A 72,089-nucleotide genomic window follows, 5' to 3' on the forward strand; every position below is an offset into this window, starting at 1 on the left:
GCGCTCAAGCAACATGAACTGAAAGTAGTTAGCTTAGGACAGTGTTTGCCAGTTATAAATATCATAGTGGAGTCAATTAATTGCATTGTAAGAGTGAGTAATATAAATTGCACCGCAATAAGTACGTAAATAACATACTGTGTGACGAACAGTACTTTGAGGGAATAATAGCCTGCACTTTGGAATATCGAACCGCTATCATGAACACTTCAAGAGGGCCGTATGAAACAGGCGTATCGCGTCGGACGACATAAATCGCGACGGGCGTAAAATTCGACACACCGTCGTACGTGTCCATGTCCATGTGTGCGGTAATTGGACGAAGCTTAAAACAGTATAAAATATTAAATTTTTGGATCTAGGGTATTAATTTGTTTTGTAAAAGTAAAGTTTTCAGTGTTAACATTGTCAATGCTGAAGTATTGTGATAATTAATAATTAGTGTAAAAATGGTAATGTGCCAGGAAATCATTTGTGGAACTACGCCATCAAGAATGGAGGAGTAATACGGCGGATAGGGGCCGAAAGGAGCCTCTCATCTGCCAAGCTGCAATGGATTACCGATAACTAAGATGAGTACTAAAATGTAGATAATATTTGGGAAATGTTAGCGTGATTGGAAAAATGGGAATAATTTGATTAGACTTGGTTACCTTCTGTAACAAGATGAGTCGCTTAACGACTCCATCCTAAATTTGTAGCACGGACAGTATTAAATAATAACAATGTAAATAATCGAGTCTTTTTATGTATTCAGTTTGTTGTAGATGTAAATTTTGTAGATATAGGGTAGTACGTTAAGTCATGCATGCATTCATATTTTCTTTGTAGTCAAGAATATTTTTTTGTACATTTGATTTTGTTATCATAGTCTAATAGACCCGATATGTGCTTTTCTGTTTGTCATTTTAACGAGTTATGTAATGACATTGAAGGAAAGTCCAGCCTTGTCATACCAGTTGTATTTTATTGTTGATTAGTGTGTTCATATTTTCAAAGTGAAGTTGTTAAAATTGTGAGAAGCGATATTAATAATAATAATAATAATTCATGAGATATTGGAAATTTTAGTGAGCAGTGCGTAATAATAAAATTTAAGTGATCAGGTGTTGAGTTTGTCGGGAATCATTTAATGACGGGATGTCGTTTTTAATTCGGAATTAAAGTGTGTGGTAATTTAACTTGATAAATTAATAATATTGAAATGTAGATCGGTGCTAATAATCCGTACATGTTAATGAACGTGTGGTTTAAATTACGGTCCAATATTTTTCTTTACGAATAAATGTCGTGTCTTAAATTTGCAATTCAGTAGCCGGAACACGTAGGACTAATATTACGAAACCATGATTGTCAAATTTTGGTAAATATAATTTCAAAATGTTACGATTATTTGTGGAGAACGAACTAAGGCGTAGATCAAAATGAGATAGAAAAATGTTAAAGGATCTGCAGTCAGATAATAAAAGGTCGTACGATGTCAGAAGTGGAATAAATAAGTCAGTTGATAATTCTGTGAGAAATAAATGAATCAAGGAATATTGAGATAGGAATTCCGTACGAGAGACACTTAGGATATTGAAATGAGTGTAAAATGTACGGGCAGTGTCACAGAGAAATACTGAGTTACATAGCGGGTAGAATTCGAACCCGTGACAGCATGTACGAAATAAATCGACTGCGTAGCTATTCGTTGAGATACAACGGATCTAAGGATAATGAGAGTTCAGATTCCACATAAATGATCGGATATTGTAATCATTGTAATGACGAGTGATGACAATCATGATGGCGTGATGATAATAATAAATATTGCAGATAAAGGATTGGACCGCCTTGATTAAATGAGCGTTGATAAAGATGTTAAATGGGAATCTAAATGATAATATGCAACCGATAATAATAGTAACAATGTTAGGACGATGTCAAATCGTCGCGGTCAGATTAATAATAATTGTCATAATAATAACAGTAATGATGTCGTTGGTTGATCAGTGAAATAATTGTAATCGCGAACGATATCTTAATGCTTTTTGGGCGGAAGTGACCGGTTCAATAATAATGATAATATCTGGAGTCACCTATTCATTAATAATAATAATAACCATCAGAAGGATATACTAATAATAATAACAGAAATAATCATTTGTGTTTGCGTCCCGCATAATAATGACGATATTAATCAAACGTGACAGTGCCAGGAACCGTTGAGTATAATAATAATAATAATAATAATAATAATAATAATAATAATAATAATAATAATAATAATAATAATAATAATAATAATTTCAAGGATGATAATTTCATGGATAAATGAATATTCTGACGATAGTGAATTAATTAATTGGTGACAACATCCCTCTACTCGTATGTTTGAATAATAAGAATAATAAATATTATAGTCATTTGTTACCTCGTTATCATACGGTTTCCGCACGGGACGAGTTACAGTAATACCTAGTGTGTTTGTTTACTTCGCTTGTGATGCGAGGGGAGGTCATCGGCACGGTATTTCCCACCGCTTCTCGTTATCTCATCTGTGGCAGTAGTCTACTGAGGCTACTTTGTAACATTTCAGATCATGTGTAAATAAAATATAAGTGGTATGGCATCAGCTGGGCATCGTAAGATAGGAACTGTCCGTGTAATCCATTTTTCGTAATTCACAAGAAACATTACCCAGTCCGAGTACCGGTCTCGGAAAAATGTATATAGCCGGGGTACGTCATCTTAGTTAAATCGAGAAGCCGACCGTAACATGGGTTATGCTCGGGCTCCCGATAGAAGGAAGCTATATCCTTGAACAACGGTTCGATTCAAATGGAATCGACCCATAAGTTATACTCCAATTGTAATTTCTTCCAGAAGCAACCCAGCAACATACTGATACCACTTGCGGTATAGCAAGTGATTTATTTATGTAACATGTGTGGAAATTTAAATATCATTGCCAAATGTATCAAAGTTTCGTACGTCGGGTGGCGTAATAAACTGCTCCTTCTGGCAATTATTTCAAAGGAAACCATTCTCATAATCTTTTTATTGTAGTTATATGATACCCTTTTTAAAGTTAACAGTCACTTCCTAGTCCTATCATGGAGTCCTTAAATTCAAGTTTACAATCGAGCTTTCCCCATTTTAATTTTAAATTGCTCCGTTCATTCCCGTGTGCTATTATGCCTCTATATTTATATATTCGTGGACTTAAAATAATGAACCGACACCCCTGAGATAAATGCTAGTCTGGGACTCGGGAGGTGGACGGGTGCACTACAACCCCTAAACACCCTCATAACCATGTGCAGAGATCTGTACCCTTTATTTACAATCACATTTATGTGATTACCCCAATGAAGATCTTTCCTTATATTAACACCTAGATACTTACAATGATCCCCAAAAGGAACTTTCACCCCATCAACGCAGTAATTAAAACTGAGAGGACTTTTCCTATTTGTGAAACTGACAACCTGACCTACCAGAGACAATAGATCTCGATAATATCAGAGATCTATGGAAGAAAGCTATGGCCAATCTTAAAGTTTCCCATGAAAATGTTAGGGAAAGATATGATCGTGGACGGAGCCCACCAATCTAAAATTAGGAGATAAGTCATGGTTAAAAACTTTGTTCCCGCGGGCAAGCTTGCCCCAGATTTCATGGGCCGTGCATCATTTTAGATTTCCTGACTCCTGTTACATTATTAGTGAGCAATCCATCCACAGAGGGGATCTTTAGAGTCCACGTCTCCGAAGTTAAACCTGTATACCCTACTATAAACAATTATCTTGGTTACGACTACATGACAGACGTAAACTACATGCAAATACTCTTGTGTACCAGGTACTTTCGGAAGACATCCCTGCTTATCTCTCCAGCAATTTTCGTCACCTTGATTCTTTACATCCTCATGATACTCGCTCAGTGTCCCTCCTAGAAATACCTGTCCACCGAACAACGACATACCATCGATCATTTACTATCACCGCTTCGGGATGGTGCAATGCTCTTCCCAAAGACATCAAGGATGCTGCATCAAAAAGTATATTTAAAACCTCCTACCAGCAGTTCCTCATTAAGTGCTTCCTGCAAGGTACAGTACCTGTATGAGTGGAACGAGTGATTGTGTGTGAAAATGATATATTATTGCACAATAAATTAAATATTGGTTTAATATGATTATGGAATAAAAACAATGTGTGTGTGGTTAAGTGTCAGAAAGGGCCAAGAGCCCTAACTTCGCCACAGAAAATAAAGGCTTTATCTATCTATCTATCTATCTATCTATAATTAGTTTTTTTTTTGTTCATTGCCGCTGAATTTGAACACGAGTTTAGAAGGTTATATTTTTATTTTATTTTAAGGCCTTCTGCGTTATAGTTTCCTTTCTTTATGTATATGAGTTGTATGTGCGGTCTTTCCCTCTGGTTTTCCTGCAGTTATTTCCTGTGTGGCCATTACCAAGCCCCCGCCTACTGCAGAACCACACCGTGGCACGTAAGGCCTTCAACGTTGCCCAGTCCTCAGCATCTATATAAATAAAATTGTAGGGGGTCCGCTGACTGTAATTTCTTTTGTTTTGCCAATTTTCAGATATTTATCCGTTTTAGGTCAACTCAAGACCGAATCGGTGGTTTTTACGTTTCGTGTCTCTTTGTCTGTTTGTCTGTTCCACCATCACGTCGAAACGGCTGGATAGATCTCAACTAAACTTCATATTTTAAATATACTCATCCCGGGGAAGGTTTCGATATGCGTATCATTTTAAAATCTTTGAATACACGGGGGGTTTATAGGAAAACCAGAATGGTTTCTCCACCATCACGTCGAAACGGCTGGATAGATCTCAACCAAACTTCATATTTAGAGTATACTCATCCCTGGGAAGGTTTCGATATGCATATAATTTTAAAATCTCTGAACAGACGGGGCTTTATAGGAAAACCAGAATGGTTTTTCCTCCATCACGTCGAAACGGCTGGATAGATCTCAACCGAACTTCATATTTAGAGTATACTCATCCCGGGGAAGGTTTCGATATGCATATCATTTTAAAATCTCTAAACAGACGGGGGGTTTATAGGAAAACCAGAATGGTTTTTCCACCATCACGTTGAAACGGCTGGATAGATCTCAACCAAACTTCATATTTAGAGTATACTCATCCCGGGGAAGGTTTCGATATGCATATAATTTTAAAATCTCTGAAAAGACGGGGGTTTATAGGAAAACCAGAATAGTTTTTCCACCATCACGTCGAAACGGCTGGATAGATCTCAAACAAACTTCATATTTAGAGTATACTCATCTCGGCGAAGGTTTCGATATGCATATCATTTTAAAATCTCTGAACAGACGGGGGTTTATAAGAAAACCAGAATGGTTTTTCCACCATCACGTTGAAACGGCTGGATAGATGTCAACCGAGCTTCATATTTAGAGTATACTCATACCGGGGAAGGTTTCAGTATGCATGTATGTTGTATGTTGGGTATTCAGCCCTAAGGCTGGTTTGATCCTCCACAGTTCCGCCAACAGCTGTCATAGATAGCCTAGGCGTCCCTGAAGAGGCATACTAGGGAAGTGAGGAGTGAGGTAGTTTCCAGTTGCTTTCCTCACCGAGCCAGAAGTTGCCATTACAGATCAGTCTGACAAGCCCACTGAAATGCATGCACCAACCGACCCTATGAGTGACATTTTCACACCATTCATAACAGGGACTGGCTGCATAAGGAATGGTATTACTAGCATCACACATACCTCGGTCACTTTCATATTGTCAAAGCCAAGGATGAGACTGAGACAGGTCAATGAAAGTAACAAATTTGTTCTAGCCCATACCAGAAGACATAGTGCAGTGTAAACACTACATCTTGCCAGCAAAGGCATTCAGTATGCATATCATTTTAAAATCATTGAATAGACGGGGGATTTATAGAGAAACCAGAATGGTTTTCCTCCGTTTTCTCTTATACTATTGATTTTCTGTAAACTTCGCTTACCGTACGTGAAACGTCTCTTCATTATAAACAACTTCCGTTATGTTCATAATTTACCTTACCCTTCACATGACGGAGAAATTTACAATTTTGCGCTGGTATCATGCTCTGCATTGAGTGACCGACAGACCGACAACGAACCTACAGATTACCATGGCAACGTCTCTGACTGCATGCCAGCAGGGAAGTAACGTCTTGCCATTTTCCTCATCATGCTTTTAACTTCGTGGTTGTTCCTTGGGTAGAAGGCAAGAGAGGCGTCAATCGGCCTATCTGCGGGATATTGGCGGAATATCGTTGGATGTTATAACCGCCCTCGAATAGATTAAGTAATAACACCATTAGTCATCTCCTTATTTTTTGTTTACCTAGGAATCACTGGACTTAAATTTGTCCCCTGTTACCGCTTTATTATATCCATAACTCACACTAGCATAATTTATTGAGGGGCATTTGTTTTTCCAATACATTCACTTCGCATTTACATATTTGTCGTTATCCGGCTGTCCTCAATTATAATCCATTTTCTACTACTTTCAACTTTCTAAACTGTATTATTTTCTTCCTTAATTACGCCGTATGTACGCGAATGCTAGAAACTAGTGGATGTATTTCCACCAAGACTCATATTTAGAATACACCTGTCCTTGATAGGTTTTAGGGCAAATATTGTATCGAAATCCCTGAACTGACTGGGGGTTTATACGAAACCGAAACAGTGATTTTGCACTTCCACAAAATATACACAACCAACGTTAATTTAAATCTACCTTCCTTGGTAGAAATTAATTTCTAAACCTTTTTTCTCATGTGCATCATTTCGATACGAGGATTAATAAGGGAGATATCATTAACGGACCGTTTTTCTGTACAAGTCCCATCGGACTTAACTCACGAGCGGGTGCGTGTAAAGCGTATTGCTTACAACTTGAAAACTACTGAAGACATTCGAACCAAAATTTATATTTAGCATCCACCTGTCCAAAGGTAGGTTTTAAACGTAAATAACATTTCATGTTCCGGAATGGACTGGCGGTTTATAGGGAACCAAATGGTGATTTTACTCTTCCACAATATATACTGAACAAGACCAACGTGACTGGAAATCGACCAAACGTGATGGAATTCCACCTCTAAACCTTTTATTCATGTGCATTTTTTCGTCAGGAGGATTAATAAGGGAGATATCATGAATGGTCAGTTTTGCAGGTTAAGTCCAGCGGACATAGCCCGAAAGGTGTTTTACATGGAGCAGATTCCTTATCTATATAAATCAAATCGTAACGACTGTGTGCCTCTACACTGACTATTTTGGCGAAATTTTCGTACAGCTTTCCGTTTAAGGGGTAATAATGACCATCTGCATAATTTTTGGTTTAGTTTCCTGAAAGTCCTAATTTTTACCCGCCTCGCCCAAAATCCAGATTGCGGCATAATCTGCCAGAAGAAAAAGAAGATAATTGAAATTTGACAAAATTATACGTTTTAGCCTGTAACGAACGGAAAACATCCAAGATCATTAAATTTTTCACTTTTTATCCCCGAAGAATATCGAAATATGCAGGCAATTTTAATGATGGTGCAGACCTTCGGAAATTCCTATCACATAACAGATTGCACAATCTCCGTTCAATTTGGAATGATCTACAACCTTGGTCTTATGACTTTTTGCCGTATCTGTAGCCCTTTTACGTTTGATTTTTCTCTATTAATCGATGTTAAGTCAATTTGGAAATTTCACATGCATAATTCATACTTTCGATTATTTATATGAAATACAGATTCATCAAACTTTTCACGAAAATTGGTCATCCAGTAGTCCATATGTGAGCCAAATGCTATGTATGTAGCTGTCACATAATTATCCGAAAAGTAATGTAATGTGAGATAATCTTACAAAAACGTTACCCTGTTCCACGTTTCTAACTCATTCTGACCCAAGAATAGATGACATATCATAGGACCAGCCATTTAGGCCACTAAATCCGGCGTGTCTTATGGTATAATCCTTTTGTCGATATGACGTACGTTTGGTAGCAGTTAATCTGTAAATGAAGGTCTTCAATATTGTAAACACGCATATACTTTCGTATGTCGATCTATATATATATATTCACTGATGTCGATTTGTAGCGATCGAGAAAGGGGGTGTCTGCTATTGTAATCAGTACTCCCCACACCGACTTTGACTGGCAGTAGGAAAGGGTTCCTTCTCTAACTCCTGTGTAACTGTCATTAGTAAGGAAGGCCTACAATTGTAATGAATAGTTCACTTCTCGATTTGACTTGCAGAAGGCAAGTGAGCATGCAGTTTTGTTTAAAACTCCCCTATCCGATTGTGTTTGGCAGTAGGCAAGGGTGCCCCCCATTATAAAGAAATGTCCTCATCTAAAATGTGACTGGCATTAGGCATAGTGGCCTGCTATTTTGATGGAAACTCACCAACTTGGTGTGACTGGCAGTAAGCTGGGTGGAAGTAGGAAAATGGGCCTGGCATTATAATGATAACTGCACAACTCAATTTCGAGTGATAGTAGGGTAATTGCCTGCCATTATAATAAAAACTCCGCAACTGTAATCTGTCTGGAAGTAGGAAAGCGGGCTGCCATTTTAACGAAAACTCCCCAAATCGATTCTGTCCGCGTAGTAGGCAATGGGGCCTGCAATTATAATGTAAACTTCCCAACTCGATTGTGAATGCCAGTAGGCAAGTGAGCCTGCCGTTATATCACAAATCCATAACAAACACTTTACATTGGAAACAACGTACGGGGACCTCCCCATGCTCTTTCTCGGATAACGCTAAGAGACATGCAATTTTAAAACTATCTTATTTACTGCATGTACACTATTTACTTCGATATTCGAATAGAATGTAGAATACCGTAGCGAAGCACGGGTACATTCGCTAGTCACCAATAAAGATCATACCCTCTATTCTCAAGTCTCCAACAACACTTTTCTGTCGCCGAGATCTTACTGTTTCAGTGTCCCCGCAGCCGTTCGTCGCCGTACCGCCACTGAGGTGGGGTACGGGCCCACTCCACTCCCATGATGTCTGCCTGTGTATGGCGCGCCGGAGTCCCATGAAAAGGCAAAGGCTGAAGTGCGGCGCACCAACCGCCAACTCATCTGGGGACTGTAAATACACTTCTGATTTGCGGCGTCCTTCACGATGACTACCCCTCTTATAGTAGCGGGAGAGGTGTATCTGAAGGTACTTGAGGGGTCCGGGCGACCTCAACTGGATGTCTGCAGAGGCGGCAGGACTCGCCGTCGAAAACATTCATATGTATTTTGGATGTACTTGCCTTGTATAAATGTGTCCTGGTACCTGGTATGTTATTGTTATCCCAACTAGTGAAAAGTTGTTAAATTTTGTTGTGTTTGATTGTTGAAACTTAGAAAATATAACCTTGTTAAAGTTTTAAATTAACTTTGATTTGGTAGTTAGACCCATTCACCCCGGCACCTTTTTTCACCTCTGCTGATCCACCTGCTGATAATAATAATTGTTACGGAGTTATCCGTGGTAGTTAGAGGTGAAAGAAGGTGCGGGCGGGAATAGGTCTCAACTTACGAAATTAAAGTTAATTTAAAACATTAACAAAGGTTATATTTTATTTTCAAAATCAACAAATGACAACAAATAACAAAGATGTAACAGGTACCAAGTAGCAAGTTAACAATTTAAGAATTTACAGAGCCCCAAGATTAATTTATGAGCTCTCAGCTCAACACCACAATAGTTACAGGGCAGAAAACCACTAAGTACAAGGAGCACTTGCTTCTAATTACAATGTTAAGATGAAAAGAGCAGACCCGTTCTCAATTTTACCAGCCTGTCAAAGGCTAAAACAACCTTTATTCCTAACTGCCCTTAAGGCACACATACCGTGAAACAGGGGTATCTTGTACCCAACCTACACGGCCTTCACATGAAGAAAACAAACACTGGGTTAATTAAATGGCCCAAAAAACAAATTGACTGGAGTCGTAGCTTGCACTCCTACATGACGCGATAAGAAAATATTTTTACATTACGAAGAGAAGAAAAACGGTTATGAAAACGTAGTCACGTCAAAACAATATGAGTGGGAGCTCGAGAGGGTTAGGCACTCTCTATCCCAATTTGTAGTTAAAGAGACGAAATTTTACCAAATGTCTATTACATTTTAAAGATAGGTTACATGAGAAAAGTTTCCAAAATGCCCCGAGGGTTAAACTGCTGAGCTAGCAAGAAATACAGTTATTAAACGGCCATTACCTTGTGGATGAACTGCTGCCCGAAGAAAGAGGCGCTTCCCGCCCCCTGCTATCTAAGTTCACACACTGCGAAAGATGTTACTGAAGTGGCCCCGAGACAAGAAAATCAGCAGTTTATATATCCTCATGGAGCATTCGAGACCTTTCATGAATGATAACAACACGCTCATAAATTTTTATTGGTCGGCTAAAGATTACAAGTCAAAACTGAAGAAGACATCTAGGATTGGTGGAAAATTAATTACAGAAATTACTCATTGGTCAAATTCAAAACTGGCGGAAAGAGAAGGGTTATACTGCCAACCCAAAAAATGAATGAAAGAAATTTAACAAAGAACAAACTTATGAATACGTAATTTCTTAAAAAAAAAAAAAAAACCAGTTCCTTCACATCGCACTAGGGTGCACAATTATCGTTCTTAAGTAGTGCCATCTAGAAGAGAATGTTCACACTTCTTACTACAGAGCAAACAAATACAAATCGAAACAGACATAGTTCAGAACACTTCAAAATTCACAGTAGAGACATCTTCCGAGAAACTTTTGATTTAATACAGATTGTTAAAGTTCAGGCTTCCTCCTGTAGAGGGATTTCAACTGGCGCAATATTTGAATTCGGGGCGTGGAGGTGTACCGCCTGGTACAGACCTCCCCCCCCCAAAAAAAAGTCCTTCCAAGGGGGTGACGAAGGAGAAAACAAAAAATGTGTTTTTTAAAAAAGTCCAAGTTTTTTGCAGATTGGATGAAGAAAAATTTAGCAGAGAAAATACCAATTTTTTTTTCAGTAGTCAGAGATCTCTTAATAGGTTTGATATTGGTGGGTGCGACGATATTAAGTCCAGTTTTTAAACTTTTGTAGTAGATTATGATGAAAAGTTCTCTATGGTTGTAGTAGTTGAATTCCAAAGGAAAACTTTAATTCTTGGAAGAAGAGAATTTTTTTCTAAGTCCACCAGATGTTGATGTTTTAATCCACAAACGTAGTAATTGTTGATATGAAATGTCCATGTAGCTGAATAAGTACATTAGTTGTTGATTAAGTTTGACGGCCAGACCAATCGCCGCTGCTAGTGTACAGAGGAGGGCGCTCGGACCCCTCAAGTACCCTGAGATAGACCTCTCCCGCTACTATGAGAGGGGTAGTGGTGCTGAAACACGCCGCACACGCGGCTATGTTTGCAGACCGCGGGCAGTTAGCAGGTGGTGCGCCGCACATCAGCCTTGGCCGGAAGGAGGGCTCCGACTCGCCGTACACAGGTTGACCTCACTGGAGTAGAGCGGGTCCGTACTCCACCGCAGTGGCGATACAGCGCCGCACGGCTGCGGGGGCACTGAAACATTAAGATCTCGGCGGCAGAATTTTTGTTCGACAGAAATGTTTTTAGGGTACAGTCTTTGTGGTGAGGCTGAGGGGCCAGCGGCGTGGAGGTTTTTATTTCATTTTAAGTAGCCACTGGTGAGTTTGAGCAGGAGACGGGAGCTTGGTAATGGCCTAGGTGGACAGGACAGCAGTTCAACTGACGGGGGAGGTTGTACAATGAATACTTAAATACAAAGAACATGATTCAAAGGGCAGAAGGCCTCAACATGAAACCCAAAATAAAACCTTCAGATTTCTTTCAAAATTATACGGAGCAAGTACGCACTGAAATTACACAGGTTTCACCTGCGACAGGTGAACCCTAAATATCCTCTCGGTGGCTGGATTGCTTAGTAATAAGGTAACGGGTGTGAGGAAATCGAGAATAATACACGGCCCATGAAATCTGGGGGCAAGCTTGCGCGCGGGAACAAAATTATTGACCATAACCTGGTCACCTACCTTCAAATGGGTGGGTCTCCGTCCACGGTCATATCTTTCCCTAACCTTTTCATGAGACACTTTAAGATTGGCCTTAGCCTTCTTCCAAAAATCTTTAATGTTCTCCGGATCTATTGTCTCAGGTAGAATACCACTAAGAGACCAAAGGTTAGAGAGCGGCGAGTTGGGAACAAACTTGAACATCAACGAAGCTGGAGTAAACTTATGAGATTCATGAACCGCCGAATTCAAAGCAAAAGCTAACCAATGCAGGGACGTGACCCACCTAGAATGATCATCATGATGATAGGCAATAAGAGCCGAACTCAAGTTACGATTGACCCGTTCAGCAAGAGAAGGTTGAGGATAGTAAGCAGAAGTAGTTACATGAGAGATGGACAGATCAAAACAGAATTTACGAAATAGATTAGATGTGAAAGCCTTATCATTATCAGACACTATATATTGGCAAGAACTAAAAGAAGCAAAAATGATATTCAAACAAGAAATGGTGGACTGAGCGTAAGCCAGCTTGATCGGAAATAACCATGAAAATCTAGTGAAGCCGTCTACACACACAAGGATGAATTTATTGGCATTCCCCTTTGACTGGGGGAAGGGTCCAACGTAGTCAATATACAGGCGTTCCATTGGGCGCGACGCTTGATGAGAAGACAAAAGCCCTTGCTTAGTGGACATGGTGGGTTTACTAAGCCAACAAGATTTACAAGCTTTAACTAGTTCACGAATCTCACCGTCCATACCCTTCCAGATGAACATTTCACGGATCTTTTCACGGGTTTTGAAGATGCCTAAATGCCCCCCCCCCACTGGGGTCTCATGGTAGTATTTGAAGATCATAGGTACAAGAACAGCTGGATATACCACTTTCATCTTTTGATCATGCTTCGACGGGCAACATAAAACACCATTCCTCAATACATAAGGGACAACATGTTCCCCAGAAGAAAGGGTTTCCATGATAGGGGCCAGCGTCCGATCTTCACGTTGATATTTCTCAAGATCCCTAAACAACATGGGAGCATCAGTTAAAATGGCATTAACCTAGGGTCGTATGGACTCGGGAGGTCAAGAACTATCGAAAAGTTCATGGGTCTCTACATCATTGGAAAACTTACGGCTTAGTCCGTCAGCAACCACGTTTTCAGTACCACAAATATGCCTCACGTCAAACTGGAAGGCAGAAATTCTAATGGCCCAGCGGGCTATACGACCCGTACGACGCGGCCTAGCTAAGACCCAGCTTAAGGCTTGGTTATCTGTCTCCAAGTCGAATTTGACATGTTCCAGAGAGAGACGGAACTTTTCTAAAGAAAATAGGACTGCCAAACCTTCGAGCTCACAGATGGAATACTTGGCTTCTTGAGCCGATAGAGTCCTAGAGGCATAGCCGATGAGACGCCTCCCTAGTTCAGTCTCTTGAAGAAGGACTGCCGCTACTGCGGACGACGACGCGTCGGTTTGGACGATGAATTTTTTCGAGAAATAAGGCATAGCAAGAACAGGGGCCTTACAGAGAGCTAATTTAAGATCTTCAAAAGCGGCTTGTTGAGAAGGTCCCAACTCAAATTTGACGCCTTTCCTACGAAGAAGGTTCAAAGGCGCCGCTCTGTTAGCGAAGTTAGGAATAAATTTCCTGAAGAAATTCACCATGCCAATGAACCTAGCAATACCCTTGATGTCCTTGGGAGGCTTGAAATCACGGATGGCCTGTGTTCTGGAATGATCCACTGCGACACCATCGGGCGATACAATATGCCCTAGGAATGTCATGGAAGGCTTAGCGAAGGCGACTTTGGACAACTTCACCGTTAACCCAGCCTTACGAAGGCGACTAAGAACTTCTTTCAGATGATCTAAATGTTCTTCGTAGGTCTCCGAAAATACGACGACATCATCGAGATAGTGGTACAAGTACTCAAATTTGATGTCGGAGAAGACCCCATCTAGCATTCTCGTAAGTACAGCTGCTCCCGTGGGAAGCCCGAAAGGCACGCGGTTGTATTCATACAAATTCCAATCCGTGGCAAAAGCTGTCAGGTGCTTGGATTCCTCTGCTAATGGTATCTGGTTATAAGCCTGGTTGAGGTCCAAGATGGTGAAGAACTTAGCTTTACGAAACCAGGAAAAGCAAGAATGATGGTTAGGAAGGGGCACAGATTGTAACACCACCTTCCGATTGAGACCCCTATAATCAACCACAGGCCTGAAGCCACCTTGGGCTTTCGGAACAAGGAAAATAGGCGAAGAATACGCCGACTTAGAGGGCCGAATAACACCATCTTTTAACATTTGATCGATGATCTCTTTCAGAGCCTTCATTTTGGGTGGAGATAGTCTATACGGAGGAAATCTCACAGGGATCGAATCAGTAACCTCAATCTTATATTCGATAAGGTCAGTAACGCCAAGAGTATCGGAGAAAACATCTGGAAACGACTGACACAGCTTACGAATACTCTTTGCCTGCTCCTCAGGTAGATGTCTAAGATCTAACAACATCTCATCCTGGGTAGGCGAAATAGATGAACATGACACAGAACTACATTTCAACAAGGAGATTTAACAATTAGCAGCAAATTTGAATGTGCACGACTTACTCTGAAGGTCGAGCACTAGACCAGAGTGAGACATGAAGTCTGCTCCCAATATAATGGGGCAAGACAAGTGCTTTGCCCCAAACAGTTTCACCTTCCAAGTAAATTTAGAAATACGAATTTTGGCATTTAAAGAACCTAAAATTTCTAAAGGAGAAGAATTAGCCGAAACATATTGAACCAAAGTCGAACAAAAATCAGGAATTTTGCTAACAGTTTTCAATTTAGAGTACCATTCAGCCGAAATAATAGAACAAACACTGCCTGAATCTAAAAGAGCAGTTACTGGCTCATTATTCAATTCAATTTTGAGAAAAGGAACAGGTGCGGGGGTATCCGCCGCAATCCTAAGACATTCTTTGGGACCTTCAAATGATAAATTTGAAGACTGAGTTTTCCCTGAAATTTCGACATATTTACTTGGGGCTGAGCTTCGGGAAGATGGGTTCGCCGACTCAGCCGAAGCCACTAGTCACTTATTATTATGGGCCTTGGTTGAAGTTGCACCAGAAGTTGAGCAGCAGGGGCTGCTGCTAGCATTAGGGCAGTTCTTGGCAATATGTGAAAACGCGCCGCATTTAAAGCAGCCTTGGGATGAACCTGCTCCATTATTTGTCCTACTAGATTTGATCAATGGACATTTATTGCGAAGATGGTCAGGCGACCCGCAAGCGTAAAATTTACGGGGTGTGATGGGTCGGCGAGGAGGAGGCCGAAAACTACTAGAGGGTGGAGGGGGTTCTTTCGCGACACGCAATGTATCAGCATATCTAACCGCTTCGGCTGATACGGCCAGTGCTTCAAGCTCAGAAAAGGTTTGCGGGCATGCCGCAAAACACAAATATGACCTATAGGATTGTGAAATACCTTCCACAATAATAGCATGAACAATTTGATCTTCGGGAAAATGAAGAGCAAACACCCTGGTATAAAATTTGAAGTCCTGGATGAAGTCGGCAAGACTTTCGTCCAGACGCTGTACCCGATAGTAGTGCTTTTGAATAAGCGAAGACCTAGCTCGAGCCGGAATGAAGTTTGCTAGAAGGTGTGCGTGAAAGTCTTCAATAGATGACTGTTCAGCAATTGCCCTGACTATTTTGTCTGAGAGGACACCTATGGCATACGGATAAATAATTTGAAGAATTTGGGAAGCAGAGAGGGAAAATACTAGGGCATGATCTTGGAACTCGACTAAAAATATCAAAAATGAAATTACCTCACTGATGGAGTTAACCGAAAACTTGGAAATACCCCTAAGTAACATTGCTAAAGGATGGGGCAAACTGCTGAAACCCGGGGACGTAGTAGGAAGGGGCCTAAGTGGCGGAGAAGCAGATTCAGAAGGAGCATTATTTAACACGAAGGGTGGAATGGACGTGCGACGATCGGACACCGTTTCTAATGGGGCAGATGTTCGTTGTGTAGCCTCCACAGTACTACCTCCTTCCTCTTTAGAGGGATCCTCCCCACTTACGATATTTACTACCATAGGCTGGTCGGTTTTTGGAAAAGCAGATCCAGATAACAAATGGCTAACTTTACTAGACATTTTAGACAGGTTTTCAGCAACAGCACTAGCTTCCTTACCCTGAAGGTCATTTAACTTCAAGGACAATAGATCACATACCCTATTATAAAAGTGGTACAATCTGGCCTGTACTCTTTTGAGTTGATTAGCAGATGGATCACTTAAAAAACTAACTACCGATGCTAGCTCAGTAGCATTGTCAGTGATCGTGGAGAGAGCGTCATCTATCTCTTTTTCTCCCAAAGTCGGGATGGTAATAGGCAAATCAAGGGAGTCTTTTAACTTATTGGTGTCTATCGCAACCGTGCCTCCAGATTGAACATTCCTAATCGTTAACTCATAGATCAATTCCTCCTTGCGCAAATAGTCGGGATGGAGGACGTCGCGAGAGCCGGACATGATGACAGAAGAATACCAATTTGGAAAAATCGAAAAATGCCAGCGACAGAGAAAATTGTTAGCTTTCAAATCAAAGCAAACTTTAGCCGTCAAAAGGGGCTAAATTGAGACCCATTCAACCACGCTCTGCTACCACTTGTTACGGAGTTATCTGTGGTAGTTAGAGGTGAAAGAAGGTGCGAGCGGGAATAGGTCTCAACTTACGAAATTAAAGTTAATTTAAAACATTAACAAAGGTTATATTTTTTTCAAAATCAACAACTGACAACAAATTACAAAGATGTAACAGGTACCAAGAAGCAAGTTAACAATTTAAGAATTTACAGAGCCCCAATATTAATTTATGAGCTCTCAGCTAAACACCGCAATAGTTACAGGGCAGAAAACCACTAAGTACAAGGAGCACTTGCTCCTAATTACAATGTTAAGATGAAAAGAGCGGACCCGCTCTCAATTTTACCAGTCTGTCAAAGGCTAAAACAACCTTCATTCCTAACTGCCCTTAAGGCACACATACAGTGAAACGGGGGTATCTTGTACCCAACCTACAGGGCCTTTACATGAAGAAAGCAAACACTGGGTTTATTAAATGGCCCAACAAACCAGCTTGACTGGAGGCGTAGCTTGCAGTCCTACATGAAACTTCTTAAAACCTAGGTGGCACTCGGCCAGGTATACAGGGGCTAATCCCATACTATGGAGATTACACGATAAGAAAATATTGTTACATTACGAAGAGAAGAAAAACGGTTATGAAAACGTAGTCACCTCAAAACAATATGAGTGGGAGCTCGAGAGGGTTAGGCACTCTCTATCCCAATTTGTAGTTAAAGAGACGAAATTTTACCAAATGTCTATTACATTTTAAAGATAGGTTACATGAGAAAAGTTTCCAACCTGCCCCGAGGGTTAAAATGCTGAGCTAGCAAGAAATAAAGTTATTAAACGGCCATTACCTTGTGGATGAACTGCTGCCCGAAGAAAGAGGCGCTTCCCGCCCCCTGCTATCTAAGTTCACACACTGCGAAAGATGTTACTGAAGTGGCCCCGAGACAAGAAAATCAGCAGTTTATATTTCCTCGTGGAACATTCGAGACCTTTCATGAATGATAACAACACGCCCATAAATTTTTATTGGTCGGCTAAAGATTAAAAGCCAAAACTGAAGAAGACATCTAGGATTGGTGGAAAATTAATTACAGAAATTACTCATTGGTCAAATTCAAAACTGGCGGAAAGAGAAGGGTTATACTGCCAAAGAAATTTAACAAAGAACAAACTTATGAATACCTAATTTCTTCAAAAAAAAAAAAACAGTTCCTTCACTTCGCACTAGGGTGCACAATTATCGTTCTTAAGTAGTGCCATCTAGAAGAGAATGTTCACACTTCTTACTACAGAGCAAACAAATACAAATCGAAACAGACATAGTTCAGAACACTTCAAAATTCACAGTAGAGACATCTTCCGAGAAACTTTTGATTTAATACAGATTGTTAAAGTTCAGGCTTCCTCCTGTAGAGGGATTTCAACTGGCGCAATATTTGAATTCGCGGCGTGGAGGTGTACCGCCCGGTACAATAATAATAATAATAATAATAATAATAATAATAATAATAATAATAATAATAATAATAATAATAATAATAATAATAATAATAATATCATGAGTTATATTTTTGGGCTTATGCCGTGTAAATAATTGTAAACACACTCAACATTTCGAAAGGAACCTTGCCTTTATTCGCCAGGAGACAAAAGAGAAAAGAAACGACGTATTGATGGTTGCTAGGAGAAAGCAACAAGGAAGCTTCAAATGGTGCCCAAAGATGTATAGCATATTCAATGTTGGCTGCCATGTTGAATATAGTCGGAAGGAAAACGAGCTCCTCACATAAATACCAAAACTAAGTAATTACGCAAACTAATCTTGTGAAAATTACTTTCCAACATCCTTAACATCTAGACACGGTTGTGCTGTGCTCGCTGTGTCGCTTTGCTTTATCACCTCGTGCCCGTTGAACTGTGTTTACAGAACTTTTCTTCCAGTGTGACTGCATTGAATAATAGTATTATATAGACACTTGCACATAAGGGATTAGTGTTACCTGTGAGTGCGACGAGGGTCCCCGGGACTTAGTGAGGATGGAGGAATTATCAGACGGTGGCCTAGGTACTCTATCTAACCATAATTCACTTAGCTCAGCTGTAGGTACCGCATTAAACTTGTGCTATTCAGACGGACCGTTATGTGATGTAGACCAAATACCTTCTCAAATATCTACACTACGTAAACGTTGTCTCCCGGACGAGCGTCCTGATTACTGGAATGAAGAGGGCCTAAGTGTGAAGAAGCTATCAGTGTCAGTAAGTGCCAGTGAAAATTCTCATGAACATCGAACTAGCTGCCCAATTCCGCCAGCCCCATCTGTGCAGCCTGTGAAGTTGAATACGTCCCAGCATACAGCTAGCCAGCTTGCTCCAAGTCAACAGGTACGAAGCAGCGCTCAGCATGAGTCATACCTCTATAAGTTAGATGATGAAGGTCCGTTCATAGTGTATGCTGAACATAAACCCGATGAGGCAGGTGCGGCAACTAAACATATCGGCCGGTGACATCCAATGTCCGTGGAAAGTGTATTAGTGCCTTAATTCCAGACATGCGTACTTCTATAATGAACATTACTACAAAGGGACGTAATAGGGTTCAAATAGAACTTTCTTCCGCTACCTCTCCAAACAGGCTTGCTCAGTTACAATCTCCCTCACTCAGTCTTTACATACCAAGGCATCTAACGGTGAAGACAGGTCTTATTCGTGCAGTAGATACGTCCTTCTCGGAGGAAGAATTACTTTCAGAAATTCAGTCAGATAAGAAAATATTAGAAGTACATCGCTTTCACCGTAAACTTGTGCGAGATGGACAGACTGTACTAGTGCCTCGGCAACTGTTGCGTGTTGTATTTGAAGGTCACACTTTACCTCCTTACGTGTATATATTTAACACTCGGTGAGGTGTAGAACCTTACGTCCAGAATGTAACCCTTTGCTACCAATGTCTTAAATACGGCCATGTAAATAAACAGTGTCGTAGCAAAGCACGCTTTGCATGCTGCGGCGACAGTCAAATCACTGCAGACTGCCTTACTCCAGATCCGCCTAAATGTATTTACTGCTCTGGCCCTCATCGTGCAGATGATCGATCCTGTCCAGAATACGAACGACAGCGTAGGATTAAATATAATATGGCCCATTTAAATATCACCATTGAGCAAGCACTCAAAATGGAATCTACAAGCATATATGCTAATACTGTGATTCAAAATAACACTCCTCCAGCAAGTACATCTTATCACAAGGAATTTCCATCCCTTCCTTTCCCTGCACGTGGGACACTTCCCACCAATAACCTTTCCTAGTCTTATTTCCCTAGTACCTCTAAGGTGTCCTCTCGTTTTACACCCAAACGTCCTTCCACCCCAAAATCTAGAGTTCCAGTTCACAACCAGTGGAAAACGTACTACAATGGACAGCGTTCTCCTGCCAACTCCACTGGACCTATATACCCTACACAACGAGTTCAACCAAGTCAACAGCCTCAAACAACACCACAGGCTCTACCTACAACTCCACTGCTTGAAAACATTGTCCAGTTTATTTTGACGCTTAAAAACACGGCCTCATCGGAAATTGATCCCTCTCATATACGTGACGTTATTTTATCACTTTTGAATCAGAATAACCATGGATACCGCACCTCAACTGAATAAAATAATACAGTAGAACTGTCACTCAATACGAGCGTATAAACTTAGCCTTCAGACTCTACTGCGGGATTACTCCGTTTCAATGTGTGTAGTTAGTGAGACCTGGCTGAAGGATACTACCCCCTTTCAGCTTCCAGGCTACAATTTTATAGAAGTGATCGTGGTGATGGTTATGGAGTGGTTGGAATTCTCCTCCAGAAGAACTTCATTTATGATCAAGTAACTCTTAATGTTCGAGGGTCTAAATTGGAAACATGTGCCATCAAGGTTAACTACAGGGGTTCACCGTTAACTATTGTTTCCGTATACCGATCACCTAACCAACTGATATCTGTACACGAACTGCGTCGACTCTTTTCCAAACTTTCACAGGCTGTACTTATCTTCGGAGACTTCAACTCACACCACTTGAATTGGTGAAGTTCTTCTACTGACACACATGGAATACAACTCATGGGTGTAGCTGAAGAAGAAAACTTAGTGCTACTGAATGATGGGTCCCCTACACGAATTTCCCGACCTAATCAAGCTCCTTCGGCAGTAGATGTTACTTTTGCATCTCCTTCAATAGCACTCGACTTCTCCTGGCAGGTTCTACAGGACACTCTAGGATCTAAACACTTTCCAATATTATTAACATCGACTAATACATCAACCATTCCTCATACCATCTACCCAACATATCGTTGGAAAATTCGACAAGCTGACTGGGCAAGTTACAAGGAGGCAATAGATCCCATCCTGGAAGAATACCACGAAACGAATGACATTGTCAGAGAGTACGAAACATTCCACGATACCATTAATCGAGCAGCCTGCCTTACAATTCCACAAAACAGACCATATTCATACAGCAAACGACCTCCAACTCCCTGTTGGGATAACGAATGTCAAGCTGCACTGCATGACAGGCGTATGACACTCCATCGTTATAAACAGGATGCTTCTGAAACTAATTTCCTCAACGTACAACAAACTCAAGCGAAAGCAAAACGCTTATTCAAGCTTAAAAAGCGTCAGGGTTGGCGCCAATATTGTACTTCTCTCAACTCATCTATCTCTCCTGCTACGATGTGGCGGAATATTCGTCGTTTCCGAAACTCACAGAACTGCCCTCAGTTTACATCTACATGTACGATACCAATAAAAGAGGACATCCTGAGAAAAATGGCCCCATCCTTCAGCTCATATAGGTTATTTACCACGCAATGGCCATGAAGATAATTTCCATCCACTACTTCGTCCATTTGAATTTCAAGAACTTATTAAAGCCTTGAAAACGAGTAATAATACTTCCCCAGGCCCAGATAACATCCATTACCCAATGTTACACAACATGTCTAGTGATGGACATAAGAAACTACTTAAGCTGATGAACAGGATGTGGTTTCAAAGAGTGCATCCTCCGTCATTTAAACTTATTCGTCTGGTACCATTATTGAAGAATGGGAAAAATCCACGACTGTCTTCATCATATCGCTCACTGTCCTTGATATCCGGCTTGTACAAGACTATGGAAAGGATGATTAAGCATCGATTAGAATGGTGGGTAGAACATTACAAGCTGCTACCACCTCAACAAATGGGTTTTCGACGTGGGAAAGTTACAATAGATACTCTTGTACATCTAATTACAGACATCCAACTTGGTCTGAGCAATAACAATTACTTTGTGACATTGTACACTGATCTGTCTTCTGCGTATGACAGCGTGCTTATTCCCGTCTTAGAAGACAAATTACGCTTCCTACATATCCCAGAGGACTTTATTGGGAACCTCAGTTGCCTTCTGCAAGATAGACATCTCATCATGTTTCACAATGGCACGACAATTGGTCCTCGAATGACATCCCAAGGTATTTCACAAGGCTCTATCTTGTCTCCGTTGCTTTTTAACATATACACAGCAGACCTCACAACTATATTTTCTCCTGAGATTCAAGTTCTTCAGTATGCTGATGATATTTGCATTTATACAGAAGCCGAATCCTTGGACAAGTGTCAAGAACAGATGACGGTTGCCATGAGGACTTTCACTCCTTGGCTTCATAACCATGGATTAACGATATCTGCAGGAAAATCAGCAGCCTATATCTACACTCGACATTCGAGACCCCCACTGGACACGATTCATCTGGGTTCCTACTTATTTCCCTACAAGGTGGTGGTGCCTTATCTAGGACTTCTCATCGATCACAAATTGACATGGTCTCCACATATTCATCATGTGCTCCGTAAGTGTGATATTTCAGTCAATACCTTGCGAGCCATTAGCGGCTCTTGGTGGGGCTGTGACCCGAAAATTGCGCTGCAACTGTACAGAACTTTGATTCGACCTCTCCTGGATTATGGAAGTGGATGCTTTGCTACGGCTTCCAAAACATTGTTAACTAAACTAGACAAATGTCAGTATAAGGCCCTTAGACTCTGCATAGGAGAAATGCACACTACACCTACAAATGCTCTGCTACTTGAAACACTCGAATTTCCTCTCCATCTACGAAGGCAGTATCTAGCGGGGAAATATATTTTCAAACTTTTTCAATTCAGGAAGTCTCCAATACTTCACAAGATATCCAAGCTGACTACCCTAGTACTGACTTCACGCTACTGGAGAAAGAAACGTCAACCGATCCTAGTGGTTGAATTTACCAATCTCAGTGGTTGCAGACGTATTATAAGCACTACAGATACCCATCCCAGTTTTAACTGTTCTTTAGAAACTACTATTAAGAAACTGGATATTCGACTAGAAACATCATTTGAGATCACTGTGAACTGTAACGATGTCAGCCTGAAACGTTACCTGGCAGAATGGCCACACGCCTGACACATCTACACAGATGGATCAAAGGACTGTAATACAGTGGGTAGCGCCTATATCGATGTTCAATCCGGCAGTTGTGATAAATTCAAGCTACCTCCGACAGCATCTATATTTACGGCTGAGCTTACAGCCATTTTGGGGGCCCTCGAATACGCTGAAAATCTTCCTGAGCGGTTGATTGTGGTGTTGTCTGATTCTAGATCAGCACTGCAGAGTCTACAAACCATTAACTCACGGACATTATCCTTGGTTCTCGTACACGAGATTATTGCACAGGTACATCGACTTGAGACACAGGGGAAGAAAGTTTCATTTGTGTGGGTAATAGCCCATGTAGGAATCCCAGGCAATGAGCTAGCAGACAAAGCAGCACGATCTGCTGCTACTGAAGACCAACAGACCTACACGACAGTTCCAGCATCGCATTACACCTCCTTGCTTCGTCAACGGCAATTGACGGCGTGGAACAACGAGTGGCATGATACCTCCCAGCAACGCGGAAAACACTATGCCACTATCCATCCTGATATTCCAAACGTTCTTTGGCACCATTAGCGTCCCTATTCGCGTCAATTCATCAGAGCAATCGCAAGAATGAAGTTTCGTCATGGTTGTTTGCCTCAGCATCTGCACAAAATCCAAGTACTACGATCTCCCTTCTGTTCATGTTCAGCTGATACAGTTGCCGATCTTAATCATATATTCTTTGGATGTCCACACCACTTTGTACGCACTACTTGCCTACTTCAAAATTTATTGGCATTGGGATACCAATTACCCCCTATTCTTTCGTCAATTCTCCACAAAAGTGACCAATCTGCTTACTTTGAGTTATATGCATTTCTTTCTGACATTGGACTGCGAATCTAAGTCCTTCACCTAGCATCGAACTTACCCTATCAGTACTACAACACTGCTACCTTCTTCTGATCCACGGCCTAGTCACGCGTACCACTGGATGTCCTCATAGGCCTTATGATGAGAAGACGAATCCATCTCTCCTGTCTCCGAGCAATAAATAAATTAAAACATAAGTTCCTATAAAAATCCCTTCCATTCATAATTCACGGGCTGAGTGGGCTTCGACCCGAATGCCAAAAAAAAAAAAAAAAAAAAAAAAAATTAAAAAAGATGTAAAGGGGACGCCATTTTAGCCCAATTCTAGAGACAGTGAATAGTAACAGCAAAGCATTACTCTCTAATGGTTCTGATTATAGGTAGCCATGATTCACTGAGGTTGTAACCTGTATCGCGTTTGAAATTATCTGGGTGTTTACGTGTTTCAACCGCCTCCCTGATATTTCTTGGGCGATATTGCTTTATACGGGCAAGAACATCCACTTCTTGGAACAAGACATCATGACCAGGTGTTAAGGCATGATCAGCAACAGCTGATTTATCAGGTTGGTTGAGTCTGATACATCTGGTATGTTCTTTGATGCGAGTACGCACCGTTCTCGAAGTCTGCCCGTTATAAACCTTGCCACAAGTACAGGGAACTCTGTAGATACCAGGTTGTTGCAATTTAGGCAAACTATCCTTAGTTGGTCGCAGGAGTTTCCTAATCTTAATTGATGATCCAAAAACAGTTCGTACATGGTATCCTCACAACTCTGACTACCAGGGCCAGGAGGATTTGTGAAGCGTCAGACCTACAAGAGGAAATTAACACCTTAAGAACCACCTTTGAGAGCAACGGTTACAGCAGAGCTTTGATCTCAAGGGTTCTGAAATCGGCACGTAATCGGACGTCTGTTAATAAAAAAGATGTAAAAGGAACTGCTTACCTACCGTACATACATAACACGACGGATCGTATTGCTAAAATCTTACGTAGGTACCATGTACGAACTGTTTTTGGAACATCAGTTAAGATTAGGCAATTCCTGCGACCAACTAAGGATAGTGTGCCTAAATTGCAACTACCTGGTATCTACAGAGTTCCCTGTATCTGTGACAAGGTTTATATTGGGCAGACTTCGAGAACGGTGTGTACTCGCATCAAAGAACATACCAGATGTATCAGACTCAACCAACCTGATAAATCATCCCTTGCTGATCATGCCTTAACACCTGGTCATGATGTCTTGTTCCAAGAAGTGAATGTTCTTGCCCGTATAAAGCAATATCCCCTAAGAATTATCAGGGAGGCGGCTGAAATACGTGAACACCCAGATAATTTCAACCGCGATACAGGTTACAACCTCAGTGAATCATGGCTACCTATAATCAGAACCATTAGAGAGTAATGCTTTGCTGTTACTATTCATTGTCTCTAGCATTGGGCTAAAATGGCGTCCCCTTTACATCTTTGGGCACATCTTTGAAGCTTCCTTGTTGCTTTCTCCTAGCAACCATCAATACATCGTTTCTTTCCTCTTTTGTCTCCTGATGAAGAAAGGCAAGGTTCCTTTCGAAACGTTGAGTGTGTTTACAATTATTTACACGGCATAAGCCCAAAAATATAACTCATTAATAGTTACACGGGCCGTAAAAGTCTAAATGATGATAATAATAATAATAATAATAATAATAATAATAATAATAATAATAATAATAATAATAATAATAATAATAATCACAGCGCTTGGCTTTCGGAATAGCCCTGCGCGGATATTTTAAGTCACGTCTGTGAGGACAGGGCTCAGTTGTGATGAATTCTAATGTTGAAGGTTGCACACATACTCATTCTCGAGCCATCGGAGGTAACACATTATCATTTAAGAAACAAACGGGCCCGGGAACGAACGCCAAACCGCTAGGCATGGAGCCGGATAGTTTGAAGATAAAATGATTTTCTCACTTTTTTCTCATCGACACCATAAGGAGGTAGCGGGACTTCTGCTCTCCATTCCTCTTGAAACAGGGGTGTCCATGCACATAGCTTACTGAGTAGCCTTTCTTTGGACATTGGAATATCGAGAGGAGTTCCCAAATGCAATGCGAGTCATAAGCACGTAGTTATCGCATTTACACAACCTGAAATGCCAGCAACAAAATATAAGGAGTTGTATGACTTACCTTCATGTAGTTCCTCTATCTGATTGTCTGAGAGACTGAGTTTCTTGAGTTTCCTCATTTCGAGAGTGAGACCTGCTGTTGTGGCCCAACTGTTTCCCGTGAGCTCCAATTTCTCTAGGTCCCACGGGTTTAGGAAGTGGATGTAGTCCTTCTTCAGTGACGTATTGTACACGTGCACTGATAGACTGGCAACACCAAAATATATCGACCAGAACTCTTTCACCAACGGACTCCTAAGCCAGAAAGGATTCACCACTTCGAGCCTGAAATAAGTATAAAAATGAGCGTGAGGTTGGTTTTAAAGCACTTTCTCCGAGTGAGCTGGGCGCGCAGTTGTGAGCTTGCATTCAGGAGATAACGGATTCGAATCCCATTGCCGGAAGCTCTGAAGATGGTTTTCCATTTCATTCCAGACAAATGCTGGACTTACCTTAATTAAGGGCATGGCCCGTCTTTCCCACTCCTTGGCCTTTCCTCTCACATCGTGGCCATAAGACCTATTTGTGTCGGTGTGACGTAAATAAACTTAAAAATGAAAAAAAAAAAAACAGTGTCGTCTAAATTCACTGAAGAATTCGTACGAGATTGAACACCAAGGAGAGTCGTGATAATGTGCGGATATGTTATCAGTGGTGTACAGTTCGGTAGTAGATGTGTGAAGATATCGGTGAGAATGAGCGGGGGCCTTGACTTCCATAATAGGAGACCACGCGCCCCAAGCTGAGTCTGGCACTGATCTTCTTATTTTAGCCATTGTCCTCTCTTTGAAATTTTCTGTTCAACCTCACTTGGTCAACTCGTGTTCACTTCCCATCCTATCAACGAACTGGCTGCTATCTGTCTACTAGGGAGACAGCCGCCAGCTATCCTAGAAATAGTATCTCGTGGTTTCTCCAGGCAAATGCTGTGATTGTATCTTTCTCAAGGCCACAGCCCACTCCTACCCATTCCTAGCCTTATACAGCCACACACTTGTCCCGGCAGTAAACGACATAAGCTTGTCGTCTTTGATCTTAGGAAGCTAGTCGTTATCAACCCAGTCGCCTCTTACAACATGCCGAGCTTAGTAGCTCAGACGGTACGGTGATGGTCTTGTGGTACTTCAGGGTGCTCAAATACGTCAGCCTCGTATCGGCGCATACAGGAACTACTGTGAGACAAAATTTCGGCATCTCAGTGTCCCTAATGGCAGGTGTAACACTGACACAAGTTAGGGGATATCAGATATACACGTGCGTTTCACTGAAGTGCTGTGGCTAATAACCGCGCGCCCTGCCTTCGGACGAGTGGAACGGAGTGTTTGAGGATGTACAGAACAGTGTGCAGTGGTTGTGTAACTGTAGTATTATAGACGGGCCTGTGTGATGGAGGATTGAGCACTTCTCAATGTTTACACGACCAATCTGACTTCCATATCTTCAGACCCCCCAAGTCAGCACACTTGAAGTAGTAAAGGAACAGGTGTCATCACATCTCGAGGGGCTGAACCTCTCGCTCCTTCTTGATTTTCCTGCTCATTAAATAATCGGTAAGGAAATGTGTGGTATATTTGGATCCACGCTCACTCTAAAGATGGCACAAGCAATCAATATCATGCACGAGATCTCGAGACTTACGTTAAATAATGAGGAAATCTCGTATAGAACAATACGTTCACTCGAGAGACCACGGTGCAATCTGCATTGAAAGTGAAGGACGTAAATCCATACGCAGTTGTGTTGTCATCGTCTTCTAATTTCCAAGTCACCCGTGTGGTGTAACCATCCTCGTCAGAGTGGAACTCACACCATGGCAGTACGCAGTCACCAAACGTGACATTGGGACACGGGACAGAGCCAACCACCAACAGAAGCAGCGTGGCGGTACAACACCTGCAACAGAAATAACAGAAACGACTGTAATGTTACAGCCATCGTTTGATCTTGTTCGAGAAAGTTAGAATACGTGTCATACTGCGAACAGAAGTCACTCGTGGTCGTTGATGCATGACTTGGTGATTGCATGTTCGCTTGCAAGATGTGAAAACGTTTCTTTCTGTGAGTTTCTCTGATATAATGGGTACGTTCTCGTACAATAATTTGTATGTGCTGTCATACACGATATCCTTTGTCGCCTACAGCGCTGCTATTGACCTGTGGCCGAAGTGACAGTCACGCGGACAGAAATATTGCTCCGGTGTTTCTCTCAATCAATCAATCAATCAATCAATCAATCAATCAATCAATCAATCAATCAATCAATCAATCAATCAATCAATCAATCAATCAATCAATCAATCAATCAATCAATCAAGATCTGCATGTAGAGCAGTCGCTCAGGTGGCAGATTCCCTATCTGTTGTTTTCCTAGCTTATTCTTAAATGATTTCAAAGAAATTGGAAATTTATTGAACATCTCCCTTGGTAAATTAATCCAATCCCTAACTCCCTTTCCTGTAAAAGAATATTTGCCCCAATTTGTCCTCTTGAATTCCAAATTTATATTCATATTGTGATCTTCCCAAACTTATTCGTCTACTGATGTCCTCCCACACAGCTCGGAACATACCACTTAGTCGAGCAGCTCGTCTCCTTTCTCCCAAGTCTTCCCAGCCCAAACTTTGCAATATTTTTGCAACGCTACTCTTTTCTCGGAAATCGCCCAAAACAAATCAAGCTGCATTTCTTTGTTTTTTTTTTCTTTTCCTGAATCAAGTAATTCTGGTGAGGGTCCCATACACTGGAATCATACTCTAGTTGGGGTCCCACCAGGGACAAATATGCTCTTTCCTTTACATCCTTACTACAACCCCTAAATACTCTCATAACCATGTGCAGAGATCTGTACCCTTTATTTACAATCATATTTATGTGATTACCCCAGTGAAGATCTCTCCTTATATTAATACCTAGGTTTTTACAATGATCCCTAAAAGGAACTTTCACCCCATCAACGCAGTAATTAAAACTGAGAGGACTTTTCCTATTTGTGAAACTCACAACCTGACTTTTATCCCCGTTTATCATCATACCATTGCCTACAACATTATCGAGGTCATTTTGCAGTCGCTCACAATCTTGTAACTTATTTATTACTCTGTACAGAATAACATCATCTGCGAAAAGCCTTATCCCTGATTCCACTTCTTTACACATATCATTGATATATATAAGAAAACATAGAGGTCCGATTATACTGCCTGGAGGAATTCCCCTCTGAAATTTTACAGGGACAGATAGAGCTTCACCTACTCTAATTCTCTGAGTTCTATTTTCTAGAAAGAGAGACACCCATTCAGTCACTCTTTTGTCTTGTCCAATTGCACTCATTTTTGCCAGTAGTCTCCCATGATCTACCCTATCACATGCTTTAGATAAGTCAATCGCAATACAGTCCATTTGACCTCCTGAATCCAGGATATCTGCTATATCTTGCTGGAATCCTACAAGTTGGTCTTCAGTGGAATAACCTTTCCTACACCCAAACTGCCTTCTATCAAACCAGTTATTAATTTTGCAAACATGTTAATATAATCAGAAAGAATGCTTTCCCAAAGATTACATACAATGCATGTCAATCTGACTGGCCAGTAATTTTCAGCTTTATGTTTATCACCCTTTCTTTTATATACAGGGGCTACTATAGCAACTCTCCATTCATTTGGCAAAGTTCTTTCATGCAAGCCATAATCAAACAAGTATTTCAGATATGATACTATATTCCAACCCATTGTCTTTAGTATATCCCCAGAAACCTAGTTTCTAGCTTTTCTAGTTTTCAAGTTTTGTATCTTACTGTAAATGTCGTTGCTGTCATAGGTAAATTTTAATACTTCTTTGGTATCAGTAACCTCCTCTATCTAGACATTATCCTTGTAACCAACAATCTTTACATACTGCTAACTGAATACTTCTGCCTTTTGAAGATCCTCGCATACACACTCCCCTTGTTCATTAATTATTCCTCGAATATCCTTCTTGGAAGCTGTTTCTGACTTAAAGTACCTATACATACTCTTCCATTTTTCACTAAAATTGGTGTGGCCACCAATTATGCTTGCCAATCATGTTATCCTTAACTGACTTCTTTGCTAGATTCAATTTATTTTGTAAGTTCCTTCCCTTTCTCCTTACATCCACAGCCATTTCTAACTGTATTTCTTTCCAACCTGCACCTCCTTCTTAGTCTCCTTACTTCCCTGTTATAATATAGTGGATCTTTACCATTCCTTACCACCTTTAAAGGTACAAACCTATTTTCACATTCCTCAACAATTGCTTTAAACCCATCTCAGAGTCTGTTTACATTTTTATTTACCATTTCCCACCGATCATAGATACTTATTAAAAACTCCCTCGTGCCTGTTTTATCAGCCATATGATACTGCCTAACATTCCTACTTTTAAGACCTTCATTTCTCTCACCTGCTGTTTCAGAACATTTCACAATATTCTACTTTTGCCACCCCCAGTACCTACCAGCTTGTTTCTTTATATACCTTACAAGACAAGCAGCTCCTCTTTCGCCATCCACACCACCAAGTCACTCGCCTACAACACAGCTCTGATATCGATCTATCGTACTTCAGTGACACCGGCACCTACACGAGAGGACACCAGCCGCCGCCCCTCTCGAGCTGCAGTCAACAATACATCGTCCGCACAAGAAAACCACATGAATATTCTCATTCCCGGTCCACAAGTCCTCACATCAACAACACCGAAGTCTTCAGCCAATTTCTTCTGCCACACATTTAGTTCTCAACCCCTCCTCCGAACTCCGTTCCCCAGCCTAAATCGTCGCCACCCTTCAACTTTACAACATGAAGAGAGAAGACGTCTCTGACATACTGCCAAACTAGAACGACGTCTCCATTCACGTCAACGGCGACGATGCTGCAAAAAGGCTGACGCACTTCATCGCCTGGGTTAAATCGGGATGTCAGTCACCACTCAAACCACTACCACCGGTCATCAAGACTCTACCACCTCCACGAAGGCACAACCTTGTCAGCTGTGTGGTCCTGCTGGCCCACCATCTCAGAGTGGAACCCTGTGGAGCTCCTCCACCATAGTTAAAACGGTCCGAGCGATGCCTGGTGTACAAACTCCACAGTTCATCTCACTCAACCACTCTCCACCCGCAAGTGCGTGAACATCACTCCCACATGTGGGGAGTTGCAAGACACTGCAAAACACCTATAGACCAGCCTACACGTTTACCATTCGCCGCACCAGTCATCGAAGATGTAGTGCGCACCATCACCACAGTTTTTTAAAATGCCAATCCCCTTCATTGCACGCACACCCTCAGAAATCTTCAAGGTGCGCCGGTAATAAAAGTTTAAACCTAAATTTTCAAATATCACATACGAGTCTAAACACTCAGTTCTGCTTCACGTTGGTTAAAGTCTTTACCTCACCTCGCTTCCCCTCGCAACCCAATCATTGGCGCGATAACCTCCTTTATTACCTGTTCTGTCGAAAAGACATAAAATGCCTTTTTAGTTAAAGTATTTAACCCAACCTGAAATGATATTATAGACTGTAAAATAGCCCATTAATGATAACTCCATTGTTATACTCCTACCGAAAATTTGCACATAAAAAATGCATTATAGAGAATGATTTCCATTAAGGCTGGTAGTATTCCATTAAAGCTAGTGATGTGTATATTGTGGTAGGTTAAAATCACTGTTTCTATTTCCTATAAACCCTCAAAACCAATCAAGGATTTAGAAAAAAATTTGACCCTAATATCTACCCATGTTTGGTAGAAACACATAGAGATGTTTCCCAGTTATAAGAACTCAACAAACGGACGAACAGGCAAACCGACAAGAAAGCCAGCAAAATGTGCCCTCGAATTTAGGCTAAAACAGTCTGTAAATGTTATCTCCCTTATTAATCCTCGTATCGAAATGATGCACATGAGAAAAATGTTTTAGAAATTGATTTCAATTATGGCAGGTAGATATCCATTAACGTTGGTTGTGTATATTTTGTGGGAGTGCAAAATCACGGTTTAGGTTTTGTACAAGCTTACAGTCAGTTCAGAGATTTAGAAATAATATTGGCTCTGAAAACTTACGCAAGGGCAGGCGGATTCTAAATATGAAGTTCGGTAGAAATATATCCAGTAGGTTGCAAGTTATAAGAACTCAGACAAACGGTGAAACAGGTAAGCAAACAGAAAAACAGACAGACAACAAGGCTAAAAAATTTGTATATGGTAGTTATTATACCTGAAACGGGTGCAATTTTATTCATATATATAAGGAATCCGCTCCTCGTACAACACCGTTTGGTCTGCGTCCACTGGAAATAGCCTGTAAAACGGTCCGTTAATGATATGTCACTTATTAATCACCCTATCGAACAAGTTCACATGTGCAAAAATATTTAGAAGTGGATTTCCATCAAGGTTGGTTGATTGCCAACCACGTTGGTCTGGTATATTTTGCGGGAGAGTAAAATTACTGTTTCAATTTCCTATAAAGTCGCAGTCCACTCCAGGTATTTGAAATCCAATTGCAAACGACAGGGGCATGATCTGAGGACATCTGGTTAAGACTGGTCATTTAAATTGCAGACGCGATGCAATTTGAGGGAAGAAATGTCGAAATTAATAAATATCAATAACATTGAGACAGATGAAATAAGTCTTTACAATTTATTCTATAGAAATTCATTATTTGCGATCTATTGCGCAACATCATCTTTTGTCCAGCGGTGAGAACGCAGAAGAGCGAAGCCCGTGAAGTCATCGCTGGGGTTGCAATCGGTGGTTCACCGTGACGCAAGTTGAGAGAAATCATTCCTACCTCACGTTCAAGAAAGCGAGGGGAGGCAAACCTTTTCGAAGCGAAATATGGGAGCCATCACTGTCGCAGGCGGGACACGATTTTAGCCTTTCTCCCCAAACATTTTAGGCCTTGGTGACTCACCCTTGAAATTTGTATCCTTTTGGAATGTTTTCCCAACTCTGTTTCATTTTATGTACTGTGCGACTAATGTCGCTTATTGTATCTGTATTCCGTCCGTCCGCGGAGTACTTCAAATGTTCTAATTTGATGTAAGTCGCGATTTTCCTGTTGTCTATTGGTCCGCCTCAGGCCAGCATGAGAGTGAGGCTGATCTTAGGACTGCTCGCTGTTCTACCGGCTTCTGCAACAGGCTCGCCTTGTAGCGTAGCCTGAGTGCATTGTCGAGTTCCAAGATGGCTAGAAGCCTTGTACGTGGGCTCTCTGATTGGGCATCTTTCTATTTAGATATGCCCGTATGATGTGTTACAAATATGGGCTAAGGCCATGATGACTTTTAATTTTCTTGATTTTTCATTATTATCCTTTTTCTGAGGTGATATCCGTTATTTTTTCCTGCTTAAATAGTGTGCTGATGGAATGTAAGTAACATGCTTTCCAAACTGACGCCATGCGTTAGTTTTCTTCACATGGATCAAAAGTAAGTGAACTACGATTTTCTCTTTACCACGGAGCTGGATGGCATCGTCTCAAAACCTTCATTTTTGAAGTGCAAAATGTTCTGCTTTACTATCACCATTTCCAATCGATCTTCGTTTCGAATGAACGTAGGAATGTAAAAAAGACGTGAAAACTTCGGGTTAAATGACTACAATGAATAAAACAGTTCCAAGTGGGTGTAATACTTTTGGACTAATGTTACAAATGACTTTGCCGTTGCAAATTATGTTTGAGATGTTTCGTGAAGATTAATTTAATTATGTAATTAAAACTTTTAAAGGTTTGAGATCGTGTGATTATCTCCGAGGATCGGGATCTATTTCTGTTTTGTGCCATCTTTTATGTGTTTCTTTCCCTTCTTATATCTCTTCTTGCTTCGGTACGCTCTCTGTTGTTGACGTTTCTGTGGCAACAGTTGCCAGGAGGAACTATTGTTTGATTTGGTGATGTGAATGAATTATGTTTGATGGTGGATGGATGTATTATTCTAATTTGTGACGTGCGTACCATTATGTTGGCTGTTTAGCTCTTTATTTATCCCTTTAATTGAATTATAATTTGAAACAGTGAACTTTTCCTTCTGCTTTGAGCTACCCTACCCTTCATGGCGATTTGATTTTATGTTCACACGCTCTGTTTAACTTCGCCTTTTGATTATCTGTTTCGTGTATTTTAATTTTGTGTGCCCCTTCGGTTTTGGAAAAAGGATTTGGTGCATGCTATTTAATTCTTCGTTGCGGCTATTCGGTTCCGGTTCTGGAGAGAAACTCGCCGTCTCTCTTTGACCTACTAACACGTTGGTACCAAAATTCCTGAAGAAAGATTTTGGTTTGAATTACTGATGTACAAGTAAACTCTTGTGAAGTTTAGTTAATCACTTTAGCCCTCTGTCGGGTAGTAAAATTGGTCGATGGACACTAACCCAAATAATTATTGTAATTGATTTGGTTTTTGTTAAATTTTAATTAATTTTCTTAGTTTAGAGGGCTTCCCTCGTTTCAAGGTTCTCTTGATTTTAACCTAGTTTAATTTAGTCAATCAATTTATCAAATGTTACTTAATTTGAGAATTTTGGTTAACCAATTTATCACTTACATAATTAATTAATTTCCAGATTTTATCAGGTGCTCCTTTTAATCTTTACTCATTGATTTTCTTAATCATCGAATGTAATTTTTGGTCGCACTAATCAAACTATTTATCTCCTTTAAAAAATTTACAGAGTTTTCTTTCATGTTTTTCACTATTTACTACCGTGTATTTCATTGGTTCTCGATCTAGTCACCTCTGTTCTCGGGCCTGTTTTCTGAACCTGGGTAAGTATTTTGAAGCTTCCTTTTAAGTTTTCCTTCCGGTTTCTTGCTACCTGTTGTTCTTGTTTACTTGCACCAGTAAATGCCAGTACGAACAACTTGATTGTATACGATGTGAAAATTAATGAAATATGAATTCTGGCGTCGCGTTTCGATATAGAAGAGATAGTTATAATCGGGGCATTTATTTAGAGTGTATATGTTCTCTTTGTTGATAACTTACGCATGGAGAAAAAATACTTCGTTATATCTGCGTGGAAAATTTCCAGGGCCCATCTGTTTAGTGTCAAGACTCCTCATTGATGCGGGAGTTTACCTCAGAGTAGAGGGGGAAACTGGAAAAACTTTAATTAATTGCAGGAGATCCTACGAAATATAATCGCACGGATGTGTCTCAGTCACATCAGGTGAATACTGGTCACCTAATGGTCGCACTATTTGACCTCTAGTGGGCCGTGGATAGGCCATATGCATATTTTTAAGTGGGAGAAAACTGCCTTCTTGTAAAAAGCACTGCCAAGGTTGCAGCTTCTCATTCTGGACTCTCTGTTCACTGGGGGTGAATCTATGTTTAGCTGAGCTCGTAGTAATTCTTTGTTTAGTGATTTGAAACCTAAAATACAAACGCAGGAGAGTAATTCGTGTGAATACTACATATAGTTGACATACGTGACGCTACTAATTAAACATTTAAACTATGTCGAGTCGCGAACACTCAGTTCGACTTGTAAAATTATTATTATTACACCACGACCGTGTCGGGTAGTAACAAATGAAATGTGGCAGAAAGGTACAAGGTAATTCGATATTGAACCGAGGACTACAAGGTACTAATCCGAAATCGAGGCTGAACACCCGCGCTGAACGCAATCGAACGTACTGTGGAAATAAAATAGTGACGTGTTCTGTGGCTAGGAAACTGCAAGGGACATCAATCGAGGACCATGGATTTCCTTCTTGATGGTGAAATGGAGTTACCAGTGAGCGCCTTGGTGCCAATGGATCAGCACTAAAACCCGATTTGTGACACCCCAGCTGACCAAGGTGTCATCAGAGGATAGAGGATGAGTATTTTTCTAATTAAATGGCATGGCTAGAAGGGACGGGAATTATTTGTCATAAACTGTGGCTATAATGTTAGTAATGTAACCTTATTTGTATGTAGAAGTGCTAAAGATGAGCACATCATATTATTTTCCTTCTTTTTCTTTATTAATAACAGGTCTGAGTGATTTTAATCGCAAATAGAGGAAATGTTTATTCTGAGATATTTGTATGCGGGAGAAGTTTCACTTATTTACTTAATTTGAGAAACCCGTAGTTAGTTAATGCGTCATAAGACCAGTGGTTTAGTAGATTCAGGGACTGATAATTGAAGTTAGGCTGTAGTTAATCAAGTATTGATAACTGCATGAGTGGTAAGTATTGTAAGTTAAGCTACGTGAGAAGTTGCAGAATTATGAGATATGTCCACAGGACTGATACTCCAATACCTCCATTTAAATATTTAGCTAGTGAGTGTTTCAATTTAAGTTGGGTCGTTTTGATCAGTTTAATTATAATTTAATTACAATTTAATTATGAGTTGATTACCGTGTGACAATTGAATTATGGTTTAATTATGAGTTGATTACCGTGTGACAATTTAATTATGGTTTAATTATGAGTTAATTGCCGTATGAATATTTAATCATGAGTTGATTACAGTGTGAATATTTAATTATGAGTTGATTATCATGTTACAATTGAATTATGGTTTAATTATGAGTAATTACCATGTGAATATTTAATTATGAGTTGATTACCGTGTGACAATTTAATTATAAATTAATTCTGAGTTAATTATCGTGTGATTATTTAATTACGTTTCAATTACGAAGAAGTTACCTTGTGATGGTTTGATATGATTTAATTACCAGGTAAATCACGTAAGGAAGTCAGTGGACAGCTGAAACCAACAACAACAACAACAATAAAAATATTAATAATAATAATAATGATAATAATAGTAATGACGATAATGATGATAATAATGATGCAAATGTTAGCATTATGAACCCATGTCGTGATGTGAGATAGGTGTGACATGTGAAGTCATGGGTTCGGCCATGAGCAAAATACGTGTTGAATTGAGGTTCTTTTATTTGAAGTCTAGGCGGTGTGATGAATGAGGAATTGACCTCAGTATTATCGAGTGTGTACCTCGGAATGAGGTGTCTTTAAAGAGACGGTTTGTTTTTGCCCGTGATAGGTGAAGTTAATGACCGCCCTAGTAAGTGGGATAACGCTCGACCTTGTGCCTGATGTGTTTTTGTGTGTGTTCACCCCAAAGAAGGGGAAAGTTTGGGCTGGAAAGCAAGGCCTGACTGAATGTGGGATGTAGTTGGAAATATTCAACACGGCAGAATAATATATTCGCTAATAAGCGACATGGTAATTGGTACTGATATTTGTTATATTATTATTTATTTGAGTATAAATTGGCTAGGGTTTTCAGGGCCACATGTTCAGTCTTTGGGGTCATCAGATCAGTCCTGGACGAGGGCATTGGTATTCCACAATGGTGGGATGAAGGAGGTGCGCCTCACGTGATTCTTGTGCATAATGTGTGACTATTTATGATGCTTTGTGTAACATGTAATAAATGTAATTAGCGTCGGCGGTGGATTTATCCCATCGGCGCGGCGAATTATGTATTCCAGTGAGGGTTCGGTTCAAACCTGGGTGTTTGACTCATGTCAGTATAATACTATCTTGTGGTATTCCGTTGGGGAAGTAATTCGTGCGCTTTTAGATTAGGCATCGCTCAGACTTCTTGCTTGAGTGTCAATTTCATTTGTCTAATAATATGAGTTAGCTTCAGTTTTTATGATAAAGGTTTCAGTTCACGTTATTCATGGCATCTCGCATCGCGATAGATAGTACTCGAATCTATCACACAAGACAAAAAGTCAATAAATAATCCACAACAGATGTAAAATCAATTATGTACTTCATTTGTGTGTATATGTTTCATTTTCATAATCATCACGATTTAAATAAACCGAAGGAATTAATTTAAACTGTATAGGAATGTGTTTTCATTATAGTTAGGTATACCCCGTGTCTCCTACCCTGCATGCCGCTAAGATAATTTAAGATAAGCGCCTATTTCTTTTTACCCATCAAAACGCCCTGTGGATTTCTCGCCGGAGACATTTAGGGTAGACGGCGGGTACACTATGGACCTTAAAAGCTTAATGATATCTCTCTTTTTAATCATCGTATCGAAATGATCCACACGAAAGAAGTTTTAGGAATTGATTCCCATTAAAGCAGGTAGATTTCCATTAAGTTTGGTTGTGCATATTTTGTGTGAGTGCACAATCAAAGATTCGGTTTCGTATAAACCCCCGGTAAATTCAGGGATTTCAAAAAATTTTGGCCCTGAAACCTACACAAGGTCAGAAGGATTCTGAAAATGAAGCTTGGTACAATACATTCATTAGTTTTAAAGTTATAAGAACTCAGACAAACAGACAAACAAGCGGACAAACTGACACCAAAGCTAACAATATGCAGATGGGCAATATTACACCTGGAACGGATAACCGAATGTATTATTATTATTATTATTATTATTATTATTATTATTATTATTATTATTATTATTATCAATATTATTATGTCCTTATTATTATTTTATCTGTGAGATTACTATTATTGTATTATTATTATTATTGTATATATACGTGTGTGTAGATAAACACTTAAAACATGTAAAGTAAGGGTTGCTGTATATCAGATGTGGACGTAGTGTGTGCAATAACTTGTGACTTTGTAACGTTGTGAAATATTGCTGGAGTAAATGCCGAGTCATCGCTCTGTTATCGTGTTTTTTAGCGGTGAGCTCACTTCGTGGGAGTTACCTAGGGTGCTGCGGGCGGTTTCATCATTGTATGTAACAGTTTGAGGCGGGTGAGAGTAGATCATAGTTATTTCTCGAGATTGCGTAGGTGTGTCAACCAACGTATATAAAAGGTGGCTGCATAGTGTAGCGTGAGTCAGTCAACAAGAGTCATTGAGTCAACGAAAGTCTACGGGATGGAGAGGCCTCAGTCGGTCATTAGTCAAGTGGATGGTTATCAGTGATGGAGTCAAGTGGAAGGTGAGACCTCAGTCGGTCAGTTCAGTTAGAGGGATAGACTTGCAATGAAGTCATATAAAACAGACTTGCCAAGAAGTCATCAGGATGGAGAACTAGCAGTCACATGGATACCTAGTCGTCAGTGAAACAAAAAGGATACATCACCAAATTAGGCTTGATACATCTACAGTAAACACCAGATCAAAGGAATACGTCGTAATTACACTCAAAGTGTTGAAGGTACAGTCAAGTGAACCAGTGAGGGATAAATTTCGTGTATAATTGTTAAATGTCCGGTCAAGAAGAATTCAAATTCACGCCTAGTTTATTTCATTTGCAATGTCATAATTTCATATTCTCATCTGTTTTCTCGCAACAAGACTTACTTTATTTTCTATACAATTTAAAGAATATATTTTGTTCTATCAAATGAATTTATCGTATTTTTTCAATGACAGAATTAGATAATCTCAAATTTAATGGGGAAACCGTACGCCAATCTCCTTTTCCCAGAACTTATATGGTATGTTGTCAAAAGTAAGCTCATTACCCCACACCCTAGAGATATTCAAGATTCTCATCCTATTATTGCTGCACTGAGTGGTAACTGGCGCCCATCAAATAACGTATGTGTAAGTAAACAGGTAGGAACTAAGTGTGAGTACAAGGTCCGACGATTGTGTATTTTATTTAATGAATAATAATTTTCATATTTTTCATGTTAAAATGCAATTATATATGTTTTAAAAACCAGTAAGTGTGTTAGGAACATGTACAACCATGACCAGTTGAATGTTGCAATGTCAAGAGAGCGATATTTTAAAGTTGCAACAGTGCCGAGAGGAACAAGGAGCATGTGGCTGCATGGTCTGGATCAGTTAGCTATCAGCTTGCATTTAGGAGGTAGTGGGTTTTAACCATACTGTTGACACCTCTGAAGGTAGATTTCCGTGGTTTCCCATTTTCACACGAGGCAAATGCTGAAAGTGTACCTTATTTAAAGCCACGACCGCTTCCTTCCCACTTCAAGCCATTTCCTGTCCCATCGTCGCAGTAAGACCTGCCTGTGTCGGGGCGACGTAAAGAAAATTGTAAGAAAGTAAACTACAAGGAATGTCGTATGTAAGTAAATGTACCACATTGGCCGTCATGTCGTGACAGGTTTCAGTTTATTATTATTATTATTATTATTATTATTATTATTATTATTATTATTATTATTATTATTATTATTATTATTATTATTATTATTATTATTATTATTATTATTATTATTATTATTATTATTATTATTATTAGCACCTCAGGCAGGCAGGATACCATTTACCACGGTGTCGTCAGTTCCTGCTTGTTCAAAGGAAACAAACAAGGAAAAACCGGTTGGATTTTCGCACTCAGTCTGGATCTGTTACAAACACTGCAACATAACTCAGCTCTTGTACGCCGCACAAACAAAGGATTTATCACATTTAAAATAAGTTTTTAGTAACGTACAGGGGTTTCGGTGATGGCTTCCTTCTTAACACCTGCAACCTTTATTTACAATCTCATGATTAGTGGCGCCCGAGTGTTGGAAAATCTTGGGAAATCTTCTCCTCCCAGGCTCAGTGGCTCAGGGGTTTGAGCCCAAGTTGGCCGGTTCGATCCTGGCTCAGACCGGATGACTTGAAATTTCTCAAAAATGTCCGTTCGTGTCGATAGACTTACCGGCACGTAGCCTAAAAATCTCATTTGAGGTAAAATTCCGGCAACTCGGCGACTACGAAAATCGTAAAATTTGTTCGAGGAGCGTTACAGCAGTAACAGTGTTATTAGAAACTTCTTCAACAATACGAAACCCAAACCCCACGGCACTTAACGCCCTTGAAAGGGCGATCGCTGCTCAGCCCGAAGGCTTGCAGATTACGAGGGGCCGTGTGGTCAGCACGACGCAACCTCTCGGCCGTTATTCTGAGCTTTCGAGACCGGTGCGCCTTCTCACCGTCAGATAGCTCCTCAATTCTAATCACGTAGGCTGAATGGACATCGAACCAGCCTCCAGGCCGAGAGAAAAATCCCTGACCTGGCCGGGAATCGAACCCGGGGCCTCCGGGCGAGAGGTAGGAACGCTACCCCTAGACCTCGGGGCCGGATCTTCAACAATAGGTGTATTAAAATTGACTCGCGAATAGGTTTTTCGTAATGCCAATTTTCCATAGGGTCAATAACAAACAATATAGATTTAATTATAATAATATTATTAACTAATACAGCGTCTTCTTTCGTAGTGTGGCGGTTAGAGTTGCTAAATGCCATTCTTGGAGGTTCGAGTTCGATTCCTGGCCCTGTCGGACGTTTAAGAGTGACAGGTAGTAAGTATGATACACGCAGAGCAGCTCCTTACCACCTCATACAGTAATACCGGTACTGAGTGCGACATTCGTACCGCAGTTCACTTTGTATGTTCAATGTTGTCAAATAGTACCCGACGTTGGCAGTTTAGAGTGCTTTAATACGTCAGTGCCTGTTATATTCATTTGGAAATACTGCCTTCTTAGGAGAAATAATCCCTATTTCAGGACAGTGCGTCTCTAAATGAGTAATGGTAAATGAAGTGCTGTTTTTACTATTATCATGTCATGTTGTAACTTGACAACGTCTAGCTTATGGATTCTCTGTCCTCACTCCTCTGAGTGGTCATCATCGAGGGCCGGATGTAATAATATAACAAATGCCGAAAATCACCTGAAAAATGAATTTAAATTCCTCAAAAAATGACTTAGTGAGAGAGAGAATTAGCAAAAATATGTATGTATCCAAAAATGGTAAATATGAACAGTGTACACATTTCCTTTCACTTGTGAGTATAATTAATAAATGTGATCAAATACTACTACTACTACTACTACTACTACTACTACTACTACTACTACTACTAATAATAATAATAATAATAATAATAATAATAATAATAATAATAATACATAAATGAAATGTCGTATGGCTTTTAGTGCCGGGATATCCCAGGACGGGTTCGGCTCGCCAGGTGCAGGTCTTTCTATTTGACACCTGTCGTGATGAGGACGCAATGATGATGAAGACAACACATACACCCAGCCCTCGTGCCATTGGAATGATGTGAAAATGTTGCTCATATTATCGGTTGGTTCATGCATTTCAGTGGGCTTGGCAGACAAGTATGTAATAGCAAATTCTGGCTCAGTTGGGAAGGCAATGGGAAACTTCTTCACTGCTCATTTCACTAGTATGCCTCTTCAGTGATGCATAGGTCATCTATAACAGATAATAGCAAAAATTTTGAGGATTTAACCTGCCTTTGGGCTGAGGGCTGAACATACTCAGAAAAAATACGAGATATTTCTCAAGACATTGATTGTGGATTTTCTTATTTTGATTTATTATCCACAAAAATACCGTCTTACTTTGCCCCTATGCATAAATTAAAATATGCATATCTACATAGAGAGTTAGTTATTTACACTCATAGGCTTAACTCGAACTGTTTTTCATCGAGTGTTGGGGCTCCTTGTGCTCAGGCGGCTAGGAGTATACAGTTCACCAGTGGTTCCTAACCCGTTAGAGGAGAGATTCCCACTGGGATTACGTGTAATTAAGGGCAGCACCCTTCTTTACAGAATCAAGCGAGTTTGGAACGTTTTAAGCAAGCCTAGAACCTATGGAAGTAACGGAGTCCCACTTCCCCCTGACAGGCGAGGGAACACTAGAGACTCGAACAACTGCAAAGAAGTGGTTTTCGATAAGGAAACGCTGTAGATGGTTATCAGGACTTATTTTCTGCTGGCCGACGATTGAGAAGAGGACAGGATTATAGTTTTCAGTGGTGACAACCTAAAAAAATCTGATTGTAATGCTTTAAAAAGTTTTTTTCAGGTATTTTTAAGTGCTCTAGTAAACAGTTTACACGGATATACAGCATTCGTGTGACCGAGCTCGATAGCTGCAGTCGCTTAAGTGCGGCCGGTATCCAGTATTCGGGAGGTAGTAGGTTCGAACCCCACTGTCGCCAGCCCTGAAAATGGTTTTCTGTGGTTTCCCATTTTCACACCAGGCAAATGCTGGGGCTGTACCTTAATTAAGGCCACAGCCGCTTCCTTCCCACTCCTAGCCCTTTCCTGTCCCTTCGTCGCCATAAGACCTATCTGTGTCGGTGCGACGTAAAACAACTAGCATTCGTGTTGTTTCCGCGAGAGCGGAAGAAGAAATTAACGTCTGCTCCATTGTTTACGTCCTATTGCCCAAGAAGGAGGAAGCAACGTACATTGTTTGAGTTAATTCGTCAAGCTGTTCCGGAGTGGGATCCAGAAACGATGACATTGGATTATTAAATGACGGCCATGGGTGAGATTCGACAAGAAGTAGGTCCTATCTTCAGCCCAGGTAAATAGATGCTTTTCTCATATGAAAAAGGGTCTTTGGCGCGAAGTACAAGAAATATAACTCTGATTTGAGTGGTGTGATAACGAGGATATCCGTCTCCAGATCCGCTCTCTTAAAACCAGAGGAAGTGCGGAATGCTGGATTGAGATTCATTCTGCAAACTAAGATTACTCTGTTGTGAATTGGCTGGAGAAACCGAACTCTGCAAGATAAATATGAAGTAGAAACTGTATTTTGCGCATTGGTAATTGAATTCTGTCGAGGGCTGGAATAATCACTTTACACAGTCTTAGGAAGGACCCTAGAATCAAAGACGTGATGGTCTGTTTGTAAGGCGAAGGAGAGAAAACCAACTGCACCTTCATAAAGAATGAAGTTAAAAGTCAAAGTTCAAAGAGAAGGAAGAAATGCGTCAAGTAAGACGAACGGCTTGAGAGAATAATAAAGCGATATGAGGAATATGGAGTCCTGTGGATCCTGCTTGAGAGCTCTCTCATGTTCGCAGAATTTAGAATGGAACATCCCTTGATGTACTTGTTCTTCGCTCGGATAAAAAAACAAAAATCTATCAAAAACCCACCAAAATAAATAAAAATCAAAAATAGAAAAATCGACAAAATGACGAGAGCTTAACCACAGCTAATTTAAAACACGCCAAAATGTTTGTACGATGCCAGACCAAAGCCTGGATAAAGTTTGAAGGTAATAAAAGAACTTACCATATTTTATGTTTTATTCACCGTATTTATTACCAGGGTTAGTTGAGAGAAGTACTTGGCACGCAGCAGTTAATTACAGTTCTTTAAAAAGCAGGTTTCATTCACGTTCAGCTCGTCATAAGCAGCCATTTTAACGTTCTTTTGGGCCACGTCCAGATATTTTATTATTATTTCTCAACAAGTAAACAATTGTAAAAGAAGATTATTGGCTTAAGTCCCACTAACTACACGTATGTTTTCGGGGCCGCCGAGGTGGCGGAATTTTTTTCGGCTGGATTTATTTTAAGTGCTGGTAACTCTATCGATACCACTGGACTGAACCAGTTTCGAGCCAGCCTGCTAAGAAGACCAGCGCTATACCGTCTGAGCTCCTCAGTCCAGCAAGTAAACTATTCGAAACAATCGATACGACATTATAATAATTTGGTGATATTAGGTCGCGTAATATTAATAATCAGCTGACGCGTTTCGATCATGCGATCGGGATCGTCTCCAGAGCAGTAAGAAGGCATGTAATGGCAACTGTCACCCATAGTAACCAGACTCAAGGTAGAGAGAACTTGTTAGAAATATAGTTCATTCTAAGACCTCTAGAATCACGGAGAAAAATGCTAACGAGTTAATTACGGTGTGGTCCGGCCCCACGGTGTAGGGGGCAACGCGCCCGCCTGTCACCCGGTGGCCACGGGTTCGATTCTCGGCCGGGTCAGGGTTTTTAATTGTAAATGATTAATATCCCTGGCCTGGGGAGTGGGTGTGTCGTTCTTAACATTCCTTTCCTCACATTCAACACTTTACATTTCCGCAATTTCCAAAATACATGCAGGTTCATAACATATAGTACAAAGTAGGGGCAAAAGATCTTCTTAGGTCGACGCCCCGAACAATGGAGTGTAGCCATGGTCTTTATTAAAATTATTCGGGTGTTTAGTAATTTCTATCGCCTCAAGAATTAGTCTTGGTATAAAATGTTTGTCTTCATAAATGACAGAAGTTACATCAAAAATGATTTGCCACAGCAGCTTCTCTGGCTGGCCAAGACGCAAGTTCCTGCGATGTTCTTTAACCCTTGTTGCTATTTTCGTACATGTTTGGCCAACATAGACATTGTTCAGGTATGTTCTGGTTAGGAAATCAAGCTCACCTTTAATTTGTCTTCCTCCCAAACCTCCCTTGCTCTGCTGATAAGGCAGGCTTCTGCCAAGGATGGTGGTGAGAGAACCCATGAAGATATCTACATCCTAACCCAAAAGACGTATTGTCACGCAATTCTCGCCCTTTGAGACTGGCTTTCTTGCCATACCGACAATCTGTCATGGATAGGATTGGCAATATTCTTAGAAGGCAGAGTATCATGTGCATTTAAAAGCCTAATATCACCATAGGCAATTACTTACGATCTGTCAAAGATAATGTTGGTATAAACTGTGCTAGTACCATATGACTAGCAAATTTAGCCATGCTTCGCTACGGTATTCTACATTGTACACGGATATCGAAGAAAATTACTGTACATGCAGTGAAGAAGATATTTTAAATTGCATGTCTCTTAGCGTCATCCAGAAACAGCGGGGTGATTTTACCAAACGTAGTTTCAAATGTCAAGTCCGAGTTGCGGAGTTGTGATGAAAACGACAGGCTCACTTGCCTACTACCATACACAATCGATTTGGGGAGATTTCGTTACAATTAGAGGCGCTCTTTCCTACTTCCCGAGAGATAACAGTTGGGAAGTTTTTATTATAATAGCAGGCACATTCCCTACTGCCAGTAAAATTGAGTTGTGCTGTTTTTATTATAATGACAGGCGCCTTTTCTTAATGACAGTCAAACTAGTTGGTGAATTCCATTATAATAGCAAAGCCACTATGTCTAATGCCAGTCATATTTTAGATGGGCAAATTTGTTCATAATGGCGGACACACTTACCTACTGCCAAACACAATCAGTTAGGGGAGTTTTGAACATAATTGCATGCTCCCTGGACTTCTGCCAGTGAAATCGAGAAGGGAATTATTAATTAAAATGGTAGTATCTCCTTACTATTGCTAGTTACAAAGGAGTTGGAGAAGAATCCCATTCCTACCGCTAGTCAAAGTCGATGGAAGAGTAATAATTACATTAGCAGACGCCCTCCTGCTGAGAGTCACTATCGATGTAAAATATTAATTACAATGGCAAACACACACTTTCTACATCGCTCCAAATTTACTACAATGAATATATTTAGATCGACACACGATGTATATGCATGTTTACAATATTGCAAACCTTCATTTACAGATTAACTGCTGATATACATCATATCGACAAACGTATTGTACCATAAGTCGCTTCATTGAGCGGTCTAAATGTCTGGTGTTAAGATATTTTCTCCTGTATCATCTATTTATGGGTAAAATTCAGTTAGAAACGTTGAATAGGGTGACACTTGGGTAAGGTTTTCTAGCAGTGCATTACTTTTGGGTATTAATATGACAGCTACAAACACAGAATGAGACTCACGTATGGATACTGGGTGGACCAAAGTTCCTGTAGAATTAGGTGATTCTATAGTTCGTATAAGTGATTCGAACTACGAATTATACGTGAACAAGGAGCAAATTGTAGGTTTAATCGAGAAAAAGAGACAAATCTAACGAATAAGGAATAGGGGTACGACAAAAGGTCATAGGATCAAAGTTGTAGATCACTTCAAATTGAGTATTCCGATATTTTTCAATGGAAAAATGAAATATTTCAAAATCTTGGACGCTTTCCGTCGATTACAGGGTAAGACACATAATTTTGCCAAATTGCAATTTTCTAGCTCGTCTGGCAGGTTGTGTATCAGTCTTGCTTTGGGGGAGGTTCGGGATGGGGGTGGGGTGGGGGGGGGGGGAGATTTTAAACATGAGAACCTTCAGGAAATATGCAGATTACACTGTACGGAAATGTCACCAAAAGAGTCAGTGTTCAGACAAACGGTCGTTACGGTTTTATTTATATAGATGAGGAACCAGCTCTACGTATAACACCTTTTGGGGCTATGTCCGTTGGAATTAGCCTGCAAAACCTTTCTTTCATGATATCTCCCTTATTAATCCTCGTACCGCAGTGATGCACATGAGAAAAAAGGTTTAGAAATGGATTCCCATCAAGTTTGGTCGATGTCCAGTCGGGTTGGTCTTGTATATATTGTGGGAGAGTAAAAACGCTGTCTCAGTTTTCAATGAACCCCCAGTTCATTCTGGGAATTTGAAATGGTATGGCCTTTAAAGCCTACCTTTGGAGAGGTGAATGCTAAATGTGAAATTTGGTTGAAATATCTTCAGTAGTTTTCAAGTTATAAGAAATAATCATTACACGGACCCGCTCTTGAGTTATGTCCGGTGGGACGTGGACCGAAAAATCGTCCGTCCATGATATCTCCCTTATTAATCGTCGTATCGAAGTGATGCACATGAGAAACACGGTTTAGAAATTGATTCCCATGAAGGCAGGTACATTTCCATTAAGTTTGGCCGTGTGTATTTTGTAGTTGTGCAAAATCACGGTTTCGGTTTCGCATAAACCCCTAGTCAGTTCAGGAATTTAGAAACAATATTTGTCCTAAAACCTACAAAAAGACAGATGGATTCTAATTATGAAGTTTGGTAGAAATATATCCAGTAGTTTTCAAATTACAGACAAGCAGACAAACAAACAGACACCAAAGCTAAATCAATTTGCAAATGGTCATAATTACACCTGAAACTGATGACTTACGGAAATTTCGCCAAAATGGACAATGTACAGACACACGGTCGTTACGATTTTATTTACATAGATTAGAATTTAGTTCTTCTTCAAACAAATGTATGTTAAGGATGGCAGTGTCTGTGTTTGTGTGCTTATGCTGATGTTAATGATTTCGATGTGAAGTAACGCCTTAGACAGCTTGTACAAAACTGAATTTTCAAACATTTTTTACAGGATACGCTCTTAACTCAAACTGTGTTACTCGGTCCGAAGAAAGCAAAAGAAATGTATCAGCTTACCTGTGTAGCATGTTGACGTGCTGGTGTGTGACACTCTACTGTGTCGATAGCACTGAGGGAGGAAGAGGTCTTCACCACAACCGAACGATAAGCAGTTTCAAAGACAAGACAACACTTCCTTGCACAAGAGTATGGAGTTAGATGTAGTACTTGTCTCTCACTTACACTGTTATATCCCGAAATTAGTTTCGTCCATTTCTACCCCGCTATGTTGCTTGTAGCCCGAAAATCAAATGTGATAAATCTAATGAAGTGTTTGCGTGGAATGAAAGAGAAATTTCCTCTCTTTCGGATGAAGTCAAATGGAAAGTCATAAACAAAAACAAGGCCTAATTTTCACAATTACGTTATTTTTGCATGAATCTTTTATTTTGTAATTATTAAAATTATGTTACTTCGACACGAATCTACTTTTGCCACTGTTTCAATTATCACGCGATTATAAAAACAGATTATTTTTTGAATTGCCTGATGTTCAAGGTACAATAAATTTTACATAAGGAGATAAGTGTTATTTTTTTTCTTATTTACATGAATATTATCGGATATTAACACAGGAACGTTAGGTAGTTATTAACCTGTTTAGTTATTGACTATAATTTGGTGACTAATCGAGAAGAAATGTAAATAAATGTCTGAAATAATTTTTAAAACAAAGCAGAGTTTAGCATTTATAAGTTGGTTGACTCTGCGTATTACTCAGATGTCTTTCGACTGCGTTTGGTGGTGGGAAGGGAATATTCCGTACTCGTCAGAGCTCAGTGTAATAAGTTGTCATGAGAAGTTGGGCTGATAGGGAAAGTGGTACTTGTGTTCTTTGAATATTGATCGAATATTTTTATTATCTTATCCAAGGGAATAACAAGATAAGTATAAAAATAAAGTTATTAGGGGAAGAATTATTTTAAACAATACGAAATCACCGATTAACGAAATGTTGTCAAACCATCCTGCGTCATTGGAACAAATACTTAAATCATGTTTTTTGTTGGATGTTGTTTAATTCAAAGAATTAATGATGTCTCTGCCTTGGATCGTGAATGAAACTGATGAGGGCTCTACTGACCAGGCATTATTTTCTTATGTGGACGAGTAAAGGGCAAAGCGTGTAAGTGACATTTGTGACTGTCAGCAGTAAGATTTAATAGTTCTCCTTAACAGAAAGAGCTGTTTATTTCACTACCAATGATTCATTTGCAAGAAAATATTGCCCCACATCCACAATAACCACAGAAAATGCAATACACTTAAGATAAAGTAACTTATATGCTTAAAGCATCTTTTATTAACAATATTCAGAATATTAACAAGATGACTGAAGTTATCTGGCTCTTACCGGGGACTGTTGTGTATTCTTGAATAATCGGGAATTAAAATTGGGCTACTTCTTCAATATTATGACGAAATTACTCATCTTGTTAATGTCAAAGGACAGAGAGCATTGGCCGTAGTAGAATACTGCAAGAATTAAGAAAACTAAATATTGACTTATCTGGTTTTCTTCCCCGTGATGAGTGAATTATGAATGCTGAAACCAGAAAGCGTAACTTTGGAAAGCTCCGCAGTACAGAACGAATTATAATAGTGAATGTATTTAATTATTTCTTAAAGAAAATGAACTGTACGCAGACAGTTACAGCAACCGGATGTTCAAAACTTTATATTAAGTATTTTAGCTAGTACTTTCCTATCAGTTATTTTCGGGGAAATATTATTATTACAAAATATTACTCAGTTCAAAATTAAATATATAATTGTAATTTATGATAATATCTGTATTTCAATTGCCTTCAGAACTTCGTTCAGAATTGTACCGTCGTTCGATCTCTAGGGCTTGAGGTATAATTATATAGGAAATTCCGAGGTTTTCCTCCAAAAACTCGCCTGTGTAAGAGTTTTGCGCCTTGCCTTGTGCAGTAGATCTGACATCACTGAACGAACTGACTCTTAAGGCAGACATGAACATTGTAGTTGTGATAGCTGTAGTATCACTGAGCATGTGTGTGATGACATTTTTATCCACCCCCAGATTCTGAGGCGTGTAAGTAGACATGCAGATAGCCGCGGCGCTTTGCAATATCTTATTTTTTGCATCATAAATGATCTTCATTTCATTTCTTCGTCCCGGTAGAAAGGAAAGCTAAGTATTGGGTTATTATTCAGAAATACTGCACAGGCCAGCGCCTGAACCGTCTGAGCCAATCTACCCGGCCATCATGTTATTATTTGCTGACTATTTTTTCAAAATTCAGTTTCTTATTAAGTTCCTTCAATGTCGGGTTACACCTGCAACCATTCCTAACTCTATTTATCTCTAACCTACATTGCATTCTTAATCTCTTCATTTCTCTGTAATAATAAACTGGCTCCCATTCCTTATCATCTTTAAAGGTACATACCCTTTTCCTACAACATTCAACAATAGCTTTCCGTAATTTTCTGATTCAGCTGTCTTTCAAAGCTTAAATTATTTGCCATTTGTTGCTCAAGCTCTGTGCTTTTTCTTCCTTGTAAACATTATCTTATCAAATTAATTCTGCTTCCGCGTCAGCGCCAACATTTCCATGTCTGTACATCCCCAAAACATCGGGTTGCCTGTTATATTTGGTGATAGGGCTTGCACTTAGAATTTTACATTTTTCATCCGTAAATTTTTCGGAGCTTACAAATTCCTTTTTCACCTTCTACCATTCCCAAACTCTCTCCACCATAAATACTTCAGCATTCATAATATCAGTTCTTCTCTATGACGCAACTCCTGTTACAATAACTGGTAAATATATATCTAGTATTACGTACCCGCGGCTTCACTTTCGTTTATTAATTCAACTGTTAGACATTTTAGCCGGCCCCGCGGTGTAGGGGTAGCGTGCCTGTCTCTTACCCGGAAGCCCCGGGTTCGATTCCCGGCCAGGTCAGGGATTTTTACCGGGACCTGAGGGCTGGTTCGAGGTCCACTCACCCTACGTGATTAGAATTGAGGAGCTATCTGACGGTGAGATAGCGGCCCCGGTCTAAAACGCTAAGAATAACGGCCGAGAGAATTCGTCGTGCTGACCACACGACACCTCTTAATCTGCAGGCCTTAGGGCTGAGCAGCGGTCGCTTGGTAGGCCAAGGCCCTTCATGGGCTGTAGTGCCATGGGGTTTGGTTTTGGTTTGACATTTTAAAACATTTATTTAAAAGCACAATAAAATATTATATTGATTAAAATAAATAGTTTTTATATAAATTGTGTGAATTTCAATGTTACTTTCAGTGTTTAAGAAACCGGGTACAAAAAATATTAAAAAATGAAAAATGAAAAAGGACATATTTTATAAAAACAAGCTAATTTATGCATACAGCTTCGTAATAAACTGTATTAAATGTTATTCCATGTGTAGCTAAGATTTTTAATGTGTTTACCTTTCCAACTCTTGAACAACTCGCATACAGTTGACCATAAGAGAAGCACGGTTTCCGATGATCGAGTCCTACAACTTTAAGCGATTGTTCTTGTGTCTTGTTGAGGTACCTAGTGAAACCCAAACTAACGAGGAACTTTAGACGTCTAAATTGAAACTTTATATCCGAAAGAATGATTTTAATCCGAGGAATGAATACTACTTCACCCGTGGCATGTCCAGTCAAGATGGTGGCTTCAATTATATTCTGCATCAGTTTCTTGACTGAGAGTCGTGTAACGTACTTCAAACGATACAAATAATAAAATAATTCATGACGGCAGGTCATAAAGACTTATATAAGAATAAGCCTCTATTTAAAATCTCAGATCTCTGCTTGTCGTAGATTTGGCTGGGCGTTGCGCACATGCACACATAAAAGCTGCTTGTTGATGACGTTTACAGCTTCATTTCTCGGAGCAAGAATTGCTCTTTGACATAACAATGACTGAAATTTTCTATGAATGAAATGAATATTCATTCATTAATTCATATCCTAAAGGGAAGGCCTTGTCGCTGCAAACACATTTGTCTCTCCCCTGCTGAGCGTTTCAGGTCAACATATTTTTTTCAAATTCAGCCTGTCCATCACGGAATCCAGATAGTTCTTCCTGGGCCTTCCTCTTCCCTTCTTACCCAGAACTTTTCCTTCAAGCATAGTCGTGAGGAATGCGTTATATGGAACTATGTGGCCAAGGAATTTGGTTTTCCTCTTTTCTACAGTGTTGACCAATTCCCTTGTTTTGTATATTTCCTTAAGGACCGTATTGTCTGACTTTTTCTCTGTCCAACTAATTTTCAGCATCCTCCTCCATATCCACATTTTCATTGCTTCCAGGCGTTTTATAGCCTGTTTTGCTAAGACCTATGATTCACAACCATACAACAAAACACTCCAAACAAGCATTTTGACCAATTCTTTCCTAATTTTAATGTTGATGTTGAAATAAATGTCGGGTAAATATCTAGCCTTACCCTTACGTGCAATTCGAAGTGTTTATTTTCAGCGTCGTTGCAACTTAGATAACAATAAGTGAATGAAATGAATATCGCGTGAATATGAAATAAATAAATGAAAGCATAAAAATACTAAACTAAGGAAGTCAGGTTTCTACCTGTATTAAAATTCATCTAAGAATAGCTTCTGTTAACAATTGCAGATCTCTGCTTGCTGTAGATCTGGGCTGGTCATCACACACATACACACAGACAACATACTGAATAATGGCTCCTTGTATTGGGACCGAAAATGGCTTCCTACGCCATGGACTCGATTTTTGTTCTGTACCTGACTTATGTACATTTCCTAGTGTTACGTCTTCTTGATGATAAGGGGGGAGGAGGGATACATTGAGTGTACCAGGTTAGGTGTGTTAAACAGGTTGCAAGGCAGCGGCGACTTTTATATGGGAGAGAAGCGTAGCCGAGAACATCGTGAAGTAGTAGAGGCAGCAAACAATCGCAGGTGGGCCGTGTGAGCAGACGGTGCAAGATGAGTTGAGTTGCAAGCCGGCGAAGTAGGCAGAACGTGGTGAATATGATTAGCGAGCACGTAACACTACCGACAGCGAATCTATGCGTTTAATCCTGGTGACAGCACTTTGGATTCTCATATCCCAATACACGTTTTATGACGGCATTTTGTTCATAACTCATAAATGAAAGCGAAAATTAAAAATTCGGCCCCTCTTCCATCTACCTATGTTAAAAATTTCAGAACTCGCGTGCCGTAGATTTGGCTTGGAATCGCCCCCACACACACACGCACACAGAAAACAGTTCCTTCTATTATGTTTGGTTAAATTACTATGCTCAATTCTATTTCTTTTTTACAATACTTCTACCGTTTAACACTAACAACTTTGTCATCTTTAATAATACTGTGTTCAGCCGATTAGAGGAGGAATTCTTTCACATGCATACAGGCACTGTTTACGGAAACACATTACTGTGCCACTCTTATTATTTCAAGTACCTAGCTGTACATGATTACATCCCTCATGTTGTTTCAGACACTCTGAAGCACTAAGCTGGGAATATTTCGCCCTGTCAGTGGCTAGTCGTTGCTCCCCAGTGCCCTTTGGATTTTCATTCATTATTTTCACATTATTTCCGTTCTTGATTCGATAACTGCCTTCTGGTATAAAATAGAAGTACAGATGCGATAGATGATCTCCATAGCTCTATGAACTGCACTTTAAAGGCGGGTACAGATATGCGCGCCTAACTCCGTAACGTAACCACGTCGCGCGCCAAGGTTAAACGGGGCAATGTTACGCACCGCGGTTGCGAGGTAAACTTTTCTACCCCGCGCCGCAGGTCGTAACGCGTAACCTACCAGCGTTCCGCCAGTTGAGACAGTGCAGCTTTGAAAGATGGATTTAGCTGCAGCAGCCTATATTTATTTGCATTATGCAACTAAACGGAAACATAGGCGATGTTGGCAAACTCGGCTATATTCATGTAGAACTACACATGGTGGTTCAAATTTGCTGGCTGACATGAAGTTTCAGACAGTTAGTGGGCATTATAAACATTTTACTTGCTAAACCTGACCGAGGCGTCGTTTCCGTTTCCAACGCTTTGTGTTGATTTTTGTTTTCGAGTTCCGCGCAAGGGTATTATTGCTTAGGCAATCAAGTCGGAGGTTTAAATGTTTCAATATGGGTAAGTTTTTTTTACAGATAGGTCTTATGGCGACGATGGTATAGGAAAAGCCTAGGAGTGGGAAGGAAGCGGCCGTGGCCTTAATTAAGGTACAGCCCCAGCATTTGTCTGGTGTGAAAATGGGAAACCACAGAAAACTATCTTCAGGGCTGCCGAGAGTGGGGTTCGAACTCACTATCTTCCGGATGCAAGCTCACAGCTCCACGCCCTTACCGCACGGCTAACTCGCTCGGTAATATGGGTAGTGAAAGCATAGTAAAACAATTATTAAACACGTTTTTCATCAAGTGAAAATAAACAAGTGATTGACTGTAGCCGACCCTGCTCAGCGATTTTCAGGCCTGACGACGGTTTTCTGTACTTTAGTTTTACAATATTATATTATTACAGTATATAAACCAACGGCCGTAGCCGTGTTGAAACACCGGATTCCGCAAGATCTCAGAAGTTAAGCAACATTGGGCATGGTCAGGAGGTGGATGGGTCGCCACGCGCCGTTGGTGGGGGGTAAGGGAATGGAGGAGCGGAAAGGAACTGGCCACCCTACCGCACGTAAACTCCGGCTCAGGAACACCTCTGCGGAGGTTCGGACCTGTCTTCGGGCAGAATAACCCTTACCTACAGTATATACGATTTTAGAACGGTGAAGTGACTGAACTTACCGATATACACATTTCGTCTTTGAAAGAAAGTCGTAATTCTCTGCAGACTTTTCTTTTTCTTTTCCTCTCCATGCCTTTCTATTACATTCAGGAATGTGCAAACTTATATGTAATTCATAAATTTAATCTATAACAACGCCTGAACTTCTGGGGCAGGAAATACCACTGTCTTATGCGTGTTGTACACCATTACATTTTCCTGTCAGTTCAACATTTCACAAGAAATTTGTCAAATCTTGTCAAAGACTGTTCAACATTGCTGAAGGTTTGATAAGATTTGAATTGATTTGGCAAGGTTTGATAGCATTTCGTTTTAACATAAAAGAAAGGCAAACAGCTGTTGTAGTTGTTGGACTAGCAGCGGGGTACAGTCTTAAAACGAAGAGAAACGCGCAATAAATCACAATTTACATGGGCAAAATATTAATGTAGTTATCTTCAACATAATTTTTGCAATGTATTTACTGCCATAACATCATTTGTAGAGGTTAAGTTATACTTCATAGCTATACTCGCATTAATTGAATAAAAATGACAGCAATGAAACGGAAGTACGTATCTTATTACATGAAAACATATTAGAAATTCAATAATAATAATAATAATAATAATAATAATAATAATACATGTCTTTCCTTCTTTCTTAATCCGTTTACCCTCCAGAGTTGGCTTTTCCCTCAGACTCAGCGAGAGATCCCACCTCATCAATTTGATAGGGCCTAAAGTTGCTAAGAAGGATACCACATTCAGAGAGGCTATCTCGGTGCAAGAGAGACTGGCAGTGACAGTACGATTTCTAGCAACCGGTGATTCAAACACTAGTCTGCAGTATCTTTTCAAAATATCCAAACAGTCGATTAGTGTTATCGTACCGGAATGTGTCAAGCTCTGATTGAAGCACTAAACGAAAATATAAACGTAAGTAAGGAATTTATTGCTGGGATATTCTATGTTTCATACATCAAACATTATCTATTTTAATTGCTTATTCAACACAGAAACACTACTTTGTAAGTCTAATCAAGTCCTGAAAATCCATATCCACATCGTGGGAATTGCTTACTGTATTTCACTCAGTGGACAGACTGGAGTTGGAGTGAGGAGAATTGGGTGTAGTAGTAGTATTCGGCGAGGATAAGGAAGCTGAAGGAGTGGGTGTTGAAACGGTGTAACCTTGAAAATGTGATGGGTTCGGCAGCTGATGAACATTATGTTGTGCAGCATGATGGGGATATTGGGAATATGTAGAGTGAACCGGAGAATGGAGTGGATGGGGAAAGTGGTCATTCCTTAAAATTTTGTTGATATGCCTGGGATGGCCAGTTAGCCACAACATTTCCTTAGCTCTGTATATTTCAATAAAATGCAGTGTGTTTTGCTCGGTCCACAACATTTTTAGTGATCAAGCAGACAGAGGCGAATGTCTGTTACGCGCTGAGGTCCTGTGTACGTCCAAGCTTGCTGTAACTTCCGCGCGCGCAGCTCTTTGATGTGACGCGGGAAAACCGACAAGCAGTGGAACGCAGCGAACCTCGTTCCGTATCGTTCATGTTGCGGGCTAAGGTTGCGCGACGAGGTTACGCAGTACCGTCCAGACAGGAGCGCGACGCGGTTACGTTACGATGTTCTGTTACAAGTCTGGACGCGCCTTAACATAGCCACCTCTGTTATTTTGCTTACTGTTCACTGTAGACGGAAAGAATAATAACACTTTACATGAATGCCGTATTGATCAACTTTCCTGTAAAACCGAACACAAGCGGGTGAGTTTTAAGCTCCCTTCTGCAGAATATTTCTGAGTAACTTACAGCTAGTGTTGTACTCACACTTATCGTAAACTCCATTTCTCGGTGCTGCTGTAATCTGACCTAAGCCACCCGGTTCCTATCAGGTTTATATTTACGAAGTACAGAACTAGCTGTAGTACTCGGTACTTTGTTGAATGTTTACTTTGTGGATTATTACTACCAGTTATAGTTTTAGTTACTGTTAGACGTTTAATTTTAAAGTTAATATTGTTTCGTTTCGCTTTAAAACTTGTTCTTGCCGCAGCCCAGATTGTCTGGCAAGTAATTGATCTTTTCAAATACATAATAAGTGATAACTGTATGTAAACTGTCAGCATTCAGCCTTGCGAATCCGCATTCAAAGCTAATATCGGTTATTTTATTTATTTTCCTTTTTCACGCCTTCTCACCCCCATACAGATGCGGTTGAAGTTGGACTTAAACGGCATCCAGAGTGTCACATTTCATCTCAGCGACCCGTAAACTATGGATTCACTGTAATATCTGTAATTCTAGATTATTCTTTCACATCACCCCCTCCCTTCAAGACAGCTATGGGTGTCTGTTATCCATAGTATTTCTTTCCAGGTGGTAAGTCACGTGTATGCCATTTTTGTAGAGAGCTACGCTGAAACAGAGGCAAAACATTTATATGAATCGGTCGGTGAAGAAAGAACGAAGTTGAAGATATCACAAGTATCATGGCTGAGGCTGACATTAATACCTGAAACCAATTCAGACACTCCTCTCGCAAAATCAAAAAGGGTACGATTAGTCTCAGGTAAACATGATGAAAATCATGCTAATATAAGAGGAAAGGTTAAAAGTATAAATCATTCAATCATTGAAAACTTATGAATCTTATAAGGCAATAACTATCAACTAAAAAAATAAATCTTAAAACAATTAATGCTTGTCTCACTTTATAAGAAATAGTTTGAAGTACTGCTCGCAACCCTCCCAGAAATGCATAATTTGAATTGGATGATCACCCCACAATTATAACAGTATAGACCCCTAGACTCGTCCACACTTAAAAAAAGCAAATTAAATGAAAACTAAGTCGTCATCAAAAGATAAATTCTTCAGATTATTAAAGCTAAAAATAATCTAAACATAGGTGAAAATTATGTATCAAATAGTTTGACGCTATTGGATAAGTCCCTTCCTTAGAAAATAACTTAATTTCATCAGCAAAGTGTTGAGGTAGTCCAGTAAATCCCACTTTAGTAGGTCCCTTACGAATTTGAATATAACCTGAGAACTTACGTTCTAGTAAGATAAGAAAAGCCACCCCAATCAACATATAAATGATTAATATAACAACACCTAATATTCTCATCAACACTTCCGTTATCAATATTAGCCGTAATACTCTTAAATTTTTGAATTTTAAATCCAATTCACTTCTCTGCCAAAGTAGTGTTTATATTTATCATATAAAAAAAATATTTTAAATACTTGGTCCTTTCGTACTAAAATATTCTATAACTATCAAGATAGAAACCGACCTGGCTTACACCGGTCTGAACTCAGATCATGTAAGGATTTAAAAGTCGAACTGACTTATTAATTAAACTTCTACACATAATGATATTCCTTAATCCAACATCGAGGTCGCAATTTCTTTTGTCGATAAGAACTCTCAAAAAAAGAAAAAAGAAAAAAGAAAATACGCTGTTATCCCTAAGGTGACTTTATCTTATAATTGTTATTAACTGATCAATCATCCATAAGTCAATGTTCTAATTAAAAAGAGTTACATTTTCAACTCACCGCAACAAAATACGATAATACACTCATTAACAATACCACCGAACACAATAAACATAAATTCGTATAAAGATCTACAGGGATTTCTCGTCTTTTATATTCATCTAAGGCTTATGAGTCAGAAGTTAAATTTCACTTATCATACGGATACAGTTAATGTTTCGTCAAACCATTCATTCAAGCCTTCAATTAAAAGACTATTGATTATGCTGCCTTTGCACGGTCAAAATACCGCGGCCCTTTAATTTCCATCAGGGAGCAGGCCCGAAATTAAATTTATCTCAAAAAAACATGTTTTTGATAAACAGGCGAACATTAATTTTTGCCTAGTTCCTTTATATAAATTAACACCCAACAAATATAATACACTCCTTCTTTACTAATTTTTTCATTATTACATTTGCACTTTCATTAAGCAACTTACTCCAATTCACAACTTAACATTATTATAAATTCATATTAAAATAAAATAATTTATGACATTATTTAAATGATGGCTGATTTAATGTCTACAATTTTTAATATACCTACAATAATTACAGTTCCTATTCTAAGGCTTATCCCTTAAAATATTATACTCCTTAAGCAAAAAATGGCGGACGAGATCGAAAGCCGGTTACACATTGCTCTAAGGTTTATACAGAATACTGCAGATGCAGGAGGATATATGAAGAAAGAAATTAAAGAAGATATTCATAAAATGGTGAGTATCATCATAAGCTGTTTTGATGAAATAAAAATTATGCGTGAAAATAACAGTGCAAGGAAACTGACTCCTCGACATGAGGACAATGAGGTTAAACAAAATGATATGACAGCAACGTCAGATAGTTTAACTATAGGACAGGTGGCGCCATCTCTTGGGAACTCTCAAGAAACAACTAGTAGTACGCAATATCCCGATTGGACACAGAGCAGTCAAGAGAATAACGGAGATAACGCAAAGATATCATTCTCCGAGCAACGAGTCGAAGTTATGAATAATGACCAACATGATGAGGGACAGGTTCTATCTAGCGGACATCCGCGGAACAGCTTTAGGGACAGTAGCGATGGCACAGGGAGAACAACCTATGATCAGAGAGATGAGATATCGAATCTAGAACAGCGCCTACAGGACCAGATGCCATCTAGAGGTCAGCAGGACAACCTCCAGCAGGGCAACATAGTCAGTTCCTCAGAACATGAAATGGAAGAAAGAATCACAAGAAAAATTACACAGGACTTACATGCCATGATGGATACTTTAACTGACAAATTAACGAGTATGCTACGTGAAGAAATTAACACGAGAATTACAATCCATAAGGGTGAACTCATCAATCGAAAGAGTTTGAACGATATTCGAGGTAATAATTCATTCATAACGAACAGAGAAGCGGATCAAGCAACTTCCTCAAACATGTCATCCATGGAAATCACAACGCACCTCAGCCGCACATACAAAGAAATCATGGAAGAGTCACGATCCACACAAAAGACACCAACGCCTTCCAACATGCAGCCGACTATCTTGACAACAGCAGATGCACGATTAATCAACTCCGAAAAGGACCTCACCATGAATGAAACAGAATTCCAAGCAGCAGAACCCAGAGCTTGGATATACATAGGGCGACTACACCATAATACCACTGTAGAAATGGTAAAGCGACACCTAACCAAATTAAATGTGGCAAATATTATTGAATGTGAAGAATTACAAACTCATAATTCACTTAAAGCACTAAGAGTAGTTATACCTTTACATGAAATGGGGAAGGTGTACGCTCCAGAAGCGTGGCCTAAAGGCGTTGTCGTGAGACGATACCGTCTTTTTCGCTCCAGAGAAACAGGAGTCAAACTCCCAGCCTAACCTTCTTCGCATCTTGTTATGGAACGTAGAAGGTCTAAAGAGCGCCATACAGTTAACAAACAATAACCTTCTACAATCACATGATATTCTCATACTACTTGAGACTCTATCTACAAAACCCATTAAACTAAAGCACTTCTATGCTCAACATTTACCAGCAACGCAAGGACCAAGAGGGAGACCAATGCGCGGTATTTCATGCTACTACAAACCAAGACTAGGTAAAATTTTAAGTACACACTAAGAACAGGATACAATGATAATAAACTTTAAATGGATCTCCGTGATAGCAATATACGCAGGGCCACTAACACCCGTTGAAGAACTAATAGCAATCATCATGTCCTCCATAAAGCAAATAGCTCCGGGCAGAGACATAATACTTGCCGGAGACCTAAACTGCAGACTTGACAACAACAATCATAGAGCGAAAGAGCTCCTGGAAATGATGACTGAGGAAGGTTTCAACCTTGTTAACAACTTCGAAGATAGAACGTACTTTACATATACAGGGAGTAGTACTATAGACTTAATCTTTTACAAAGGTCAAAACATTAAGCTAATAAATTACTCCGTGTGTTTCACTACAGAACAGGCGATGATAAGGAAACACTGTCCTGTCTCGACGCATTTTAATGTCTCAAGAATAGAGACGAGAGAGAACTATGCTGATGCCAAACCCTCAAGACAGATAATTAAAAATATACTCAAACAACAAACCAAAGAACGGAAAGAACTTGAAAAGAACATAAAGAATAATGACATAGCTGCAGCTGCACTATCCCTGGAGAAGACAATCAAATCAGCACTTGTGTATAAGCGTAAGAGGAGATCGCGAATATGGTTCGATAAAGATTGCTATAAGAAGAGAAAGAGCACTATTAAGGCCATGCATGCGGCAAAGAACAACAAGAGCATTGAGACAATAAGGCAATATATCGTCATCAGGAAGGAATACAAGAAACTGCTGTCGGTAAAACGAAATGAACATATGGAGAAGGAAGCGATAAAAATCGTGAAGGATGCCATTACGGACCCGTTTGTAGCATTAAAGCCTAGGGAAATCCAAAGCAGTGGAATGATAGTGTAGTTATTGATGATGATTATGTACTTGAATAATAGAACAGGGATGGTGTATTAATGTGTTTAATTAACACTCCAACTATCGTGGGGACGAAAGTAAAACTTGAATAATAATCAGAGAGAATAAAGATAATATTAGAAGAACAGAACATCAATATATATGTCTTCGAAATATAAACAAAGTTTAAGGAGTTTATAACACATATATGAGTTTATACACATATATTGATACTAGAGGCCGCCACACACTCCCTCCGCAGTGACAGCATCCATGTATTTTCGAGGGAAGGTGACCCTTCGACCTGATCTGGTGATCCGTGGTGCTGGTGTATTGGGTTGAGTGCTGCCTGTCTTCTTCTGAAGGTTGACAGTCTTTGGAATGGAACTCGACGGAATGTCCAGAGTAGTTTGTCCATATATGTTCTCCTTGTTGTCCGATGATTGGTCTGCCAGAAGGAAGGCAGGTCAATGCTAATAGTTTGTTTCCCTGTTGGCATCTCCACCTCGAAGTGTTTGTCACTGCGAGACAGGACTGGATATGGCCCGTCATATGGTGATTTAAGAGGTGTTCTGACCGCATCGTGTCGAACGAAAACGAACTTACTCGTCATCAGCCGTGGGTGAATGAAGATCTTTTTGCGGTCGTGATGTTCTGTTGGGACTGGTCTTAGGTTCCTCAACTGCTCCTTCAATTTGAAAACGAAGGTTGGGATGTCAGTTACTAATTTCTGTTCGTTGAGAAATACTCCTGGTAGCCTAATTGTTGAGCCGTAAGTCATTTCCACTGGCGAGGTGTTGACTTGCGGAATTATGTAGGAACGAAGTCATAACAAGACCAGAGGAAGCTTCGAAACCCAATCATCAGACATCTGTGCCTTCAAAGCAGATTTTAATTGACGGTGCCAGCGTTCAATATCTCCATTTGCTGCCGGATTATATGCTGTCGTTTTAATGTGGACGATGCCCAGTGTGCTTGTGAGGCATTTGAAAAGTTGACAATCAAACTGCCTTCCGCGGTCAGTAGTTATGATATGAGGCACGCCAAAACGAGATATCCATGTTGAGACTATTGCAAATAAAACTGTTTCTGCTGTGATGTCAGTTAATGGAACTGCTTCTGGCCATCGGGAGAAACGATCAATAATTGTTAGTAAATAGCGATATCCTTGTGATGGAGGTAAGGGTCCAACTATGTCCACGTTAATGTGACTGAATCTTGCTGCAGTTGGAGGATACTGTCCCACTACACTGTTGGTGTGTCTCCAGACTTTACTTCGTTGGCAAGGAATATATGCTGATGTCCAGGTCTTTACGTCCTTTTTTAGTGATGGCCAAATGAAGTACTTTTTTACTAAATTAATGGTTGCTTGAACACCAGGGTGAGCTAGATTGTGTAGGGAGTTGAAAATTGCCTATCGTAGTTGTTGAGGTACATATGGACGAATCATATCTTCAGTCATGTCGCAAACGAGTTCTTTACCATTGGGCAACATTATTGTTCGAAGTGCAAGTGACGTATTCTTAATGTGTGGAAGTTCTTCGTCACATTGTTGGCTTTCTGCTATTTCTTCCATGGTAACAGTTGGAGGTATTGTGATTGAAGCAATTCGTGAACAAACATCAGCTGCGATGTTCTCCTTTCCAGTAGTGTAACGTATGTCTGTGGTGAACTGTCCGATGAAACTAATGTGTCGTATCTGACGTGGAGAAGCTTTGTCTGAACGTTGCTTGAACATGAAAGTGAGTGGCTTGTGATCGGTGTAAATCGGAAAATCACGTCCTTCAAGCATGTACTGAAAGTGCTTCACAGCTGAGTAGGCAGCGAATAGTTCTCTGTCGTAGGTTGAGTAATTCCTCTCTGCATTTGTCAGTTTCTTGGAGAAGAATGCTAATGGTTGCAGATTATTGTCCTTGATTTGTTGCAAGGATGCACCAATAGCATAATCTGAGGCATCTACCATTAAAATTAGTGGTAAATTTGAAGATGGGTGAGCTAGAAGTGCTGAATCGGCCAAGCTAATTTTTAGGTCATTAAAGGCTTGTCGAAGGTTTTCTGTCCAATTAATTTTTCTGTTGTCATTTTTCTTAGTCCCGTGGAGAAGGTTTAAAAGCTCTGCTTGTTTACTGGCTGAATTTGGCAGTGCTCTTCGGTAAAAGTTAATAAGGCCAAGAAACCGGCGCAGTTCTTTTACTGTTGTGGGTAGCGGATAGTCAACAATGGTTTGTACTCGCTCTGGTAGTGGTCTGATTCCTTCTGCAGATATCACATATCCCAGGAAACGTACTTCTGTTGAACTGAAAATGCACTTGTTCAGATTGATTCTGATGTTGAACTTACTGAGTCGTTCGAAAAGCATTTGAAGATGCTTCTTGTGCTCTTCTTCATCTTGTGATGCCACTAGGATGTCATCTATATAACAGTACACGAAATCGAGGTCTCTGAGTATACTGTCGATATATCTTTGAAAAGTTTGAGCCGCATTACGGAGTCCAAATGGGGTGCGAAAAAATTCGAACAAACCAAATGGAGTTATCACTGCTGTCTTAGGTACATCGTCCGGATGTACAGGGATGTGATGATAAAGTCTAATCAGATCTATTTTTGAAAATATTCGTTTTCCATGCAGTTGGCTGTTATAATCTTGAAGGTTAGGAATAGGATACCTGTCAGGCTTGGTGATGTTGTTGAGAGCACGGTAGTCTCCGCAAGGTCTCCAGGATCCGTCTTTCTTGGGAACTAAGTGGAGTGGACTTGCCCAGGCGCTCTTTGATGGCTGGCAGATTTTCATATCGATCATTTGTTGGAACTCTGCTTTAGCTGCTTTGAGTTTATCTGGTGGTAGTCGTCGTGCCTTTGCTGCTACAGGATGTCCTTCTGTGACAATGGTATGATAAACAGAGGTATCTGGGATGTCGAAATGGACGTTTTCATGGAGCAAGTTGGAAAATTTCTTTAGAATGTCAGCATGTTTTTGATCTGGTGGCATTACATAAACTGTTTCTATGCCCGAGACTTTAATCAATGTGCCAGGTGTCTCTGCTGATGTTAATGGGTCAATGAGTCGCCTGTTCTTTAGATCTACGATAAGGTTGTAATGGTGAATGAAGTCGGCTCCAATAATCGGTGATTGCACATCTGCAATTACGAATTTCCATGTGAAATTGCGCCGTAAGCCCAAACTGAGTACTAGTAGATCCTCTCCGTAAATGTTAATACCAGTGCCGTTTGCTGCATAAAGTTTACGATCTGTCTTTTTTTGGGCGATCACTATCCGAAGGTGGAATAACAGAAATATCAGCTCCGGTATCGACCAGGAAACGACTTCCGCTACTTCTGTCTGTGAGAAATAGGCGGCGTGAAAAATGACTCCGATCACCTGCCGCCGCTAGTGTGGAGCGTTTTAGTTTGACTGCATGTCAGAATTCTGAACGGAAGGTGGTTGATATGAGCATGGGCTTTGACATTTCTTTGCCCTGCTGCGATATTTAAAGTGATACCAACGTAGTGCTCCATTAGGATTAAAAGAATGGGCTGATCGGGACCTGTCTCGTGACCTTCTTAGTGAGGAACGAGATGATCGTGAGCTACTTCTTGAAGAACGTGACAACGTTTTCAATTCATTGATTTTCAGTGTTAATTCAGCGATCTGCATTTCTAGTCTTGAGATACGATCGTTACTGACACCATTTATTTTATCGACTGCAATGGTGGATGGTGCCTGCGCGGTTTGAGCACAAACATTTAACCTCAGTTGCGAAATTTCAACGATTTAGTCAGCCATAGTGGGTATGGTGTCCAGATCATCTTAACTAGTAGCTAATATAGAACGTGCGGTAACAGGAAGCCTCTGCATAAATATGGTTTTCAAGAAATCGTCCTTGACTTGCGTACCGGCTAAAGTTCGCATCTCACGCAAGAGTTGAGTTGGCTTCTTATCACCTAATTCTAATTCTGTTAATAATTTCGTCACTTTCCTATTCTCTGACTCTTCAAATTCCTGAATTTGTCGTGCTTTAAGCTCTGTGAACGGAGTGGTAGATAGTGGTCGAGATAAAAAGTTAAAAATTAATTCCATAATATTAGCTTCTAATGACGCAACAACATGATTAAATTTCGTGGTTTCGTTAGTGATACCCAACATAGTAAACTGTGTTTCAACTTGAAGAAACCATACCTTTATGTTTTTCTTCCAGATGGGTGGAATCTTCACTGAAATGCGAGCAATACCCGCTTCGTTCCATACTGTTGTTGGCGGTGGATTTGTTTCGTTGCTGGCATCGGTCATTTTCACACTTGACTAACCACAAAATGTGTTCCGCGCCGTATTTTAATATCACGTCGGGAGTCACCAATGTAGTTATTGATGATGATTATGTACTTGAATAATAGAACAGGGATGGTGTATTAATGTGTTTAATTAACACTCCAACTATCGTGGGGACGAAAGTAAAACATGAATAATAATCAGAGAGAATAAAGATAATATTAGAAGTACAGAACATCAATATATAGAAGTCTTCGAAATATAAACAAAGTTCAAGGAGTTTATAAAACATATGAGTTTATACACATATATTAATACTAGAGGCCGCCTCAATAGAAATGGACACATGGGAAGACCACTTTAGGAATATACTAAATATTGATGAGGACGTCAACACTGAGGCTGCGATAACAGAATCGTACCGAGAAGTAACTGACCCGTTCACAAAGGAAGAGGTTTACGAAGCTATTATGTCACTTAAAAATAAGAAGGCCCTAGGACCCGATGGCATTTACATCGAACACATAAAAGACTCATCAGAAACACTATTACCGGTGATTTCAAACCTAATGAACCTCTGTCTACAAGTATGCAACATCCCAACATCTTGGAGAACATCGACTATGAAAATGTTGTACATTGAAAAGGCGACCAGTCAGACCCTAACTCACATAGAGGAATAGCTATAGAAAAATGCATGCTGAAAATAATGACAAAGCTTCTCACAAAAAGAGTTGCAGGCGCAGTAGAACACAAACTCCCAGAGGAACAGTTTGGATTCCGTAAAGGAAGGAGCACCCTCCATGCCATTAACAACCTCATCAATGACATTGAAGAAGCCCTCAGACATCCAAGAGGCAAATTCCATGCAGTATTTGTTGATTATGCAAAAGCTTTCGACACGTTAAGCAGACCACTAATAATCGCGAAGCCGGAAGCAATAATGGGGAAAGACAAGCTCACGACTCTGATAAGTAACATACTGACGACAAATTACATACAAATTGATGACCAAGTCGCGACTTCGAAATTGATCATGCAGACCAACGGAGTACTCCAAGCAGACCCACTAAGCCCCTTGCTGTTTAACATTGCGACGTACGATGTGGTAAAGGTTACTCAGCAAGGAATACAGGATTTGAAAATATACTTATATGCAGACGATATGGTCATTGGATCAAGTTCCTTACATGATGTACAAAAAGCTGTAGACAATCTGGACAGGTGGGCAAAAGATAACAAGATGAAAATTAACACAGATAAAACAGTGAAAATGACATTTCGGAAAGGTGGCCGAGAGGCCGCAAGTGACAGGATATATCAAGGATCTACAGTCCTTAAGACTGTCAATACATTTAAGTATCTAGGACTGACCATGCAGACAACAGCAACAACTTATAGGATTCACATAAAGTCTAGAGCAACGGCGGCCACCAAAGCAATATATGATATTAAAACAATTACCAAGCTTTCACTAGAAACTGCTATGAAACTATTCGATGCGAAAATTGCACCAATTGCCACATATGGACTGGACATTATATGGAATAAATTGGGTCTGGCTGAGTTGAAGACAATTGAAGCAGTCAAGTCGCGCTTTCTGAAAGCTACACTGGGAATATCAAAATACACAAAATCAAGGCTTGCATATGAGCTTGCAAAGGAAACCTTCTTCATCGAGGACCTCCGAATGAATCGAGGGTTTCCATCAACAGATGCTTGGGAAAAATTAATGCAGGACAGAGTGAAGAAGAGGGAAGAAATCTGGCTCGATTTCTACTCAACGGAGGCGATGATGAATAGACATTGGACAAAGACTAATCCAGACATGCGACATTTTATTAACTCGATGGCGGTCCATGGGTATCACCATAAACTGTGCAACACCGAGTAATTCCATGACCCCGACGAAACCTGTGTTTGCAAGCTGTGCAATGAGCATTGCAGTCGATATCACGTAATCACATGCGAAAACCGGGGATTATCTATTGTAAACTTTTGTAATAGTGAAAAGTGACAGTACATATGACAAACTTTGTTTATACAATGCACAATTTGTGTGTTGTATCTTTATTAATTTTGATGATTAATAATGTATTTATTATTATTAAGCAACTATTATGCCTTTGCTGGTGGTACCTAGTGTTTACACTGCACTAAGTCTTCTGGCATAGACTAGAGCAATTTTGTTACTTTCATTGATCTGTCTCTGTCTTATCCTTGGCTTAGTAAATATGAAAGTGACTGAGGTATGAGCGATGCTAGTAATGCCATTCCTTACGCAGCCACTGCCTGCTATGAATGGTGTGAAACTGTTGTTCATAGGGTCAGTTGGTGCATGCATTTCAGTGGGCTTGGCAGACTGATATGAAATAGCAGCTTCTGGCTCGGTGAGGAAAGTAACGGGAAACTACCTCACTTCTGATTTCGCTAGTACGCCTCTTCAGTTATGCCTAGCCCATCTATGACAGCTCATGGCGGAACTGTTGAGGATCCAACAAGCCTTCGGTCTGAAGACTAAACATACATACATACATACATACATACATACATACATACAACTATTATATAATTACAAAATTTGCTTAGTAAATACTGAATTAAATTCATTTCTTGGAGAACCAGATATCTTAAAAATCGACTTACATTTCATTACAAATCCACTATTCTTGATAATAGTATTACATTAACCAATACAGTAAATCAGCTCTTTTTAATTCGGAAAATATATATTATTTATTCCAGTTTTAATAAACCCTGATACACAAGGTACAATATTAATTTACTTTCCCAGAAATCCATTTTAAATTTTTTTTCACTTTTCTTTCACAATACTGCTTAACTATAAATACATTTGTTCTATTTCTATACTAAAACAAACACATAAATATAATTTCATACATACATACATTATCATTATAGACTGTTACGCCTTTCAGCGTTCAGTCTGCAAGCCTCTGTGAATTTACTAAATGTCGCCACAATCCTCGATTTGCAACTAGTGTTGTGGCCACATTTAGTTCTATACCTCTTAAATCGTTAGAAACCGAGTCTAACCATCGTCGTCTTGGTCTACCTCTACTTCTCTTACCCTCCATAGCAGAGTCCATTATTCTCCTAGGTAACCTATCATCCTCCATTCGCCTCACATGACCCCACCACCGAAGCCGGTTTATGCGTACAGCTTCATTCCTAAATTAGCCTTTATATCCTCATTCCGAGTACCCTCCTGCCATTGTTCCCACCTGTTTGTACCAGCAATCATTCTTGCTACTTTCATGTCTGTTATTTCGAACTTATGAATAAGGTATCCTAAGTCCACCCAGCTTTCTCTCCCGTAAAGCAAAGATGGTCTGAAAACAGACCGATGTAAAGATAGTTTCGTCTGGGAGCTCACTTCCTTCTTACAGAATACTGTTGATCGCAGCTGCGAGCTCACTGCATTAGCTTTACGACACCTTGATTCAATCTCACTTACTATATTACCATCCTGGGAGAACACACAAACTAAATACTTGAAATTATCGACCTGTTCTAGCTTTGTATCACCCACCTGACATTCAATTCTGTTGAATTTCTTACCTACTCACATCAATTTAGTCTTCGAGAGGCTAATTTTCATACCATACTCATTGCACCTATTTTCTAGTTCCCAGATATTAGACTGTAGGCTTTCGGCACAATCTGCCATTAGGAACAAATCGTCAGCATAGGCCAGACTGCTTACTACATTTCCACCTAACTGAATCCCTCCCTGCCATTTTATACCTTTCAGCAGATGATCCATGTAAACTACGAACAGAAAAGGTGAAAGATTACAGCCTTGTCTAACCCCTGTAAGTACCCTGAACCAAGAACTCATTGTACCATCAATTCTCACTGAAGCCCAATTGTCAACATAAATGCCTTTGATTGATTTTAATAATCTACCATTAATTCCATAGTCCCCCAGTATGGCGAACATCTTTCCCTCGGTACCCTGTCATATGCTTTCTCTAGATCTACGAAACATAAACACAACTGCCTATTCCTCTCGTAGCATTTTTCAATTACCTGGCGCATACTGAAAATCTGATCCTGACAGCCTCTCTGTGGTCTGAAACCACACTGGCTTTCATCCAACTTCCTCTCAACGATGGATCGCACCCTCCCTTCCAAGATGCCAGTGAATACTTTGCCTGGTATTCTAATCAATGAGATACCTCGATAGTTGTTGCAATCCTTCCTGTTCCCTTGATTATAGGTAGGTGCAATTACTGCTTTTGCCCAATCTGAAGGTACCTTACAAACAATCCATGCTAATTTTACTACTCTATGAAGCCATTTCATCCCTGCCTTCCCACTATACTTCACCATTTCAGGTCTAATTTTATCTATTCCTGCTGCCTTATGACAATGGAGCTTATTTACCATCCTTTCCACTTCCTCAAGCATAATTTCACCAACATCATTTTCCTCCTCCCCATTTGCTTGGCTGTTCACAACACCACCAGGATGATTTCCTTTTACATTGAGAAGATGTTCAAAATATTCCCTCCACCACTCCAGTGATTCCCTGGGATCTATTATGAGTTCACCTGAATTACTCAAAACACTGTTCATTTCTTTTTTCCCTCCCTTCCTAAGATTCTTTATTACTGTCCAGAAAGGTTTCCCTGCTGCTTGACCTAGCCTTTCCAAGGTGTTACCAAATCTTCCCAGGACTTCTTTTTGGACTCCACAACTATTTGCTTCACTCTGTTTCTTTCATCTACGTACAACTCCCTGTCTGCCTCGGCCCTTGTTTGGAGCCATTTTTGATAAGCCTCCTTTTTACGTTTACAAGCTGCTCTCACTTCATCATTCCACCAAGATGTTCTCCTTTTCCCATCTTTACACACAGTTGTTCCCAGGCATTCCCTTGCTGTTTCTATTACAGCATCCCTGTATGCCACCCATTCACTTTCTATATCCTGAACCCGCTTACTATCTACTGTTCGAAACTTCTCACTAATCATATCCATGTACTTCCGTCTAATTTGCTCGTCCTGGAGATTTTCTACCCTTATTCGTTTGCAGACAGATTTCACTTTCTCTACCCTAGGCCTAGAGATACTTAGTTCACTACAGATCAGATAGTGGTCTGTATCATCGAAAAATCCGCGAAAAACTCGTACATTCCTAACAGATTTCCTGAATTCGAAGTCTGTTAAGATATAGTCTATTATGGATCTGGTACCCCTAGCCTCACATGTGTAGCGGTGAATAGCCTTATGCTTGAAGAATGTATTCGTAACAGCTAAACCCATACTAGCACAGAAGTCCAGCAAACGCTTCCCATTCCCATTAGCTTCCATATCTTCCCCACACTTACCAATCACCCTTTTGTATCCTTCAGTTCTATTCCCAACTCTCGCATTGAAATCGCCCATTAGCACTATTCTATCCTTGCTGTTGACCTTCAATTAGAAAATAATCCTACCTCATCTACCTTTAAATCTGTACTTTCAAAATAATTCGAATCGCACGAACCGCCTCTCATTGTGAGATGCTACACTTTAGCTTTATTTTTCATTCTAGGTACACTTTCCAGTACATCTACTATGTTACGACTTATATCACCTTAATAATGAGGAAAACGGATGATGTGTGCGTGTTTTAGAGCTAAAATCATATAATCTTAATTTAACAACATTGCTTTCAAATCCACCTTGAATTGCACTACTTTTCTAAGCAAGATCCATTTAAATTCTTCTATTGTAATCCATCTCTCACTTGACCATAAGCTGCACCTTGGCCTTACATACATTTTAATAGAAATTCAAGAAAATTATCATTCTAAAAAAGACGGCGGTATACAAACTGAAAACAAAATCAAATAGAATATAACGTGTACTATCGATTACAGAACGGATTCCTCTGAAAAGACTAAAACACCACCAAATTCTTTGAGTTTCAAGAACTTAACTCTTACTACTCAAGCCAACCTTTACATTTGAAGTAATAGGGTATCTAATCCTAGTTTATAATTCAATTTTCAAAGCTTCATATACTATCATTAAGCCTTACATAAATTTAAAATTCTGCCTTAAAAATCTACCTTTAAACTTATAAAAATCTATTAACTTATAATAATAATAATGTTTACTTTGGCCCTACGTATAACCGTGGCGGCTGGCAAGAATTTAGCCGGCCACATATCATATTACTAATTCCAAATCCCTTTCATAAATAATATTAAATACTGCAAATCATACCCAGTTTTAAAGTGTCAAATGCCCGAAAAAGTTCACATGTAAAATATA

Source organism: Anabrus simplex, chromosome 6 (assembly GCF_040414725.1).
Source record: "Anabrus simplex isolate iqAnaSimp1 chromosome 6, ASM4041472v1, whole genome shotgun sequence".
Classification (NCBI taxonomy): Eukaryota; Metazoa; Arthropoda; class Insecta; order Orthoptera; family Tettigoniidae; genus Anabrus; species Anabrus simplex.